The sequence below is a fragment of the Zingiber officinale genome, chromosome 11A (assembly GCF_018446385.1).
Source record: "Zingiber officinale cultivar Zhangliang chromosome 11A, Zo_v1.1, whole genome shotgun sequence".
Taxonomy (NCBI): domain Eukaryota; kingdom Viridiplantae; phylum Streptophyta; class Magnoliopsida; order Zingiberales; family Zingiberaceae; genus Zingiber; species Zingiber officinale.
The window spans coordinates 81,195,192-81,267,280 of record NC_056006.1 but is presented as its reverse complement, the minus strand read 5'-3'; the positions used below and the strand labels follow the sequence as shown (position 1 = coordinate 81,267,280).

At 39.5% G+C, this 72,089-nt stretch overlaps 3 protein-coding genes and 1 pseudogene across 4 annotated transcripts in view; 1 reads left to right on the top strand and 3 right to left on the bottom strand.

Moving 5' to 3' along the window:
- The window catches only part of LOC122032544, an 890-nt gene extending 766 nt beyond the window's left edge, over nt 1-124 (bottom strand). Inside the window, exon 1 of the mRNA XM_042591854.1 lies at nt 1-124. This exon is cut by the window's left edge and continues 766 nt beyond it. The gene's annotated coding sequence lies outside the window, so the exon portion shown is untranslated.
- Nucleotides 125-21,441: 21,317 nt separating this feature from the next.
- LOC122031718 (uncharacterized lipoprotein syc1174_c-like) lies at nt 21,442-43,319 on the top strand. 2 transcript variants are annotated; one of them, XM_042590817.1, is made up of 9 exons: nt 21,442-21,624; nt 21,709-21,843; nt 30,381-30,497; nt 30,875-31,003; nt 31,647-31,820; nt 41,827-41,967; nt 42,590-42,775; nt 42,880-42,951; nt 43,027-43,319. In XM_042590817.1, exons 1-9 carry the CDS (start codon nt 21,469-21,471, stop codon nt 43,207-43,209), a joined length of 1,293 nt encoding a protein of 430 aa, XP_042446751.1. In that variant the 5' UTR covers nt 21,442-21,468; the 3' UTR covers nt 43,210-43,319. The 2 variants fall into 2 exon arrangements, with proteins under 2 accessions (XP_042446751.1, XP_042446752.1); XM_042590818.1 differs by lacking the exon at nt 41,827-41,967.
- A 466-nt stretch (nt 43,320-43,785) lies between these two features.
- Nucleotides 43,786-44,340, bottom strand: LOC122031507. The gene has a single exon (XM_042590616.1). The coding sequence runs from the start codon at nt 44,338-44,340 to the stop codon at nt 43,786-43,788; it is 555 nt and encodes a 184-aa protein (XP_042446550.1).
- A 4,696-nt stretch (nt 44,341-49,036) lies between these two features.
- LOC122031118 lies at nt 49,037-55,796 on the bottom strand (annotated as a pseudogene).
- Nucleotides 55,797-72,089: the final 16,293 nt, after the last annotated feature.

Sequence of the window (72,089 nt, the reverse complement as noted above, 5' to 3'; positions counted from 1 at the left end):
AAGGAATCAATTAGCGGGCCATTAACAGTCGACGCCATGCATGTCGGCGCTGAGCGCGTGTTCGTCCGTTGGTGGCGGATCTAACATCAAGGATACTACCTGATCGAGTAAGATGGTGGCGCGTGGGACTGCATCTACTGTGGTCGGCGCCTTAGATCTTCTCATACCTTGGTTTGTTTATTGGAGATCGATATTAATAACATTCATCTTCAACTGGATGCGACGGCAGCCATTTTAATTTTTGTTGTTGTTGTTGGTCAACTGAATAACGTGCGTTTGATTCAATTAATTTGGTACAATTTTTTTTTTTTTTAGCGTGTTCAATTATTGATCAGCCCGTGGCACACCGACAATGGAATCGAACTCAATCAGGTATGGGTCGTTGAGTTTATTTTTCACATTTTTTTTTATAAAACAAAGACTACCGCAACACGTCGACGGAAGAGCTCGCCAATATGAGGGAATTAATAAAAAAAGCTTTTTTATTGTTAGGTCAACAGAATCAGATGACAGCCATTTTAATATTCTGTTCCTGTAGCATCTATCAAATATAATATTTATTTATGATCCTGTCAAAAATGGAAGATGGTATGCTGAAAAAGATAGCCATACTGTTGACCTAAGAACACTTCATTAGGGAGATGATGGCACCCGACGTTTCTTTTGAGTCGTTTCTATGCACACTTAAAAAAGTTTTTAAGTCAATAGAATATTAGGATAAAAATCATGAAAGGGGTCTTTGCATAGAAACTCCAATGCTAAGTCAATAGATGATCAAGCGAAAAGTGAAGAAAAATTATGGTAAAATTAAGTGAGTGACAATGAAAAATAATCTTGTGTTCTCATTTGTAAAGCGTAACTTCGCAGCGGAAAGAACTCCCTTTATATTGTTAAGACCAAATATGGAGCTAGAGGGGGGGTGAATAGCTCGTCACAGCTCCGTAGTCTCGGCGCTTCCGGGTGCGTATCAAAGATGCACATGTATGGCATGTGCATGAGAGAAAAGAAACAAAAGCTATTTTACACCTCAGAGATAGCACCCTCCACTATCCATCAGGATCCATGGACATATGAAACACCGGTACACTGAACCGGGCCGGCTAGCTCTTACCTCCTCAATACAAAGAAGAAGGGTGATACGCAAAGCTAACAATAAACCTACAACATTCCTCTTACTTTCTTGCGATGTCCGCTCCTCTCGGAAGTCCTTCATTAAACCGCGGTCGTCTGAGAGCGCCTCAATCAAAGTGCGGAGTCGTGGAAGTTCGTGAGACCTAGAGCCTGAGGACCAAATGCGTTCATTTCTACGGAACGGATGGAATCAGGACCCATTTATCATCGCTGAGGAGTCCGTTCATCTCCGCCAGTGCCCCTCTGTGTTCCCACCTAGCATGTTTCTAAAATATTCTTTATTATTATTATTTAATAATTATTAATTAATTAATAATTTATAAATTATTATTCATAATAATAATAATAATTATAATAATTATAATCATAACTATTATAATTATTTTATATTATTATTTAATATAATCATATAAGAGCGGGTCGTAGTACGGGAGATTTCGATAATCCAAAATAATCCAAGATCGAGTTCCCAAGGCTTCGATTTTCGCTGGTTTTTCGGAACCCGACAGAACCCGCGGATAACCACATTCCCGGATCGGTTGGATACGATCGCTTGCTCAGGAAATCCGAAGCTTCAGCATTGCGGTTTTCAGTCGGTCGTTTCGCTCAGGAACATTCTCTGCCCCATCGGATCGATCGAGATCGGTCGATGTCCAGCTTAAGCGCGGCTCCCAATCGGCGGCTCCCAGTCTGATGCTCTTGGGATCCTCTTGGACAATAGCACTGCGCCCCCCGAAAAGTATCACCGTCCACGGGTTCGGCGGTATGGTATTCAATCGGATCGACCTCGACGAATCACTCCGGCCGGCCGAATCCATCTGAATCAATGTGAATCAATGGGTGATCACCGGTGATCCATCTTGTACATTGATTTTGCTTGACTCCCTACGATCGAACAACCATTTTGGGTATAAGTCAAGCCCCTACAATGCGGTCCGAATACTCCCGATCGGTAGGATGTCTCTAGGACTTCTCGATTTCGTCGTGCCTAATCGGATTTGGCTCCCTCGCAGGTATGACTCTCTTGGACAGTTTCCAGGTATCCCCTATGGCTTTCATCCTTTGCCAGCACCCATAATATGGATTCAGCACTACGTAACACCAGGTCCCCTTTGCTTCTACGCTCCAACCTCCTCACTCTGTGATTGCGATACTCCGATTTTCACTCCGCTTCACTTGACATGCAGACACACGACTGGAACAGACTTTCCCTAACCCATCATGGTGTTTGCATCTGGGACTTTCCTTAACTAGCTTCTAGTTTCTCACTAGGGACTTTTTGGGACTGCAGGCAGTGACTTTCACTGCTTCTCCAACACCATGCTTTTCATGTCGTCATCATCGAACGGGATCCATCAGCGGCTACTCCCAAATCCCACCGCCTTCGACCTTGTGTCTAAGCAATCTAGTTGTTGTCGCATCAGTCCGGAAAGAGCGGAGGCTTTCCTTTGCTTGCGACGGTGCAGTTGATTGACCTTGACTTAGGGAATATTGCACCAACATATATCATCTCTTATTACCTTCGTAATAATGAGGCGACAAAGAATATTCGGAGTCAGAAGATATCGGATAATAGAAGGTGTACAGCCTAAATTTGTACAGTGGTCCTCCGAGGAATCTTTTGTTATATGTATATGAACAATCACGTGTAACCTCCGCAATAATGATAGAAGTTGTATAGTTATATTTATAAAAAGGTTTCATTGAATGTATATGTTATAATCGAAGAATATTCTCTGATGAATAGCTGTTATTCTAACAATTTGTTGTGATTCCCTAACAATGTTATCTCCTGGAATATAGTCCAACCGTATACTTGGGAGAACGGGATATCCCAGTCATCTCTAATCCGACCGACTTGTAATGAGAATAACCTTATTCATTTTGCCCTGAGCATTCATATATGAAAGGGGAACAACACCTCGTAAACGCAATCAAACTTATAAATAGGATCACTGTACCTTTGAAGGAGAAGTCGAATCCCACAAATTCGACCGACTATAAGTCCAATTGGCAATATGCTCGTAGACTCATGCTGAAGATCCAATAAGTAATGAAGAGTCAAGTCTCACAAGTCCAGTCACCTCTAGGACCTGACCGACCGTATGATGGGAAACTCACTATAAAATAATAAGGCATTCGAACTTGTATGTACACTTGGCCTTGTGATGGTCTAATTTATACTGAAGATTGTATTGCACTGTAGGGCGACATCTGTAAGTTGAAAGTAATATTACAGAAGTGGAAAATTAAACCCCATATGTTCAATCGACTTCAGGGTCTTTCGAATTTAGTCTATATGTCTTAGAGTTGAATGAAGGTATAGGTCTATTAAGCCCACTTGGCTATTGATAACCATGATTTTGCTATATTATTTTGAATCATAATGCATATTTTTATTGGTCTTTTCATAGCCTTATCTCACATTTTACATTGTATTTCATAATTGCATATGATTTTGGACTTTATTGCAAATTAACAAATTATCGTGGTATTTGATGCTAATATTGAATTATTATTTTGTAGGCATCAAAGGGTTATGGACCCGATCAAATCAGACCGCATTTGAGCTCAAATCAAGGGCTTAATGAGGCGATCAAACCTTGGAGCATTATGAATCATCCATTGAAGATTGGACAGATCTGAGCCATCCGTCATTCCCATTCCAATTTCCGCATCCGGTGGTTTCTTCTTCTTCAACGACAACAACCACTGATCCGGCTTCATCTTCCAGTGATCAGAGAACTTGAAGGAGGTCTCCAGATGGTGATTTTGATTCTGTTCCGTCGCCGCATTCCTGAGGGAGGTTTCCCGATCAGCGAATTTCGCATCCACTAGAGCTTCGAGGGAGGTTTCCTAAGAGCTTCTGATCATTTCCCGATCTTCATTCCACAACGAAGCTAAGTAGATCTGATCAACCGACTTAGTTTTGTAAATTTACAGAATTGAGCTCTGTTTCTTCGGCCGATGAGGTTTCCAGTTGGATGGAGCTCGAATGGAGGTTTCCAAGAGCTGTGAGTGCCTTCTGGTAATAGCTGGGAGTTCGGGATTGTTGTTGAATGCTTATAGGGGTCCCGAGGGCATTTCTGCTTCACGGTAGATTGATGAGGAGTTTGAGCTTGGATCCGGATTGTGGAATGTTTTAGGTTTTGATTTTTCTTTGTCTTTGATTTGGTTTATTCTTGAATTTGCTCAGATCTGAAGATCTGATAGATAGTTTGCATATGATTTCTTGTTTAGTAATTCTCAATTCAGTTTTAGTTTAAGTTCAATTCATCAATTCTGTTCTTAATATTTTCATTTTCAATTTCAGTTTTCATTTAAGTCTCTTCAATCCGAATTTTGTGCAGCTACTATATTGTTTGCAATTTATGTTCATTTTGAATTTACATTTCTGTTTACTGCTTGTTTATAGGTTAGATTATCTAGTTAGCACAGCTTGTGTTTGGTTCATTTGATATGCTAAGACTGTGATCATGCTTAAATGTGAATGCATATTTTGATGAATAGATTGCTACCTCTGTTTAATGCTATTGTGATTGAATTCTTGAGCTTGATCGTTAAAATGATTGTGATTGAGAATTGGATGTAGATTGATTTAGTAAAGGGTGTCTAAACCTTGAGTTTACTTGTTATGGAGATCGAGAATTGAATTATTTGATTTAATGATGCTTTAGGAGCCAAACTTAATTGATGCTAATTTGATGAGATGGAAAAGAATCAATTTAGATGAGAACAACATTTCTTTGATGCTATTCTTGACTTAGTTGAAATTAGATTGTAATTGGAACCACTTCTAGAATTCACACACTCACTATTTATCCTTGGAAAAATACGACTTGGGACTCGTTACTATAACACTTGTCTTAATTTTAATGAGTTTCAATTTTAACTAATTTGGAGTGCCTCGTGACATGTGAAAAAGGCTAACACCAAATTTTGGCGCCGTTGCCGGGGAGTATTAGTAGTGTGTGTTTAATTTTAGATTGTGCATTGGATTTGAATTATTAAGTGCTTTTACTATTCATATTATCATGTGAATGAAACTTTATGCTCTAGAGTCTTCTAACATTGAGTTCTAGTGTTGTAGTGAAGACCAGGAGATTTCTTTAGCATGGATCCATATTTTCAGAATTTTGGAGGTGGAATGGAAAATCAATATTTTCACCGAGTATCGCTTTACCCAAACATGGATCAACAAAATAGGTATGAGTCAATGGTTTTAATCCTAATTGGGTGAATAATTCATGTTTCATGAAGACCATTGTCATATCCAATTATTTTACAGGAGTTCATATGGATTTCAAGAGGTTTATGCCAACCTTTTCAACCTCAACATGGAAACTGGAGATGATGCAACAAATGATGGGCACTGTAAGAGTTCGATCAAATTGGATCAATCGATCATCGGAGCACAAAACTGAGATGTATTTATTACCCCTGAACATATGATTTTTCTAGTATTTTTTATGCAAATTTGCATCCTAATGATTTTTGTTGAAGATGTTGAATGCTGAGGCATTAGGGAAAGATCTCAAGAATCACCAAGAATTGTAGTGGGACTTGTGCTATGGAGCCAAGCACCCAAGAATCACTACATGAAGTTGAACATTCACCAGAAACAGAGCTTGAGCATTCATTTGATGAAAAGGAGGTAACAATCACCACTCTAGGTACTTTTCAACATGACAAGGTGAGAATTTCTTGTGAATTATCCGAAAATTTCATAGAGGTACCATTAATTGAATTTGTAGAATGTGATGCCCATTTATCTTTTCATGATAGTGTTCGGAATGTGTTGCTTATTTTTGCTTTTGCAGGACACAATAGATGTTTGAAATGGGTACTAAATCTGAATCGTCTACGACCTCCGGAAAAAGTTTTCAAGGGAAAAATGAAGAATAAAAAGAATTTAGGTGGAACCACGATTACTCCACTTTCGAGGTGGATTCTACTTCTTAACCTTCTTCAACCACCGGGAATGAAAGGGGAGTTGTTTCTAATTTAGCTTGCTTTTGCATTTTAATTTATGCTTTGTGTCTAATAAATTCTTTATACTTCTCTTTAGTTTAATACTTTACATTTACATTAGCTTCCATAATTTGCATTTTGTTTAGTACATAGCGTTTCAATTTGAATAAATTCTTCATGGGAATTTTCTAAGTAATATTTTTAAGATGGTAAAAGCTTCTTAAATTTGATCATCAATTTTAGGTCATGGGACATGAGTGGATGCTTTTCTTACATGATATTGGTTAATGAGGTAGTGGATTCCAATTTGATCAATTGAGCTTGATTGTATAAAAATACCTAGAGAGGACCACTTAAAGCCTATACTTCATTAATTTCTTTTGTGTGACATGTACTCATGACAATTGAAACTCTAGAACTTGCTTAGTTTCTTTTCAAAGTCATAATAGCATTGTTGTGCATGGAAATTGAGGATTTAGTCAATTTTGTTCCCCTTCATACTTTCCAATTCCTTTCCTCACAAATTTCTTTATACATTCTCATCTAGCATTCTAATTCTTAATTCTCTTTGCTTGTCATATTTCTTTTATTTCGTTGAGAGTTTTGGATTAATTACTTGATGAGTTAGCTTGATTAAGATGACAAGGTTCTAAGTGTGGGGGAAGATTTTGGACAAAATTTGAGGACTTGAAGGAATTTTTGATGGCCTCATGAGGGTTGCTTTTTGACTTTCGGGAATGAAATGGAAGTGACAAGAGTCCTTCATCTCTATGATTTGCTAAAAGTGATAATTCAGTGATGTACAGAAACCCCTTCATCTCTATGATTTATCTTTATGCCAATTAAAAGGTTGTTTGCAAGTTATTAGAGGAAAGCTAAAGCTAAATGCTGAAGTAAATGAAGAAAATCTGAAAATCACAGCAACAAAAGCTTACTGCTGTTTTTGAGTAGAAACTCCTTCAATTGAAGTTCATATCGATTCATTGTTATTTGTTATATATCCTTCTGTGGTGATGTTGCCCAGGATGTGTTAGACAATGAAATCAAGGGATGATGAGATGATAATTTTTTGGAAATTTTGAAGAATGTTGCAAGGATTCACAAAATATTGGCGCAATCACTGGATTATGAGTTATTTAGTGAAATTTTGAAGCTGGAAATTGTGTACACTGGTTTGTGCCACTTTTGTGCCAACTTTCTTTTTAAACTCTCATTCAGGAGCTTGTGCAGATCTGTACACTGCTGAGAGCTGCCAAATGCACTTAGAATGTAATGCTTCAACAATGAATATCAAGCGAAGTGGAAGGGAGAATCAGCTGCTTAAACTAAAAGAGATCAGATGAGCAAACTATTTAAGGAAAAGGAAGAGTCGCTGAAGTGTGCAGCAATGAAATTTTCCAGCTACCATACTGGTTTTTGCTGAATTTGGGAGGCTGCTGTTTAGTAGAAATTTTCAGAAGTCATTTTAGCATCTAAGTTGATGATGTTTACGTCATTAATTAATTATGGAATGCAAATGAGGATATTGGAGTTTGCTTGGCAAATCTGTGGAGTGCCAAATAATTGAGATGATGAATTTATGATTGTTGCTGCTATTGGGTATATATGTAGTATGGATCATGATCTTATTGGTTGTTGAAGTAGCATTTTAACAATCCTGTAGAGAAGGATCAGTGAGCATTTAATTCTGGAGTTGCTAAATTTTCCTTCTGGACTTGTCAAGCTTAAATTTGTTTCTTTCTCTTGTTGTCATTTATGTTGATGAAGCATACTTGATCGACAATGGAATCATCCATCATCTGGAATTGGAAATGTAGGGAAATACATCACGGAAACAAACGTGAAGAAATTGTTGTGTGCTAAATTTATACTTGGTGTTCAAAGCTTCTGATTAGTGATGTTCCTACCACTTCTAATTAGTGATTAGTTGCAGAAATGGGCAAGAGCTAGGTTTAGAGTTGTGTTGTGCTTTAGTTTTGTTTGCTTCTTCTCAAGCAGATCGGAGAGGAATGTTATTTATCAGAATCTGAATTCTGAAAGTTAAATTCATTCTGCTACTGAGTGTTACTTAATTCCTGTTACTGGAACTTTAAGATGCTGAATAACAATCAGAAAAATTTGAGGACCATGTTTTCAGAAAAAGGATGAATTGTATAGAGTTTCATAGACAGCTACTGGAAAACAGTTTGAAAATAGTTTTCAAAATTGCAACAAGCTATTTGGGAGTTTGAAAACAATTTGAATTCCTGCATTTGACAGCAAGACTCCAACCTACAAGCTATTTCAAGAAGGGAAGTGAAAAACAGAGTGTGTAGACTGTCAATTTTCAGTTTAAAATTATTATCAAGTGTGTACCAAAATACTATGAGTAGCTTACAAAACAGTGAGGAAAAACAGTGAAGCTATGGTATTTTCAATAACATATGGTGTTCTTTTCATTCCATGTTTTTCCGGGAATTAGATTGGACAGAATTCTAATTGCTTAAACAGAATTTATTTGATGTTGACTTCTCTTCACAATTGTTTTGATTCAAAGCACGAAATTTCAGTAACTGTGATTCCTGGAATTGCACAATCAGATATCAGAAGTTGGACAGATTTGTAATAATCAAGCTGTTGGAAGTAGGAAGTTGATTTTTGTAATCTGTTGCTGGAATTTTGGAGCAAGAGCAACAGAATAGAAGCTGCAATTTTCAGATTTGTGTGTGTCAATTTTGTATCAATCTCCATATTGTTGGTCTCTTTTGTTTTTAGGTCTGTTGCTAGTTCTTTACCTTTGCCTTTTGCATTATTTCCATGCTAGAGCCATTCTGAAGTAGGAACAGCTGCAACTCCCTATATTCTGGAATGGTTGTCTCAAATGCTGATTCTGCAGGATGCAACATCTCTGTGACTAAGTTGCAGAAACTTAGGTTTTGAAATGCAAGGGACTACCATTGCTTGCTGGATGCTGAATCACAAATCAGAGACCTAGTTGTAGTAAGCTGTAGTTTGATGAAATATCTGTAGTTTTGTGAAATCTGCAAAATTGAGATATGAAATTGTGCCAATGGATACATTCTTACAAGTCGAATTCTTCATGCTTTTAAGCAATCTGAATCTTAAGTCTGAATTAGGAACTTGAAGTTGTATATTTCAGAAACCATTTCAATTCTGATAATTCTGAAATTTGAATGCAGAAGTTAGTTGCAAGATCTGGATTTTGTGTTTTGAATTGATTCTGAGTTTCAGAATTTTCAAGCTCAAATGAAACAAATGTTTATCTGTGATATTTGTGTTACTTTAAAAGGATAGCTGCAAAGGATTGAGTTGGAACTTGTAGTAATGGAATTTTGCTATCTTTGAATCTGAGTAACAATCTACAAAAGATGAAGAATGCTGGTACAGCAGGAGGTACTATCTTTTGTTGTCTAAATGTAAGAATCACTCACAGAGAGAAAAGACCTAGAATCTGGATGCTGAGTGAAGAGTGTTGATGTCTGAAAGTGTAATATCTAAATTATCTTTGTTGCTGCTGTGAAGAACTCTTAACTGCTGAGAAGACTTTTGGCTCTAAGTTTTGAAACTTAATATGTCTGGAAGATTCTGGGATTTCAGAAATGAACTGATCTTTGAATTATTTTGTGGAATTGTGTGATGTATTACCTCTAATGAATTTGACAGCTTGAAGTAGTTTGAATCTGAATTACATCTTGATTGGCATTGGATGAGGATACTGTGTATGGAAGATTTAAAACAAGAGTTGAAGTAATTGATGAAGCCAAAGACAGAAACAGAGAAATAGAAAGAAAATTCTACAGATGAAATGAAAAATTCTAGATATCATTTGGATGATGTATTTCATTTACCGAGACGGTAAATGTTTTAAGTGTGGGGGAGGGAGTATTCTCCATAAGGTGATTTGAATTGTGTTAGTTTCAAAGTGTGGAAAAACAGTGAAAAAAAATGGTAAAGACAAATGGTATTCATCTCTTTACACATCAAAATGGTCAACTCATCAAGTATATTCCTCCAATACTCTCATCTTCTCATATACTTCATTGAACTCTTTTCTTTTGCCATTTTCATTCACTTTCATTGTTCTTTTTGTTTCCATTTCAATTCTTGTTGATAAAATCCTTTTGATTCATGTATGCTATGTTTATAGTGGTGGAGAATTAGAAAATAAGCAAGCTTATGGTAGTGAAATGTTGTGAGTGACATTGAGTGAGCTCCACTAATATATGTTTTGAGTGTGAGAGCTAGAATAGTTAAATCCTTTGTGAAATTGCATCTTGCTTAATTTTTCAATTGGATTGAAACTACCATACCTATTGATTATTGTTTGGATTGTATTCATGATTGTTTGTGATCTTTAAGATGACATTAGTTAATTACCTTTTACTATCTTCTAGGTATTGCTAGGGGATTGTTGTGGAGATGATTTTTAGTTTTCTTTACTTAAACGGGGCGTCCAAGATTAAGTGTGGGGGATTTGATAACCATGATTTTTCTATATTATTTTGAATCATAATGCATATTTTTATTGGTCTTTTCATAGCTTTATCTCACATTTTACATTGTATTTCATAATTGCATATGATTTTAGACTTTATTGCAAATTAGCAAATTATCGTGGTATTTGATGCTAATATTGGATTATTATTTTGTAGGCATCAAAAGGGTCATGGACCCGATCAAATTGGACTCCATTCAAGGGCTTAAAGATCAAACAGCATTATGAACCATCCATTGAAGATTGGAGATGAGTCATCCGTCAAGCATCTGGTCCATCCGACCTAATGAGGAGCAAATCAATCCCATTGATGAATATCCAAAAGTTTTGATCCATCGGACTCATCTAGTCGAGCTTGGAGAGGCTGTTCTCGACCGTCCGATCAGATGAGAAGGGGTTTAAATCCTAGAAGAAAACACACTTGAGCTCGGTTCGATTTTGTGCTGTCGTCTTCTTCTTCGCGCCGACGCCTCCCATTCCGATTTCCGCGATCCGTCTTCTTCTCAACGACAACAATCATCCAGCGTTCATCTTCTTGATCGAGAGAAAAGGAGGTCTCGATGGTGATTTTGATTACTCACTTGCCGCATTCCTAAGGGAGTTTCCGATCAATTTCATCCACGAGCTTGGGAGGTTTCGAGAGCTTTCGATCATTTCGATCTTCATTCCACAACGGCTAAGTAGATCCGATCAACCGACTTAGTTTTGTGAATTTATAGAATTGAGCCTCGTTTCTTCTCGATGGGGTTTCAGTGGATGGATGGAGCTCAGATGGGTTTCTAGACATGTTGTGAAGCTAGTTGAAGAATGCTTTGAAGATTGTGGCTTAAGGGGTCCGTTTATGTGACAGTGAGAGTTTGAGCTTGCGATCGATTTCGTGAATGCTTAGGTTTTATCTATCTTTTGTCTAATATATTTGTTTCATGCTTTCTCGCATCATCCATCTCTCTCATTGTATCTTGCTTCTTAGATTTACTTTTAATTTCTAACCACACCGATGTTTTGCTTGCAATTCCAAATTTGTTGAACTTCTGCAATCTGAATGTTGTTAAGCTAACCAATTACTTTGCAATTTAGTTTTAGTTTGGAATTAGGAGTTTGCTTTACATTGGTTGTTTAATTTTGGTTATTTAGTTAGCTAACATTTTGCTATGCATTGAATCTGTTGTGATTGTGATAAAGATTGAATATGAATGTGTACTTGAGCTTATTTGATGGTTACCTCTATTCATGAAAAACAGTGATTTAGTAGGCAATCTGAATGCTTAAATGTTGAATGGTGAGTGTAGAATGATGAATTCTTATTTTGTTTGAATTTTTGAGTTTAATTGTGATAATGGATTGTGGTTATCAATTAAAGGTTTAGTGATTGTTTTTCTTGCTTCACTGATGCATTTAAATTCTATTAGTTGATGTTGAATTTAATTGTTGGTAAGTTGATGTTGAATTAACCTTGATGATTTAAGAGTACGATTGGAATCAATTCAAGAATTCACACACATTTACTAGTTAATCCTTGGAAAAATACGACTTGGGACTCCTTACTACACGTGTTTCATTTAGTTTATGTGAGTTCCAATCTTTATTAATTTGGAGTGCCTCGTGACATGCAAAAAGGTCGACACCAGCTATAGAAGTCGAGTCGAGCGACTCCTCCGCTCGGCTGAGCCGAGTGGCTCCTCCACTCGGTCGAGCCGAGTGGCTCCTGGATAGCAGTAATTCTGGCCGAGTGGTCATCCCACTCGGCCAAACAACAGACACAATGGGATATCTTTTGATATCCTTTTGGGAGCTAGTGTCGCTGACAGGCGGCATGGTCAGACAGAGGATCGTACGGCGGAAGCTTCCACTGTCACTTCAGAGATATGCTCCGCTTGTTAAGATATTATGTCAGATACACTTTATTGACGAGTCTTTTCAAGGAAAGCTTTAATATGCGTGCTCGCCTTGGGAAGTGTGCATGCACGCTACCGAAGCTCTATATAAAGGGAGATCCAAACATCGGCGGAGGTATGTGATATCTTACTGTTGCGCTATAGTTCTTATTGCTCCGCTTACTGCTTCTTCTTCTTCGTCATCGTAGACTGACTTGAGCGTCGGAGGGCCATCGTCGGGACCCCTTCCCTGGCTCGACACTAATGCTGCTTGTGTTGCAGGTCGGAGCAAAGTCCACAGGAGGTCAACAGGAGCGTCACATCCCCAGCATTCATCTCATCGATTTTCGAACAGGATCAGGTTTAATTGAAAAGATTATAGTATTTAATCCGATAATATAAGAACACCTTAAGCGTATTCAAAATGGTAAAATTCATAATCATTATCTTGATCATAATATACAAAATGAGTTAATAAATATATTATGAAAAGAAGTTAAAATTATTATAATTAAAAAAATAAAAGAAGCAAAATACTTTTCAGTTATACTTGATTGTACTCTCGATATAAGTTATCAAGAACAAATGTTTCTTATATTAAAATGTGTAGATATTTCAACAAGTCCAATCAAAATAGAAGAATATTTTATAGAATTTTTAAAAGCAGGTGATGTTAGTGTAAGTTGCACTGCATTGAACCTGTCTCATTTGAATGACAAAGTAAGTTAAGTTAGATTTATTGTGATCTAACAAGTTAACTAAGTATGCATGAGAAATCCAGATAGGTTAACAGGATGACGTGATATCTGGCAAGAAATACAACTAGGTCGACGGGCTGATTGGATAGCTGGTACGAAGTCCAGATAGGTCGACGAACTGATCGGATATTTGGCAAGAAATCCAGCTAGGTCGACGGGCTGACCGGATATCTGGCACAAAGTCTAGTTAGGTCAACGAATCAACCGAATAGCTGGCATGAAGTCCAGACAGGTCGACGAGATGACCGGATGCCTGACAAAGCGGTAAGTTAAGGTAAGTCACTGGAGGGGAGTGACTTGGTGAGGATGTGTTCCCCGTTTGAGGGAACAGTAGGCGTCGATCCAACTTAGATTTATTTTGGAAACCTAAGTTGAGATCTTGACTAGATTTTGGTCTCGAGGAGACAGAATCTATTTACTACTCTATTTGTTATACTGTGCTAACTTTGTTTTATAGGGTAGTATAATTTTTTTATTATCTTGGACTAACCTTTTCTTGCAGGACAAAGAGTTGCTGGAAAAGGGGGTCCCGGCGCCTGGAAGGGATTCAGGTACCCGGAGTTGGTCTGGTCGCTTGGAATGCCAAAAGTTATCTCGTCGTCAACGTGGAGCGCGTTGATTGGATGGGCTGACGTCACGATCAGGGCTCCCGGAACTGCTTATATAAGCAGTGTTCCACCAAGAGCCAAATACAACTTCTTCTACAATTGCTCTCTTACGCACTGCTCCAAAGACGCTCCTGCGGCGCTGCAAAGCTCCTCCGACAACCTGCGTCTCATTTTCATTTTCCTTGTTGTCAGTATTTTTTATATTTCTTGTACTAAATTGTGTAATACTTTTTGTAAATTATTAGTGATTCGCCAATGAAAGCACTCTCACGTGTAGGCCTTGGAGTAAGAGTCGACGAAGGCTCCGAACCAAGTAAAATTGATTTGTTATCATTGCTTCTATTTTTCTCTTCCACTGCGTACTCAATTTAATTTACAATTTTCGATGATCACTATTCACCCCCTCTAGCGAACTTTATGATCCAACAGGTGATACATCGGAAAAAGGTGTTTTTGATACGCTAATTAGTATAATAAAGATAATTGAACTTGATGTAAATGACATAAGAGGACAAGGATATGTTAATAGGGCTAATATAAAAGGTAAATAACAAGGCGTATAAAAGAGATTATTAGATATAAATTTTAGTACTTTTTATACACCATGTGGTTGTCATAATCTTAATTTAGTATTATGTGATATAGCTAATTATTGTTCTAGTGTTATAATATTTTTTTGTGTGATACAACGTATTTACTCATTATTTTTTTCTTCTACAAAAATATGAAAATTTTTACAAGAAGATGTTTTTAATTTAACTATTAAACCATTATCACAAACACACTGGGGAAGTCATCTTTAAAGTGTTAAAATAATAAAATATCAAGTTCCACAAATAAGAGAAGCTCTATATAAACTTGCATAAACTAGTGATGATCCTAAAATAAAAAGTGAAGTAAATTCTTTAACAATATATGAATTTGAAAATTTTAAATTTTTATTAGGTATGATTATTTGGTATGATATATTATTCGTAGTTAATACTATTAGTAAATTTTTACAATATAAAGATATGAACATTGCTATTGCATTAGAACAATTAAAAAGATTTTATTTCTTTTTTTTAATGATTATAGAGAAAATAGATTTATATCTGTTATGATTTTTGCTAAAGAGATTACAAATGAGATGAATATGGAACCAAAATTTCATGAAAAATATGTAATTAAAAGAAATAAAAAAATTGATGAAAATAAAATTAATGAGGTGATACTTTCACCTGAAAAAGCTTTTAAAATTAATTAATTTAATTATATTATTGGCCATGTTATTTCTTTACTTCAAAGTAGGTTTGAATAATTTAAAATATACGATGATAATTTTAATTTTTTATATGATGTAGAAAATTTAAAATTGCTTGATGGTGATTTTTTTAAAAATAAAATGTTTAAATTTTAAAAACTTTTTAATACATCACATGTTATATATTGACGACGATTTAGATTTATTGTTAGAATTAAAATTTTAAAAGAAATAATAAATTCAGAATTAACCTTTTTTCATATCAAATCTGTTGGACCCCGCGGGTGTTTTGATGTGATCAACCAAGCTTACAGGCCCGCTCAGGTTTTAACTCGTGGTCCGGTGCAGGAGCTTAGTAGCGTAGGAAGTCGATCAAGACGCAGCCTGGGCGAGGCTGGCTGGCACCCGGAAGTGTGAGCCGACGGCCCGGCGCGCGCGCCCGAAAGACGAGAGTCATGAAGAGTACAATCGGCAGCTTAAGAAACGCCGGGCGACGCTCGGGAGGGACGCTTGCCGGGAGATAAAGGCTCGAGGAGAAGAAGGTCAATCGTTCTATGAGCCCTATTTCGACTGGCCTATAATCGACAGACTTCTTACACAGTCGCACGAGCGAAGTCGAAGCAGGCTCTTGCAGAAAGCACCCAAAGCTGACGACCGGCTGCCGATGCTCCTTGATTTGCGGCAACGCTGCTGCAAGCACATAGTGAGCTGTGGGCGCCGCGCTGATGCAGTGAGCGTTGCCGCGTGATAAGTTTTATCTCTATTGAGAGGCTCTTGGACCTCATTGGGCGCCTCGAGACATCAATACTAAATTTCAGACTTTGGAAAACGGTCGAATTATAAAGGCTCAACTCATCAGTCATTACATAGGTTAAAGGCCAGTGAGAAGTCCTCGCTTCCTCGCTATTTATACGGATTATTCTGCGTGCGGCGCTAGCTCTCGCCAGGAATCGCAACCTGCACACTGTAACCAGATGTAACTCGAAACGAGCTTTATTGTATAATTTGTGAATTAGCCCTCTTCGACATCAGATCTTGTTTTACTTCACGGCCACTCTCGAATGGATCAGTACCCAAACCATGATTGAAACGGCGTACGGATCGGATTTGACAGGCGGAGACTCAAGTGAGTAATGGACGAGAGACATTCATGCACAAAGGAAATTTGCTTACTTCCTGAAGATGCGAATGCGGAAACACACAAAAGCGATGCTAATTATGAGAATAAGTGGAGCAGGAAAGAAAACCATATGTGTGCAAAGAATCGATGCTGAAGTCAAGGAGGAATTAATCAAGGAGTCTATGAAGCCCAGCAGAAGGACTCGACATTCAAGTACCTTGGAAGACGAGGTCACAGGTAAAGCACATCCTCGAACAGATCAGAGCAGACAGATGAGAAACGGAGAAGGTAGACCTAGCCTGACTCAGGATCATCGTAACTAACTTTAAACTAAACCTTGGAGAGAAGAGCAATAGCAGGGACTCGGTCACAGAGAGCAGCTGCGCGCCGTAAACTAACTCCGAGTGGGCTCCTCTTAGTAGATGTGCATATCTCAAGGGACTTTGAGGAGGTAGTACTTAGAAATTGTGTTTCTACATTTCAACTTCATGAATCTTTGGATTGTAGGCTCATTAAAGGAAAGCAAAGCTCATTGCCAATCGTTCCTCAGCAGCCAACTGTCGTGCTCGAACAAACGGCAGATCCAGTGTGATTAATGGTAGCCCTCGATTTTTAATCCGTCAGATAACGGTTTACGATCGCTTGGGAAGATGAGAAGATGGAGGCGAATGGTGGTTGGTTTGAACAACTCTGTGAATGGTTAAAAGAGCTAGCAAGTGGAACAGGGAGAAGAAAAAAGGAAGGCTGTCAGACGTCAGATTACGGATCGGAGTACGGTCCTTCTCTCAAGAACTGGCGGTCTTAGTCGTGTGGCTAGCACTCGGAACTTAGCTATAATGGAAGAAGAGTTAATGCCATAAGAAGAGTCATGGCTAAGATGAAGGAAGAGAGAATGCAGATGATGCTGAGGGGGAGCTGTCACTGCCGGGTAAATAGCTCTTAACCCATCTCATGTTTAAATTTGTCAAATCTCTTTCAAAGATTTGTTTAAATTAGAAAAAAAATCTTTAAAATAAAATTAGCAAAAGCATGTCCACTTGAGATGTACGATAATCTAAAATCAGAAAATGAAAAATTAAAAATTGAAGTTGAAAAATTAAAAAATAATGCATGTTTATATAAATTTTCAAAATAAAAAATTAGAATTTATGAAAAATTGAATTGGTACATTAGAAACCATCGTATCGACTCTAAGAGTGCGAGACTATTATAAAATTTTGACTTGAAATTTGAGAGGGAAGGACCTCTGTTGTTCGAATAGGTACAATTAATTTACAATTAGGCTTTCAAGAGAGAAACAAACAAATTTCAGGTTTAGTTTAGGAAGGATCGTAATACGCTATGGCCGTACTATCAAGATGATTGAAATAAAATGTTTAATTAACTTTTTGAAAAAGCATTAAACTAGAATTAAATAATACTTTGAAAGTTTTTTTAACATTTTTGAAAAATTCTAAAAATTTAGTTTACTTAGAAATTTTTTGAAAATTCTAAAAATTAATTTTGACTTAGAAATTATTTTGAGAAATTTCATTCTATTTAGAAAACTTTGGAAAATTCATCTTACTCAAAATTCTTCTAACAACTAACAACAATCGCTAAATATTTTTAAATATCGTCCCTTTACACGTTGATCGAGGAGGGAGAGATTATCTAAAGTCTAGGAGAGATATTTTTTTTCAATATTTTCTTAAACTTTTTAATTTTACTTATTACATTTATTTAAAATGTTAGTTTAGTAATTTTCTTTAAAATTACTATTTATCTATTTTACTCTTGAACTCGCCACGAGAAAGGGAGATGGAGATCATTGTGATTCATTCGTAATTGAATAAATCATCCACCTCGCCAGGTCGGGCGGGGCGCTTGCTTGGCTGACCTTGTGGGCCCTGGGAGTCGAGGTAGTCATCAGTCCGGAGCTAGTCAGCGAAGAGCTTCCAGATGGGCGATGCGTGGCTGGCATAAGAGTGGGCACCGGGATGCGATCTTAGGTCGAGCGGCTGTTAGGGCGTTAAGCGAGGAGGTGCCGCCAGGAATGGCCGAGGGGTTGGGTGGCTCACCGGTTAGCTGGGAATCTGAAAAACGGGACGAGTGACTTGCGTCTTCGAGAAAGAAACTTAGGCTTGTGCAGGAAAAGGAGGGCTGTCATTGCGTCGATCGAACCTAAGTTTTGACTGAATAACATGAGGGAAGCGTATTGACCTAATAATGTTCTAGATCTATCTAGGGGTTAATGAGATCTAGAAAGTCTAGCTGCTAAGGGTAGGCGGTAGCACTGGGCTAGGTTGGGCGGTATACTAGGTCTAGTCTGAGAGGGAATGGTAAACCCAGTCCTGAGGGTGGTAGACCCAGTGATCCGTCATATGGTTGGGCGAAGAGGGAGGAGGAGAGTGGGTTAGGTAACCTGGCTGGATGTTAGTGGATCCTACGTCCTTCATTGGCTGAAATAACGATAGAGGTTGGTAACCCTAGATGGTATAGGCAAGATCTATGACGCGAGTCTAGTGCCCGGCACCAGAGATGCAGAAGTCAGGTCGGTCGGAGGATCGTCTAATCGACAAGGTGAGTAGGAGGCAGGGGCCGTGCAGTTAGAGTGGCCCCAATCAAGGATCGACTGAAGACCCATTCGGAGGCAGGCCATCGAAGTATTTTAGGATTTGTTGGGAATCAGAAGTATGTCTCTCATTTAACCTTTGATTTGGATTAACAACTGTGGAGAAAAGTGTAGCGAGGACGAGGAGCTGCGGCCGGAATTTGCAATCAACAACTTTTACCAGACCATCGGCTTGCGAGGGACGACGGTTAGACGTGTAACCATGACTGCGATGAAGTGGAGCAGACCGTACGGGAACCTTCGGCCGGCCCGGAGCGTACCGGATATCATGAACCGCCGCAGATACTTCATGATGCTCTAGAAGAGTGACAGTACTCAGGACTGTGACATCCACTTGTGACGGTGCTAGAAAACTTGAGACTTCAGATTGTTGTTGTCGTGATTATAATCTATTCTGCTGCCGCTGCTTTGAATTGGATTGATCTTATGTAGTTGTTTTCTTGTCTTATATTTGAGTTCGTTGCCACGGGCGTACGTAGGGAGTGCCTTATAAGCTTGACGGTATATCTCCTTGTCTCCTCGTTTTGTTTTCATTGCTCTTACTTCATTTGTTTTTCGAATGATCGATCGAGATACCCTGACGACGCTTATATTCCAGTGGTCGATGGGCGAGGCGGCTTGTTGGCGGCTCGATGAGACAGTTGAGGAATGCGGACTGCATTGGGCCGCTTGGGAACGTTGGCGGTGAGTGAACGTTCGGAAGTTTATCCTCTCTCTCCTTGGACCTCTATGGGCGCCTTAACATCCGAGAGAGATAGAATTCTATAAGACTGGAACTATGATAGTGAGAATCATTGTTCGTCAATCTAATCTGTAATTCTAGCAATACAATCAGGTAGTCGTTATTAGAGCATGTTAGAACTTCTCCGCCGTAGAAAGAGATTCTTCTATGGCGGCTTGCCTTGTTTCATACATGTGGATTAACAACTTCTTGGTTCTTGAACGGGTACTCAGAGTCTCTGTTTTTGAATTTATGTGTTATTGCTGTGTGTGCACTTCGAGTTGAAAAAATCCGGCGTGAGTTTTAATGCGACAATGATTCTTTACTCTCCTCTTTGGCCTTGCCGGCTTGGCCCCCTCTGACAAATATCGAAAAGGATTAAAGTTAGGTGGTATAATTTTTTTTCAATTATAATGTGATAAAATAAAGTGACATAGTATATATATATTTTTTATAAAAGGGTATTTCCATGAAATTATTTTGGTATCGTGTCCATACTGTCGTATTGAATGATCTTAGTCAATTACTTTCGATCCATATAATGCATATAGCCCTAGTTGCTGTAGTAGATTCTTTTCCTAATTCATGGATATATTATAGAATATTATTAATCATGCAGAAAGAAGTTTTTTAAAATTAAAATTAATCAAATTATATTTACTTTCAATAATATTTTAAGACAATTAAATAATCTAATAATTTTATCAATTTTAAAAATTTATTATTAAAACTAAATATAAAAATTAAATTAATAATTTTACATTAGAAAACTAAATTTTATGTAAAAATATTTTTTAAAAATTTTTAAATCCATTATCGGTCTCAAGTTCGAATGAAAAAAAGATATAAAAAATTTAAAAATAAAAAAAAACACATTATTAAAAGCCTAAACTCTTTTTAGCCTAAACCTCGTGGAACTGTGAAACAGTCCTATTCATCATTTTTATAGAATTAAATTTCGTGCACTCCCGTTGCTAAGCTGTTTCACAGTGGAATTAAAATTACATGAAAAACTTTTTTTTTTTAAGCTCTCGATCGAATATTCTATATAATTGCCCATGATATTTTAAGAATTATGAAATTACAAAAAATCGATATAAATCATAACTGAAATTAGGTGTATTAGAATTAGAATGCAGTATATTTTCTCGGGTGGAGTACGATTCTTTTTTCACCTCAAAATATACTCGATTTTAGTTTAATATCTTTAGTTAATAAGAAATATCTTTCGATTTTTAATATAAGTCTTGTTTTAAGAAGAATTATATTCGTTTTGAGCTTTTTATCTTCGATTTTGACTTTTTGTACACAAAAAATATAGTTAATTCGATAGAAAAATATAACGATCTATATAAGTCTTGTATTATAGTGTAAAAGTCTTTGAATTCTTAAAGGAATTATCTTATTTTTAGACTTTTATACTAAAATAAGAGGGACAATTTTGATAGAAAATATACTCGATTTTTTAGTAAAATCTTGACTTTAAGAAGAATTATACTCTTTCGACTTTTATGCTGATTTTGAACTTTTGTCACAAGGGTAATTTAGTATCAATATTTCGTGAGAGGTGAAATAAGTATCCTTTTCGCGTCTGGGGTAAGATTTTTTAGGAATAAGAATTGTATACAAAGTTATGATTATCATTAAGAATTTTTCTTTAATTTATCGTTTTTATAGACCCTACACAAATACTTATCATTTGAACTTTCTCACTTTATCTTACTCCCAACGACAGTGGGCGCATGATGGTTCCATATTTTTTTTAAAAATAATTTGTATAATTCGGATATAAGAGTGCAAGGATCCTACCCGGCTCGACTATTGGTTAACGAATATTACACGATGCCAATTTCGGATTCGGGTTTTAAGCGGAATGAAATGGACTCGAACGGATAATACTGGCTGCCGCTTGACCTGGGACTGCCATTGGATCATGTTGGCCGCCGCGGCCTGCTTCCCGTCCTCCCACTCCTCGACAGCACTCGTCGGCGGCCGCCGGCCCTCGCTTCCACTCTCCGTCGCCAGTTTTCGCTGGGCGTCCAGCCGCCGTCCTCGCCTCTCATGCTCCGTGTCCACGTCTTATACCAAAGTGCTTTCTCTGCTTCCATTTTTGCTGAAATTAACGGACTTGCTTCAGGTGCCCTTAATTTGATTTTTCTGTCCCACGCCGCAGTTCCAGAGGCCCTACACCACGGTGCTGATTGTCCCTACGGGAGTTGGCGCATCTATCGGAGGCTTCTCCGGCGACGCCTTGCCGGTTGCGCGAACCCTCGCCACCGTTGCCGACTGCGTCATCTCTCATCCTAATGTACTGCTAATTATCCCTTTTTTTTCCTTCCTTATAATCCATCCCTATAGAATCTTGATATTTCGATTAGAAATGTTGTTTCTTGTAATATTTGTTGATGTGATATCCACTCAAATTCGAGTTGTGCCAGGTAACAACTGAGTCTTGGTTTGGGGGTTTAGATAATGTTTGACGATAAGATATTGATTGAAGAAGAGTCAGTGGTCGAGGTTGTTTGGATGCTTGAGCATTTGGGAAATCTGGCAGGATGTTAGGCGAAATGAAGTCACAGTGAGTGGGCCAGGGGGCGGAAGGAATGCAGTAAGTGAAGGCTGAGGATGGAAATGCGGTGGTGAAGCTGGGTGAAGTCTGAGTGGTGGAAGGCTGACGAATGGAAATCCACGTGGTGGGCGGGGTGGAGAGAAGTCTGGTGGTGGTGGGCGGTGAAACACAGTGGGTGGTGGTGAAGAAGTCTCACAGTGGTGGTGGGATGGAGAGCCTGGTGGGCGTGGAGCTGGGTGAAAGCCACAGTGAGGTGAGGCCGGCCTTGAGGGAAAATCCCGGATGGATCGAGGATGATCCGGACGTCTGAGGGTGCGGGAGATCAGTGGGTCGAGAAGGATTGTTGGATCTCTTTGGCGTGAAGAAAGTCGAGTAAGGTCGAAGGTTAATGGGATGCTGGCAGCGGAGAATCAGTGGGTGTGAAGGATTGGCCTGGGGCCCAGTAAGGAGTCTATGGTCGAGGGGTAGTAGATCTTTAGGCGTGGCTTGTCTGCGGCTGGTCGAGGTTGGCCGGATGTTGGTTTGGGAGGTTTGAGACTTGGTTTGAATAAAAACCAAGTCTTGGATCGTCAGTGGATCATCGAGCTACAGATCGATGGGTGGATCGATCCGGACTATCGGCCGACAGAGAGCTTACGGATCGATCAGTGGATGATCGGAGAATCTGTCGATCGGTGATGGATCGATTGGGGCCTGTTGCTGTAGCGATAAGTCTTTGGATCGATCGGTGGATGGTCAGAAATGCCTTCCGGCGCTGGATGCGATCAAATGGATCGTCCGGCCTACGTCGATTGGGAGCGTTCGAATCGGTCGGGATAAATGGTTGGCGTCGTTTATAAATGGGCGTTAATTGCTTGTGAAAAAACTTCACCGATTCGTTCAGTTAATGCTGACTCCTCCCCGGCCTCTAATCCTCGCGCCAGTTCTTGAAGTTCTTGGAGAGTTCGTCAAATCGGCGAGTTACGGCAGAAGAAGAAGAAGTGGGTTTTCTGCATTCTTGTAAGCTTTTGCTTATTCTTTTACCTACTCTTCTTCTTGTCTTTGAGGTGGCATGAGGCTTCTCCGCCTCGGTAGTTACGAGGTGTTTTAATAGTGGAGATGCGTGTGGTGTGGATCATGGATTGAGTGGGCGTCCTGGTTGGAGGTGGATCTTAGAGAGTAAACTCTAGTGTTAAGCGTGTTTGTGTTTGTTTAGCGCTTGGCGTTTTCCTGCGCGTGAAAAACAAACAACAGAGAAACGACACGGCACCTTGGAGCAGCTATCAGCTATTCACCCCCTCAATGCTTTGTCTAACTAGTGGGGTGGTATCGAGAAGCTCTTGGCGCTCTTCCAAGAAGTCATTGAGGGTCAAAGGGTCGTGAGAAGAAAAGGCACAAATGAGAGTTCAGGGCAGCTCGAGGATGATTTTTGACCGAGCTGGCGTAGACGTCCTGACTTGAGTTCTGGAATTCGAGTTGGACTTGGGACCTTTGGGCCTGGTCTCACACGGATGATTCTTGGGATCTTGGAGATCGGTGAAGCGATTGAGCGAGACAATGAGAAGCGGGAATGTTCAGGAGCATTGAAGTAGAATGAGAGGTTGTGTGATGTGACTTTTTGGTCATTTACTGCGCACACACACCGTTCTTTCTGAGGTGGAGGAATTTGAAGATCTTGAAAGGAACTTTGGAAGCAGGTAAACAAGCAATGAAGATCCCTCGGCTGTCTGAATAATGAAAGAATCCGGAGGGTGACTCTTGGAAGGCAGACCGAAGGGACTCAGGGTTGAGAGATGCCGACCTCAGAAGAAGAAATCCGAGAAAGCATTCGAGGGGTCTGGCAGAGAGGGAGCGAGGAGGGCGTACTCCTTGTTCGTATTCGAGATGATGAAGCCTCCGCTCCCCAGGATTGAGGGGAAGCGATCATGAAATGACTGCCGGGATCGAGAGAAGGAAGCCTGCAGTCAGGGTCCGAGGAAAGAAGAGGAGGAAGAAACACCACCTCCATGGTCGAGAAAAATCAAATGGAGGAGATAGAATTAGATCGAGAGGAAGCTTCACACCTCAGGATCGAAGAAAGATGCCACCCCTACGAAGCAAGGTATAAAATATTCGATTAATAATAAAAATACATATAATATGTTTTGAGTGTAGGGGGCATGGGCATATAAGGCAAGTGTCTGACTTGGCGAAGAAGGACAGTGGCACGAAAGGAGGCCGAGGAAAGCCCAGAGGTGACCACCCACAGACGAAGAAGAAGCGGAGCGCGTTGTGTCTTAGCATGTCAACAAAGAAGCGTTATCGGAAGTCGATGCCCCGAGGAAGAAAGTGGTCGGTTCGAGGCCCTTTAGGCGAGGGCCTCGGTGAAGAAAGAAGGTACGTTTATTGAGCTACCTCTTTCGTTATGGTAAAAGCATGATGGTTAACTTTTATCATTTTAATAGATTTACCGTAAGAATGGGAAGCGTGAGAACTGGGGAAAACATATAACTTTTAAATTTCAAAGCTACACACTACAGGCTAGGATTGTAGGTAAAAACCTAGGCGATAACTCTAAGGGCGCGTTTGGTTCAAGTTATGACACATAACCTTAGTTATGTGATTACCAAGTAATCGCATAACCAAGGTTATAGGGAATGAAACATAACCATTGGTTGTTTGGTTCAATTTAGGTAATCCAATAAAATCTTATTTGTTTGGAGGTTTTAGTATATAACTTAACGTGATATTTTACCATATTATCCTTGTTTTAATAATGATAATATTATATTATTAATAGTGATATATATATATATATATATATATATATATATATATATATAATTAGATTTTTGTTGTTATTTTATGTTTCTGTGCGATCTGTTCGGCTCGTCGCGAAATTAACGTAATAGATAAAGATTAGATTTTTATGATGATTAATTTAATTGAAGAAGATTTAGCTTCGTATCGTAGAGATAGACGAGATGGGAGAAGTGTTCTTGCGGTTTGTAGTGTTCTCGGACTGGGGCCTTGACGAACTTAGTATAAAATACCCGAATAAAGCGTTATGAAGCAGGAGCACAGGGGGGCTGCGAATGCACGAGGCGGTTGAAGGAGGCAGGGAGAAGGTGGGTCGTGAGGACATGAGGCGGATGTCATGTGGCTGGGCGGTAGGAGATGAGTCGTGGGAACCAGCCATGACAATGACTGACCTTTCTGCTTTCCCATATGCAGTGACCGTTCATCTCGACTTGGGTGGACATCCTCTCAGGAGCTTAACGCTTTCTCCTCCCCCACTCTGTGGCCCGCGTTCCGGCGATTCCTCTTCCCTCGGCCAGGCAGATCGCTACTCGGGAAACTTCCGCATCCTTGTGTGCGTCGGCGGAAGTTTATGAGCCGATGCAGGTCCACAACTCCCCATGAAGCGTCTGTGACGGTGATTCATGCTGGCTCTGATTCCCGATTGGATGTGGCAGCGAGTGTGGGGATTGAAAGGATCAGAGGATTACTGACTCGCCTCCTCGTGATGCGTCCTCGGCGGCCGGATGCAGCGACCTCGGGATTTGGGCCCCTCTGCCGGTGGTAGTAGTGGGCAGGGAGGTGGATGCCTCGTCACGGCTGACCAGCTGCTGGCAGATGATGCTGGCCGAGAAGGCAGAGAGATGTTGTCGAATGGTGAGATTGAAATTTGATAGATCTTTAGGGTTATTTTGTCTCGAATGGTAAATAATGAAGATAATTTGTCTTAAAATTTTATAACCGGAATCGGGAAAAGCCCACTTTTCTTAGGTTTGTGATTAGGGTTATATGCTAATTAATAACGTGTGTCGAGGCGTCCGTCGCGGCTTAAGATAAGTGATTCACCCATGAACAAAGTTATCGAGATAACCTTGGATGAATAACAAGGATTGCTCGGATAACCCAGACAGCAACCCTAAGGATGTAAGATCTGACCTAGAAACAAAATGCTCGTGAATCGAGAATACTAAGGGGACTTAGTGAGGAAAATCAAGTCTTAGAATTCGAGACTTGAGTAAAATGGAGAAAGACCCTAAAAATGATGGAAAATATCCTATTAGAGTGATATGAGCATAACTTGGGTTAGGAGAAATAAAGCCGTCGATGGCCGTAAAGGTTTGAGTCTGAGCAAAGCTAAGAAGGATGTGCCTGGTTATCATGGGGTTCCATATGGTTATGGAGCCAGGCCTAGAATGTGATTCGAGGCCGAAAATGCTAGGGGAGTCATCACAGGTATTTTTGCAATAAATGTGACTAGACTACAGAGTCTAAGAGAGTCCTGAGCAAGGTCGAGGAGGTTGTCCCTAGAGTTGACCTGAAAATGACGAGGCTTAAGTGACGAGGTCACTAGGAGGGTATCTGGGAAGTTATCCTAGTGAGTACCTAGGCGTCGAGGAGCAGTAGGTGTTGGTTCCTAAGGCGTCTTCTATACGTAGATGGGTTAGAGGTGTCGACTCGATTAGAAGGTAGTTAGCAACTTTGAAGTGACACTCGAGAACATTCAGGGTTTTGTTAACTTTTGAAAATGAAATGGAATTAATGTTACTCCTTGAAAGAGTAAAATGGCGCAATTTGAGAAAACACAAGAGCTGCAGTTGGATTTTTGGTATGTTCTTGGGAAATTAAGTGAAACTAAACTGTATTTAAAGTCTTTACTCTTGTGGAAAAATGGAATATCTGCAAACATTTGAGAGATATTTTATTTTGATTGGCATACGACAAATCAAGGAAATTAAATGCCAATTGGAAGCTTTGGCATTCTCTTGTAACATTTTAGAATGATCTAAGGTTTTAAGGTATGGTTTAGCTAAGATTTCAGGATACTTAGATAGTATCTGAGGTATATTTTATTTATCTTTAAATCTTGCTTGTGATTGTTTGCCCGTGTATGCGGCGACATCGTAATACGGATTTTCATTCGTATTTTATTATGAAAATCAGCACCGTATGTGACATTCGTACATCGTGTGATAGGATATTTTTCTTTTGAAATTATTTTCTTTGATGTATGCTACATAACATAATCATCGTTAAGTTTAATTCCTTGTAGTGGGGCGGAAATGACATCTAACGACCTTATTGACCAGTGACATCCTAGGTGGATGTCTAATATTCCTAAAATGCCCTGAATAAATGTCATGCAGTCCACAGATTAGGGAAGCGAAATCTACGTCATGAAGACTATAAAATTTGACTTGTATGTGTTTCCGTGCATGTATATACAGTGAGATGTTAGGATGATGAACAAACTTCCAGATGTTGATTTAGTCACGTTCTTTTGAGTTTGATTCAGTGAAAACCACATCAGTTATGTGTTTCAATGCGTTAGGAAAAGGCCCAATATGCAAAATTAAGTGTGCGTTAAGCGAGAATGTGATGGGATATTGGTTTTGAAATGTTTTAAAATGTTTTGGAAAACCTTGGTGAGGCTATCTTTTGATAGTAATCACCGTTGAATAGTTAGACGAACTTGAAAAATGCTTAAAGTTTTTTCACAGTTTTTTTCAAGTTTGTGTCGATCTTTGAAAATATGATGTATTTTAAGCAGAAAGCTATTTTCCGTGATTAAGTATGTCTGAAAATAATGTCTACCACGAAATTTAAATTTTTGGATTTTTGTAGAGATTTTCCTGGGGTTTGAAGTTGGTGAAAGGAATTTCAGCGACTATCGAGGCTCCGTCGATCGTGGATGGTGGAGTTCCGTGAATCGATCCGTGGATCGATTGACAGCAATTCCATGACGAGAAGCTCGGCTGGATCATTCAGCCGGTCGATCCGGGAATCTGAATCGTCCGTGGATCGATTGAGAAGGATTAATCGATTGGAACCCGACTCCAGTCGATCGAGTTCTTTGATTTTGGTACGGGAAGGCTGATTTGACATCTTTGAACCTCTTTGGTCACAGGTAACCATTTGAACCCCTTAAAGCTGTTTGTGTCTGTCTGAAAGGGGTGTTTTTTCGTGTTGAAAACAAGGATGGATTGGTTAACGAAGACTAGGTAAGTTTAGAGTTGAGTTGTTTAATTTTGAATATTTGAACCTCAGAAACTTCAATTGGGTTTCTAATGTTTTAGGGATTCAATCGTTGTTGGTCTGATGGCAGAGTGCACGTGTCTTTGGGGAGGACTCTTTAAAGCATGAAGTTATTTTACTAAGCGAACCTTGGAAGGTGATTAACATACCGGTGTGAACTTGCTCCAAGGTTGGCGTTTAAACTTGAAATGGGGAGAAATGGGGAATTGGATATCTCGTTATTTCAGTGGACACTACGTATGATGAATAATGCTCGAGGTTGGTGGTTAATACTACGTTGAGGGAGAGTTAAGGATAAATGAAGGTGGGACAGCCGTTGCTCCGTGTTGATCATGACGGTGATATTTGTGAAACGGCGATGGCTTGACTCTTCGGGGGAGGTGTGACAAATGGTTGTTGAGAATTATTGCCCCGGAGGTGGGCGTGGGTTGATGTGTGTCGGCGATGGGTTTGATGTGTGCGATAGGGGAGAATATTGGTTTAAGCTTAGTCCTTCATTACACAACATGGGAAGGTCATGAGGGGAGAATGAAAGGACTCGTGAAGGGAGTAAGTTGAACTTTAAATTTTACCTAGAGAGTTGCCCTCTTGGGGAGAATGAAGAAGCTTAATTTATGCTTCATTACCTGATGGCGTGAAGAAAGGAGGTACATGGGATTAGCTGGCAACACATGGGATTGTAGAGGTGTTGTTGTGGTGTTGTCGAGCATTGAGGGGAGGTTGTTGGTGCGATGTCACATATCGGGTCGAGTTGACACAGGTAACCTTGTTGAGTCTTGGTTTTGGGTTTAGATGTTTAATGATAAGATATTGGTTGAAGGAGAGTCGAGTAGGTCGAGGTTGATGGATGCTTATTTGGAAGACTAGCGGGATGTTGAAGTGATAGAGAAGTCACAGTGGTGAGGAAGTGCAGTAAGTGAGAGGTGGGCGGATGCAGGTCACAGTGGGTGAGCCGGTGAGAGTCTGGTGGTGAAGGTGGGATAAATCTGGTGGGTGAGCCGGTGGGGAGAATCTGGTGGTGAAGCTAGGCGGGGTGAAAAACCTAGTGAGTGAAGCTGGGTGAGAGTCTGGTGGTGAAGCTAGGCGGATGGAGAAAAACCTAGTGGTGGTGGTGAAGCACGGTGGTGAGAGCCGAGGCGGGAAAATCGGATGGATCCCGAGGATCGGACGTCCCAGTGTGGGAGAAGTCCGAGTGGGTCCCGAAGAAGGATTGTTGGATCATGGCGTGGAAAGAAAGTCCCAGAGTGGGTCAGAGGGATTGTTGGGATGGCAGCAGGAGAGGGGTCAGGGAGTGGATTGGGGGTTGTTGGGACCTTGATGAGGAATCTAACGGTCGAGGGGTATTGAATCTTCCAGGCGTGACATCTGCCAAAGCGGTCCCGAGGTTGGCCGGATGTTGGTTGGAGGTTTAGGACTTGGTTTTGGACAAAAACTTTGGATGCTGGATCGATGGATGAATCGAGCTCTGAATGTCGATCGATCCGAGACTAATGACGACGCTGCAGGATCGATAGGTAGGATCGATCGAAGATCAATCGATCGATGGATCGATTGGGACATGGCTTCTTTCATGGCGATGGCGGCTTAATGTTGGATCGTCCGTGGATCGATCGGTAGCGTTCGAGCTGCAGGCGCTGGATCGATCCGTGGATCGATCCAAAGCCTCCGTCGATTAGGAACATTCGAATCGGTCGGGATCCGGCCGTTATGGCGTCGCGGTATAAATGGCGATGTAACTTCACCGATTCGGATTGACACAGCTCCCGGCCTCTCTAAGCTCCTCACCGCCCCTTGAAAGGTTCTTGAAGGTTCTTAGGTTCATCCAAGTCAGTTACAGCGAGAAGAAGAAGCTGAGTTTTACTGCATTTCTTGTAAGCTTTGCTTATTCTTTACTACTTTCTTCTTCTTGGAGAGTCTTGTAGGCTTCTCCGCCCTCATTCAGAGAAGGAGTGTTTTCATAGTGGAGGGTGCGTGCGTGGTGTGGATCCTTGGATTAGTCATCTCCGTTGGAGGTGGATACCAAGTAAACTCCTAGTGTTAGCGTGTTTGTGTTTGTTTATGTATTTTCCGCTGCGCATTCTTGAAGAAACAAGCAACACCGAGCAACGAGCACGCGACGAGCTATTCACCCCTCTAGCTACTTTTGGTCCTAACAATATTCTCTCAGTGTTTTCCTTTGAGATTTATATTTTGATGTCATTGTTTTGTTCAACCATCCATTCACTAGAATTAGATTTCTTCAAGAAGCTGAAATGTTGACATTATAGGTTCTGAATGCTGCAATGCTCTATTGGCCGATGCCAAATGTGCTTTATGTTGAGGGGTATGCGCTTGATAGGTTTGCCGAAGGGTTATGGGCCTTACAACCAGTTCATCAAAATAAGGTATGCCTTTTGGCCACGTAATTGAACAATCAATTTTGATCATCTATGACATGTAAGAATGGATGAAGCTGTGACCACACTTTAGTTGTCAATTGACACAAGAACTAGATAAACTTGCCACATTCAAAGAGGTAACCCCTTCTTCGTATATTGTAGAGAAGATGTATTTTTCCCCAAGAGAATGAAAATGAATCAAAATCAATGGGCAATAAGAAACCATCAATGACTCAAAATTAGTCAAAGTTTATGTAGATGGCACTTAGAAATAAGATAGTGTCAAAGAGATATTTGATAAAAAAAAGCATGTAATATTTTTATCTTAATTTCATTTTGCGTTGTAGTCAAATGGCTCATAAACCTTTCCATTTGGTATGAAGATAGGTTTGATATTCGATGCTGGAATGGAGGAGGAACTTCGAATTCGCCATTTGCAGGTTGCAGATGCTGCTAGAGCTTCACTAGGCTTGCCTCTAATGGAATACATAGTAACAGATTCTCCTTTAGAGGTGTGCATAATAGGGTGTGTTTATTTGCTTATCAAGTTTGAGGTTATATGAAGTCAAATAAATTATCTGGTTTCAGCTACATATACATTGTCTGATGATGGTTTCTGGTATCTTATGTCCTTTGCTTCTCTCTTTTAAGTGATTATGTGATGACAAAGCAGTTGATACTCTAGGGCAAACGGAAGAATATATCCAAAATTCTAATGCTAACCAATGATTGTCTCCACTTTGAGTACAAAAGGATTACTTTTGATGTAGAAAGTTAGAAGGAGCTGACATGTAAAGATATGTTCTTGGAAAATTTTCGAGGTGATTATATAAATATATTAATGTTGGCATAATTATTTAGCTATGACTTTCACAAAAACAAAAAACAAAAAAACTTGAGCATTTCAGATTAGCTCGAATCATTGGCATCTACCTGAGCATAATTTGTGCATTTGAATCCCCACTTTTTTTATCCTGAAACTGTGACTTGTGAAATTATCATGTTATAAACTATTCATTTTACTAGATGCTCTGGCCAAATTCCTACGGGAAGTCCAATCTTTTGAGTATAATCTCTTTCATTATATATTCAAGAATCTTCAACAGAATATAAAGAACAAAAGACTGATGAATGTTTATAACCTCTTATTCATAGGTTGAAAAATGGATTGATCCCTTCTGTGGGAAATCAACAGGAAGGATTCAGCATCCTGATTCACTGTTAAGAGCTGTTCATACTCTTGTTAGCAAGTCACTAGTAAATGCAGTTGCAGTAGTTGGACGTTTCCCAGATGATGATGAAGGAACAGAGGATTACCGACAAGGGAAGGTAATTTTTTTTGTCTAGTCATTTGGCATAGATGATTGATTACATATTTGCTTTGGCATATAGTCTCAAACTAGTTACAACATTACAACACCTTTTTTCCTGTAAATAAAATTTTTTATTTTTTCTTTTGGATGTTTTAGTCATATTGAGGTGTTTGTAGTGCTAGGATATAGTGCCATATAGAGCTCAATAATGTGATTGATCTTGTCTAAAAACTGAGATAAATGGAGGAGCCGGTGAGGAGGGCAGAAATGACAGGGATGTTGACGGAGGAAAGTGTTATGGTCCCGAGGATCGAGTCACAGGCCGAGATCCGGATCCGTACTTGGTCATACAACACGAAAGGGGGAAAGGGAGGAGAAAAGACTCATCCTAGACAGAGTCTCAATTCCTCAATTTTTCTTTCCCTCTTCATTAATAATAACACTCCTTTTATAAGGAGTTAATTACATGGACTATTCAAGGAGAAAAAAGAAAAGACAATCCCTAAAGGAAACAAGGAATCAAATAAATAAATGCCCTTTATTTATTTCTACTTATAACAGTAACAAATTTTAGCAGAATTTGGACAATAACCAAATAGACAGTAGATTTATTCAGTAGCTAATTAGGTAGTAACAGATTTATTCCAAATTATCAAATTAGGCAGTAGCAGATTTATTCCAAGGCCAAGCTAGTAATTTGCTTCCGATTATAGTGGCGTCCAACAAAGGCGCCCACATCATCACTCCCCTCCTCGATGTTGAGCTTGTCCTCAAGCTCGAAGGTTGGGTAGATGGAGAGGAACTTCCCGGCTGGTTCCAAGTAGCATCTTAAATGGAGGAACCTGCCCAATGCACTAAGTACTCCCGTGTCCCTGTGTTAAGACGGCTGCGCAGAATTGTCTAGGGAACAGGTAAAGCTTGTCCTTCACACATCTGAGGTAAGGTTCCCGCATTATCTGGTGGAGAGCCCTTATATGGCTTTAGCAATGAGACATGAAAAACATCATGGATGCGGCTATCAGGTGGTAAATCAAATCTGTAAGCAACAGACCTAATGTGTACCGCCACCTGAAATGGACCGAAATATTTGGGAAGCAACTTGTGATGACGTTGGCGAGCCACCGATAGTTGACGATAAGGCTGTAGGCGCAGCCAGGCCCAGTCACCCATTGCAAAGCTCAATTCACGGTGAGAGGAGTCAAAAAACAATTTGGTTCGCTGTTGGGATTGCAGTAAACGTCCGCGATCTACTGCAGCAACACAAGTAGAGCTTCCAGAATAAGATAGGAGACGAGAGGGCTCTCGTCCGTACACTAGCTGAAATGGTCTAGCCCCCAAAGAAGTATGGAAAGATGTGTTGTAGCAATACTCAGCCCATGGAAGCCATTCAAGCCATCTCTGCGGTTGATCCCCAACAAGGCAGAGCAGATACATTTCAATGGTACGATTAACCACCTCCGTTTGTCCATCAGTCTGTGGGTGGTAGGCTGAAGAAAAAGATAACTTGGTTCCACAAAGTCGGAACAATTCCCGCCAAAAGAGCTAAGGAAAACCTTGTCACGATCAGAGACAATAGATTCAGGCATTCCATGGAGGCGGAATATCTCAGTAAAGAAGATCGCAGCCACTGAGATCGCTGTATACGGATGGGCTAGGGGAATGAAATGAGCATACTTGGATAAACAGTCCACAATTACAAACAAGACTGATTTACCCTTCACCTTCGGAAGACCCTCAATAAAGTCCATGGAGATGTCTGCCCATACTTGTTCGGGGATGGAAAGAGGTTGAAGTAGAACTGTTGGTTGCAAGTTCTGCCATTTGTTGCATTGACAGGTAACACATTGTCGCACAAAGGTCAAGATATCCCGCTTCATACCTGACCAATAGAAGTCGGCACGAAGGCGGTGTAATGTCTTCTGTATCCCCTCATGCCCCGCCTTATGAAAAACTGCAATCACTGTGGGAAGCAGCGGAGATTTGTCGAGATGGAAAACCCGACCCTTGTAGAAGATTAAACCATCCCGAGTTTCCCACTCGGGCACCTCCTCTCCACTTTGAACTCGGCGTAGTAACCCGAACAGCTCAGAATTAGAGTTCACTTCACTTCGTATCTTATCAAAGATCTCTGCACAGGGAATAGAAAGAGTTATTATAATAGGTTCCTCCTCGTGACAGCGGGAGACACGATTGACCTACCTTAAATTCTACAGGAATTGCCTTGCACTAATCCAATGTTCTTGGGGTGATGTGGTGATTTGTTTAGCTTATGTATATGATTTATATTATATATCAAAAGTGGCGACTCGCAGGTATGGCCCTAGTGGATAACAGCGAGACCAATTTCTAGTTAATTATCTTGCTAATTTGAGATGATGCTCTGCTAATTTTCGAAAAGCAATGAGGTGCCCTTGTTGTTGAAGCTCCAAATCCACTTCTGAAGCATCACACTCCATGCTGAACTCTTGAGAATTAGGCAAACTAAGCCGCTTGATGAGACTTCTTTAATTGCTTTTCAACCTCTTGGGACTATTAGAATGCATTCTTCCTAAGAAGACTAGGTAGAGTGGATTGCTTACGTTGGATGAGTAGCTTGATAGAAATCACGAGGCTTTGTAAGTTTGAGGCCACTCTTGATAGCACGGATTTTGCAGCGATCCACTCGACCCCTCGGGAATGGATAACATGACCCAAGATACAGGACGACGAAGGAACACTTGATTTTTAGAAATAATAAAATGTCGACCTTTAACAATTCGAGGACAATGTGATGCTCAGTGAGTATCTTTAGGGTTTAGTTTAGATGTCGTGAAAGAGCCGACTTAATGGAACTTAAGAATTTAAAGAAGACTTCGTGCTAGAAAGGTTGAGGGGTTGACGGGAAGTGACCATGGTGGAGCGAAGGCTATCTTGTCGATATCCTCGAGGTCCGGATCTAGTGGTATGGATCTAGTCCGATTTGGTGAAATCTTGTGCCCCATGGTGCCGTCAAGTAATTCTTCCATTGGAATGAAACTTGTCTCATAATCGATCGGTTAATTGTGATAGTGTTTTTTTACCAAGATATGAAGAAAAAGGCGACTTGCTTGGGAGGATGATACCTGTGAGCATCGGCACATTGTATCTCATCATTCATTACAGCAAGTAGCTGTAAGGTAGCGGACCACCACGGGGAGGATCTGATGATCACGGTGATTCGCGGTGGAGGAGTCTGCAGTTCTTGAAACAAGTCGTCGTGATCCTCGTAATGGTTCAGGTTGTTTCCCATTCTGGTGTATCGGTTCGTACATGGGTTGTTGATTTCAACGCGCGACCACTATATCCTTACAACTTCATCATTAGGGGGCGAAAGTCCCGTATAATGGGGCGAATTTAACTCGAAAATCATCAAGCGGGCATGTGAGATCGACAAAGAAGGTATCTTTGCCCACTGCAAACTTGTGCCTCGCTCTTCGTTGGCAACGCATACCTTCAGGCCAGGTTGCGTCTGAATCTCCATGTTTAGGCCCGGTACTAGCCCTTTATGCATGAAGTTGTGTGTGCTTCCTGAATCCACGAGGACCGAGACAGGTATCCTGTGGGATGCGATCAACAACTGCATTGTTTGTGAGTTTCTAATGCCACTGATAGCATGGAGGGAAATTTCTGGGCTCGTCTCCCCCTCTTCCTCACATTCACTGTCATCATCTGACACTTTAATTCAAAACAGGTGCTTACACTTGTGACTCGTGGAGTAGGACTTGTCACAGTTAAAATAAAGACCCTTAGCTCTTTGTTCTGCCATCTCGGTGCGGGATAGACGTTTGAAGAATAATGTAGGTGGAGTACCTTTGCTGTTGCCCCCCATGGTCTTGGTCTTCACTACAAGAGGGCCTCCACTACTAGGGTTGAGCTTGGCTATAATTCTGCCCCTATTTGTACGTAGTGGGTGCCCGCCTTAATGAAAGTACTACTTCCGTTCTAATGCCCTCGCCATGTTTATTGCAATGCCTAGGTTTCTGGGCTTCCGTAGCTCGATGTCGATACAAAGATCTTCAACTAGCCCTACTGTGAACAAGTCAACCTGTTGTCGGGGTTAGAGGCTCGACATTCGGGGGAGGAGGGACTGAAACTACCGCTGGTAGTCTTCTATAGAGCTTGTCTACTTTAGATTTGCTAGCTCTCCAGAGAGTTGTTGCTCAGAGGCGGGCCAAAGCGGATATGACAATGGTCTCTGAACTGCTTCCAAGTCATCTCTAGCTCTTCTTGCTCTACTTGATCAAACTAAAGTTGGGCTTCCCTTACAAAGTGGAAGGCAGCAAGGCCAACCTTATCGGCCTCTGTGGTCCTTTGGTTGGTAAAGAATTGTTCGCACCTTTTAACCTCGCTCAGTGGATCCCCTTCTCTAGAATAGGTGGGGCAACTCCATCTTCGAGTATCGTGTCGCCATAGTGCCACTGGTTGGCAGTTCAGGTATGACCTCCAAGGTTCTAGAAGGGTTATACTCCGTGCTGGTAGGGCAGTGGGCAAAGGTCGTCGTCTGGCATCTTGAACGGTAAGGGATATCTCTGCCATCTACAGCTCTAGTTCTCGCTAGCGGGAGGTGATCTTTCCATGAAAACTTGCTGATTCGAGGTCAATTTCTCCATGAAGGCATCGAGTTTGGATGCGATCGGATCCGTGTCGCCCATGATCAACTCTGATATCAAGTTGTTATGGTTCCGAGTGTAGGATCGAGTCACATGGTCATGCAACATGTAAGGAGAAAAGGGATGGGAAAAGACTCGTCCTAGACAGAGTCCAAGTTACTCAAATTTTCCTTTCTTCTTTATTGATAATAACACTTTTTATATAAGTCAATTACATGGACTATTCAAGGGAAAAAGGAAAAAAAGTAAAAAAGGAAAAACAAATTCCTAAAGGAAACAAAGAATAAAAAATAGAAGGGTCCTGTATTTATTTCTACTTATAGTAGCTAATTAGGTAGTAGTAGATTTATTCGAGTAGCTAATTAGATAGTAACAGATTTATTCCAAACTGGAAATTTAGGCAATAGCAGATTTGTTCCAGTAGCTAATAAAGTAATAACAGATTTATTCCAAACTAACAATTTGCTTCCAATTATAGTGGCATCTAACAAAGGTGTCCACATCAGAAAGACTTCGAGTCGGGCGCTACGGACTTACGCACACCACAAACAGTGCTAACGGAATGAAAACCAGGGAGGGGATCCCTAGCATAGACACTCCGACACTCAAGTCAGAGCAGTAGCCGAGCGAAAATGGAGAAGAAGATGAACAGTAAAACCGTAAATGTGGATGCATACGCATGTATGCGCGGATGTTTCTGTGTGTAAAAACATACCTGACCAATGGAAAAATCCCTCTTTTTATACTGTCTCTCATAACTTCTGCATTAATGAGGCGGCAGAGAATGTTTGGTGTTAGAGTATGTCGGGTGGTGGAGGATGTGCGATAGCCTCCCTATGGCTGGAAGAATGTTTTGTTGCATGTATACGTCAGAATGGTGGAATATTTTTTGATGAGTAGCTGTTATTCTCTGATAGGTTGTTGCGATTCTCTGACAATGTTGTCTCCTAGGAGTTCGACCGACTCTGGGGCTCACCGACTGTGTATGCTAAGAATCTTGTATTGGAGAAGTGAGGAGCTGAACCTCGTAGGTTCGACCAGTTCTTGGGTCGATCGGCTGTACGCTGAGAACCTTATATTAGAGAAGTGGGGAGGTGGGCCCCGTAGGTTCGACCAGTCGACTATAGATTGGGAGCTCTATCTCTACAAAGTGAGGAGCTGAGTCCTGTAGATCTGACCGACTTTTAGCTGATCTACTATATGCTGAGAACCTTGTTTAGAGAAGTGGGAAAAAGGTCCGACCGACTCTGTGGACGCCTGGGTTTATGCTGAAAGCCTTGCTCATGAGGAGTGGGAAGCTAAGCCTTGTAGATCCGGCTGGTTCTGTGGCCGCTCGAGTTTATATTGGAAGCCCTGCTCATGAGGACACTCATGACACGTTGTATTACAAGCCTCCCCTTCAAGTGTAGTCAAAAGAGGTGTGAGTCCTACTAACTAGAGAGCCTATCATAGGTTGAATTGCTCCCAACCACAAAGTCAGACGGTTAGGTTTGCCGCATAACATTAAGCGAGTAGCGGGATACTGAGCGAGTAGCGAAAACGATGCCAAGTGGGTGACGAAAATAGAGAATGCTGAGCGGGCGGCGATTTATAAATGTCAATCGGGCGACGATTTATGAGTGTCGAATAGGCGGCGATTTGTTGATGAGTGTTGATTGGTTGGGGATATGAGTGTACCGAGCGGGCGACATTTGATGATGAGTGTCGATCGGTTGGGAGCCCTGCCCATGTAAATGGGTACTGAGAGTCATGCTCAAGCATAAATGCTGGGAGTCATGCCCAAGTGAGTTGATGTGGGGGGCATGCCCAAGTGAATAAGCGTTGGGAGTCATGCCCAAGTGAGTTAATGTGGGTCATGCCCAAGTGAATAATTGGCAGCTAGGACGTCTGGGACATATACGCCTCAGTCGGGCGGTACGAGAATCTGGGATATAGGTACAAGGGCAGACTCGCTTATAACTCGGTCGGGCGGCGCGAGAGTCTGGGACATAGGCGTGAGGGTAGACTCGCTTATAACTTGGTCGGACAGCGCGAGAGAGTTTGGGACAGGGGCGAGGGTATGTGCGCTTATAACTCGTTTGAGTGGCATGAGAGTCTAGGGTATAGCCTCAAAGATTGGAGGCACGACGTTAGAGGCATGGTGTGTGACCCAGATGCCTTGGAGAGCGGAGGCACGGTGCATGACTTAGATGCCTTGGAGAGCGAAGACACGGTGTATGACCTAGATGCCTTAGAGAGCGGAGGCATGGTTTATGATTCAGACGTCTTGGAGAGTAGACTCCCTGCTTTGCTAAAAATAAAGATATATTTTGAATTTTAAAATATAAAATTTCAATTTAGACTTATCTGTCGAGCTGGCTTGAGCGGATAAGCTCAAGTTGTTAAGCAGGGATGGATGAGCTGCTTATGGCCAGGATGCCGGTCGGGGCTACCAAGTGGACGACAGATTTGAAATTTATCCCAAATGGGGATGCCGAAAGGATTGCTGAATGAAATTGCTGCAATCTAAAACTCCTGCAACTGGAGTTGTCAATCGGATTGAAATTTTGGCCCTTTTGGATTCTCGATCGGATGCTCATTTTGACTTTTGCTGATCGGACTTAACTTGCCCATTGGACGTTGTCCATTCTGATTTTTGCCATCCAACTTCTACTTGGACATGCCCATCAGATTTTATGTGAAGATGTTGCTCGGATATTTGGTTTGAGCGTCAGCTAGACTCTTCTCACTATGTTTTTAAAGGAGGTCCTCGAGAGGGGAGCGAGGATTATCCTTTATTTGTTTCTCCTGACTCTGCCATTCGACGGAGCCTTTTGGCATACTGATAGCATTCACTAGTAGCATGATGATGAGATTGATGGTAGTCACAAAAAAGTTCAAGCGGTCTGACAATCGATCTGGGCGTCTTCCACTTCTCTCTTCGAAGATTGAGGTCTTTGGGTTACGGAGGTGGTGGTTTCCGATCGGGCGATCGGAGTTGATCTAATCACCTCCGGGTGATCATGTTTTTCTCCACATTAATGTATGTGACCTTCCAGCGGTCGTCGAAGTCCTTCTTGGGCTTTGTGGGCTTCGGAAGAACCTCCTTCTTTGAAGAGGCGCATTACGAGCAGACATCTAGCCACTTAGTTGAATAAGATGTCATGCTACTTGAGCAGACTTAAATTTGGTCCTTTGATACCTCTACTTGGGTGTAGCGATCTGAGGAGGAAGGTGCAAAATCTTGGAAGTGGCAAATGGACTCGACGGGCAGGCAGGTTGAACCACCTTTGTCAGCGAAAGGAGGCATAAGGAACACTCAACACTTTCGTCGTAGTATTGATGAAGGATGGGGCATTCTCAATTTTAGTAGATGATCCTTTGATCGGCCTCTCGTATTCTCCATTGTATTCTCCGATCGTCCGGAAGAGGCTCCAAAATTTCTTGAAAAATTACATGCTTATTTGCTCGGAGAACCCTTTGAGGGCTGAGCCTTTCCTTCAGCGGCTGTGGGTGCGTCCCGAAGATGATCCTTGGGGCCTTTTCACTCGACCAGTATCTTGAACGTGCAATAATCGATGATCCTGGGCGTGGGTGGAAGGTTGATTGACTATGAGTGCTTGCATGAATCGATCGGGGAGGTGGAATAGGTTGGAACAGTCCTTCCACTCGAGCTCCTCGCTCGGTGTGATGTCTTTGATGCGATTGGGTTGTTCTGACAGGACATATCTTTGTTCGTTGTTATACGATCTTGGCGCTCGAGCGACTATTAATGACTCAAGTCTTCTTGTGACAAAGTATGATCGTGATCGTCGATCTCTTTCGTCTTTGCGTTTCATTTCATGCAAGTTCCCGGTATACTAAATTTGATCTGTTTGACTTGAAAGCGTGATAGATGGTGGTGGCGGTAGAGGATAGCAAGGATGGTGGCGGAGAAGACTTTGGTTTGGCGCGTGGGATCACGAGCCAGGAGCCAGCGAGAATGTTAGGCGGAGAACAGGGTCATGAGACTAGCTTGTCGAGCAGGCGTGGCCGATGGAAAATGGAAATAGAGAATATAAATAGTAGAATATGGATGCGTGAGATGGATGCAGCGTGTATGCCGGATGTGCGACGAGAGGACCCCTTATCGATATCGCTTGGTGACGCCGACGAAAATCGAGTATGTCATTTGGTGGAGGATATCTGGTAATCTCCTATGGTCGGAAGAAGTTTAGATTGCATGTATTATGTTAGAATGGTAGAATATTTTACGATGGCTATTATTCGACGGGTTGTTGCGATTCATGATGTTGTTATCTCTAGAAGGAGTTCGACCACGGAGGCCGGCATTTGTGTGTGTGAGAACCTTGTATTGAGAAGTGGGAGGTTGGGTCCTATAGGTTCGAGCGACTCTTGGCCGATCGGTTATATATGCTAAGAACCTTGTATTAGAAAGTGGTGGGGTGGGCGTAGATCTTGCCAACCATTGGGCCGGTGTGAACGGCGCAGCAGTGGGAGTTGAGCCCGGGTCCATGCGTCTGTCCGTGCCGGCGCCTGCTGGTTATATTGGATGATGAGGAGGTGGTTCGTTGGATATACACACCAACTGACTACCATCTTGAATCTTGAATCTTGATACCAACATGTGGGACATCGCCATATGCCGTTAGGGGTGAAATCAGCTAAGACCAATAAATGACCCAATTCGGCCGAGCGAGCAGAAAGAAAAATAATCCGCCGATATAGGGTGGAAGGGTCCTAATATTGCATTACTCGATCTAGTAGGCGGATAGTTTTTATCCCAATAACCAGAACCAACCCGATCGATCACCTCTACCTAATGATAAAGTGTACATGTTGTAGTAACTATTAGTAACCGATGATCAGTTACGCGTTGTTGATTATTTCGCTATATAACGTGTAATGAGTAATGTCTATTATCATTTTAAAAAAATTTATTTTTTTTTGTTATATTTATATTTATATTTATATTTTATATTTTATATTTCATTGGATATATATCCAAATAATTGACAACCCGTCGGATATCTGAAACATAAGAACCGCCGGATATAGGGTTGGATGTAGGTCCCGATTTTGCATTATCTGATATAGTAGGACCGGATAATTTTTTATCCCAATAATCGAACCAATCCGATCCGTGATCACTCCTACATGCCGTATCAATGATATTAACTATGTAGCCAATCCAAAATAACCAGGACTCATTCCTTCTGTGGTTATGATGTGTGTTTCGTATTGCATTGTCATGCCTATTATTAGCATTGAAAGGCAAACCGATGGTGAAATAAAATTGCAGAAAAAATTCACTTCTGTGCAACTCTTGGTTCTTATATACTCGATCCAACAGTGTTTTATACATACAAATTGTACACATTCCAAAATTGACATGATCTATGTATGCAATTGAAGGGAGTAGATACATTGGCAGGAGTGGAAGCAATTATCAGTCATCTTGTTGTGAAAGAATTTCAGATACCTTGTGCTCATGCACCTGCATTATTGCCTGATTCTCTAAGTTGTTCAGTGTCCCCAAGATCTGCTGCTGAAGAGGTAAAATAATTGCGGAGTATAGGATGGCAAATCTATAAATGTTAATTAGTGAATTTGATTTAATAACATTATGAATTTCTTTCATTATAGTGGATTTCACGGACTTGCTTATCTCTTTCTATCTTTCAGAATAGTTCAATTATATACGTTTAGTAAGAATTAAAAAAATGTAGAGGTGAGAGGAATATATCTGGGGTGATCTCACTGATTCACAATTATTCTCTCTATATTTACATATATATTTTTAGAATTTATCAATCGTTTTATTCTTCACAGTATGTAGAGAAATAGTGGAAATTTTATCTATCTTTTAACAGAATTTAGTGGCACATTTCTAAACTTTTCAATGAAGATATTAGAGCTAATTTGTGAGCAAATCAATTGGCTGCTATTTAGGATATGTAATCAAATGAAATTTGCAAAACTTTGGCTAATTTTGCCTTTCGCATACTTGGAGCCTAGTTTCCAAGAATTTGTCTGGATTGGTAGAGCAGCATCCAGAAGATGGTCTTTCGGATATGCTGTTTTTTGTATTTTACTTTAAGAATACCCTACTTGAGTATGTTTGCATTTGATTGTTTTATTCGCTAGTATGTTTTCTTAGTCTCTTATTACGCAACAGATTGGTTATACCTTCCTGCCATGTGTGCTTGCTGGATTAAGTGCTGCTCCCCAGTATGTTTCAAGGGCAAACGGATCACCCGGCGATGGTTGCATACTCGCTGGAGATGTTGATAGTGTAATTCTTCCAGCAGATGCCTGTGCAGGAGATGCTGTTCTTGCGTTCGCAAATTCGAAAAATCCCAAGGTACATATAATGTCAGAGAAGTCTTCTAGTTTCATCGTCAGCTTTGTTAATTATATTATCTAATTGTTAAATAGACACCGATTGATTTTCAAATATACATGCAGCCTCTGATAATCACAGTTCAGGAGAATGAAACAGTGCTCGATGATACACCTGATAAGTTTGGCATCAAAGCAGTTATTATTGCCTCCATCTCTCATTTTGCATTTCTTGTTATTGCACCTGCATTTTACAATGATTCGATCTTACAGATGAAAGTCCATAACTATTGGGAAGCTATAGGTGTGGTTGCAGCTCACAAGGCAGGTATAAATCCAGAAGCCCTGCGAAGAGGAGGAATCGATAACATCAAATGCCATTCGCCACCCTCTTCCCCTGTTACTTCTAGAGTACCTTCCTCCTCCATACTTGTTGATCGAGCTTGTTCATCGTAGAATCAATTGCACCTCCAGAGTGGTATGAGACTCTCCTTTTGTAAACCAACAAGCATCATTTAACCTACTTTTGACTAATTCTTATTGTAGTTTGGTCATATTTTTTTTAAGTTTGAGGTCGAAGTGAATCTGATTTAGCCACTGCCCCACTGACTCCGGGTGGGCCGCACTGATCCCCCACGTGTCTTCGCGTAATCACGATGAAAAAGCTAGTCCAAGCATCACGATGAAACGCACGTGTCGGCACGCAGGTGACAGCATGTGACAGGACCACAAGATCGTCAGATGACATGGCCCACCGTCACGTGTCTCGATAAATGTTCGGCATTTAGCACCTGGTCCATTAAAAATGCTGAACTAATCTTATCCGCTCGTCCCGTGCGATCACACGAAAGCACCACCAAATGCGCATCGTGGTCGAGAATCTGAACGCGGAAAGCTATTCGAAAGAGGAAATTCCCAACTTTTTTTTTACTCTTCAGCCTTTCTCCCAATTTTTTTAATAAGGATTAGACATTCACAATCACATCATCTCGTCCCCATTATAAAAGCAAGAAGATAAGCGAGCGCCGCGTATCAGACGGCAGGGAGCGACTCAGTCCGCCACGTAAGATCATATAGATCGTACGGTCCATAAATCTCATCAGTGTAATCAAACAGTCCGCCTTCTACCGCTTGTCCACCCTCAAACGCCCGCTCCTCCGGCCGCATCCCGAGCCCTAACCCATCGTAGCCGTCAACCGCATCGTCGAACCCCCAGATCCGGCTGAAACCGGCAACATCCGCCTCCGCGGCCGCCCCGCTCTCATCCGCCGAGGACGCGGCATCGGCCGGCGGGAGCCCGAGCTCATCGTCGGAGGCCTCATACAGGAACCCTAGATCAGGCTGCCGCGCCACCTCGAGTCCCTCTTCCGAGAGATGCGATACGGCCGGCAGATCAGCAGGGGACGGGAGGGAGATCTCCTCCTCCAAGCTCTTCATCACAGACGCGAGGTCCTGCTCGCCGGTGGGGCCAGCATCGTCGTCGAGTATGTCAAAGAGGAAGTCGACTCTCAGCCGCTTCACCTCAGTCGGCGCCGTCTCGTCGGCATCCACCTCGAAGTGGCGCTTGAGCTCGCCAGAGCGATCCATCCGTTTGGGAACAGGGATTGGACGTTCTAGCAAAGCTGTAGCCCGTAGCGTTATCACACCGACGACAAAAAAAAAAACCCCAAAGCAGAATGAGGGTGTTTTGGGCAGGCCGGAAAGACTTGAGTTGGGGGTTTATATAGGCATAGTCATGCGATTTCATTTATACCGAGGGTATTTTGGTGATTCTGAGGGCACCCACCTCACCACCTGCAACGTCACCGTCATGGATGCCATTCCTTGTCGCTGTCGCACTTCTCCAAAATCAATTGAGCGGACGTGTCCGTTGTCAACCGCATTTGAAGTCCCGATTTGACGTCCGGCGCCACCTGCTTCAGCGTCTCGGCTCGGTCGCAGCAGCCAGTAAGCCAGGTGACGTTAATTAAGGGGAATTATTTGTGGTTTGAGGTTTGTGATTTGTGGAGTACGATCTGCGAATACGTTTCGTGTATTGGAAATTTTATTTATGAAGCAATTAATAATTGGACAATGTTAAATAATTAAAATTTGATCTAAGACTATAAACGAGTGAGTTGAGTCAAGTTTTGAGATGTTCATATTTATTTGATAAAATAATCCAGTCAAGTTTAAAATGAACTAAATTTTTAAAATCATTGTTCAAGTTTGATTTGATTTATTTTTTAATGAACTTGTGTTTGTTTGAAATTTATTTTGAGTTTTACTTATTTAGATATTATCGAACTCTTAATTTAATCTTGATTTGAGTTTGGTTCGAACTTGATTTGAATTTTGTTCAAGCTTGGTTTGTTTAGATGTCATCAAGCTCTCAATTCAAGTATATTTGATTGTTTAAAAATTTTAATTGTTTGATTGGTTATTGAGCTTGATAATTTAAATTTATTTATTTATTTTTATTTTATTATTTATTTAACATATTGAAAATAATTTTATTAATGAATATGGTTCATGAAGATTGTTGACGAATGTTAATAAACTGAACACATGTATTCAAACTTACTTATTTTAATTTAACGAGCTATTAAACTTGTTTATTTTATTAATTTTATGTATATTGAACGAATATAAATAAACTCTTACCAAGTCGAATATTAAATTTATTCACGAACGTTTAATTCATTTACAATCCTAATTTAACCAACTAAAATATACTTTATAATTCATTATTAAAAATATTTTAATAATATCATCTTTATATATGAACTGTATGTAAATATTATAACTTAATTTTGATCATCAGATTTGGTCTAAAATCTAGATAGATTTACCGTTATCCATTTCCATACATTTCGATTCCAACAAAACGAAACAACGTTGCAGTACACAAAATTGGGCCACCAAATCCAATTGCTTAATCGACAAGAATATGGTCGATTGACAAAATCCATGTCCGGAAGCAGCCTCGTTGATTCCTAATCCTAACCCACGTCGCAATTAATTGGCGTAGCTGGTCGTTAAACCGGTTTCTAGGTTAAAATTCCAGCTCAATTAATTTTTGTGCATAAAAAAATAAAAATAGCAGCGAAGGTTGCGATTTAGGTGAAGGTTTGCGTGTTGATGTGAATTTGTTAGGCGCGCACGCGAGAGACGCGTGGGGGGGTTGGAAGAGGTGGGAAAATACGACGAAGTCGAATCGCTTCAACTATTTAGTCATTAATTATGACAGTCAAATGATGAATCAGGTCAACTTGTGGATATTCAATGACTACAAATCTTATCAAGAGATATCATCGTACAAAAATAAATAAATAAACATTTTAATTAGTCAACTATATACGATACAGGATGAGACAAAAAGATAGATCCTTTGTTTAAATGATCGCATTTGCCACGTGGGTCACAATGACCTTAAATAGCAAGCGAACGGTAAATTTTGAAATGAATCAGAAGAATTTCGGATTTTGATTTCTTATAACATCCACGCATTCCCGTCACAACTACTTTATTTAAAAATTTTAAATAAAATAATTAAAAAAAACTATCAACTATGCTATGTGTTTTTTAAATTTAAATTTAATAAATAAAACTTCTCTAAATTTAACAAATTAAATTTTTATCAAAATAAAATGATATATTTTTTAATCTTTCTCCTTTCACTCATTTTTTTCATCTCTCTTTCCACTCATTCCATAAAGAAAAATGATATACAAATAAAAGTCACATATAAATTAATAGAACCCATAAAAGTAAAAATTATGGATTATTAATTTACGTATTTATCGTTGAGATTTTTTTTAAGATTATATTATTACTTTCTACAAATGTAATAATAAAAAATTAGAAGGAATAGGAAAATATAATAAAAAAATTAAAAATAATGAAAATTTTAGGATAATTGATATAGTGTAGTGAAAAATGATTGTCTAAATTTAATAAAATAAGTTATTTAACCTAAATTTTAGATATATTGATAGAAAAAAAATAATATGAGTGCTCTTAGAAAAATATGGAACCGTCACATCAGTGACTTCCCCAGAGTCGGCCCCACAAATATGGAGAGAGTCGGCCCCATAAATATGGAGAGGGGTAAATATAGGTACACAGTTCAAAGTGCATCGGCGGGATGCTAACCCAAGGTAATGACACCTTGAGCATTGAACCCTAAACTTATCGGCCACGAAACCATGCTCCAGTTGTGCTAAAGCCCTGCTCTTGAAGCATCTATATCAATTATCCTATCTAAAATAATTAATTTAAATTAAAAAAATATTTTATTAAATTTAAATATCTATTTTTTATTATACCATATAACAACTTTTTTTTAATTTTTTTTTCTAAATTTATTTCATAAATTTAGAAAACGACTATTTATAAATATAAATATTAAGAAATAAATATAATAGTTAATGTAATATTTTTTAATTATCCTATCAAAAATTAAGATAAAATTTGAAGATACGATGATTTGGTTAGATACTCGTATGTCAAATAAAAACAGTTTGTACAGGAAAAGGAGCACGCACGAGGTGCACGTGAGGGGTGACGTGCCCTCGTGAGGCCGAGCAAGGAGCGGGGTGGCGGCGACTTTTACCGACGCCGCCCCCGGCTTCTTAAATCCACCTCGATCCTCCCTCCTTCGCTCGCCAGCCACCTCCCAATTAAATCAATGGCGCTTCAGTTCCATCTCTCCCTACCATTCCACCCCCTACTCCTCCTCCTCCTCCTCCTCCTCCTTAGCTTTACTTGCCCACTTGCCCTGATTTCGTCGCCCTGCTCTCGGGTTCGCTTGGTGCAGGTCGGGAACCGATCGGTCGTCGGCGCCGTCGCGGACGACGTATAAGCTGACTTGCCTCCCCTTGCTGCTGCTGGCTCGGTTCCCCACTTGCATCAAGTGAATTCGAGGATACTTGGCGAAAAAGGAAGCTCCTTGAATGTTTGGATTCGAGTCTTCAATCGATGGCGGTGCTTCTTATAGTGCCTTTACCATCTTGCAGTTTTTGCTTGAGTTTCGATTAAAGATGGTGCTGCCTGCTTTTCCTCTCTTCGACTTGAAGCCTTGTCACTTGACAATGATTTGGACTTGTCTGAATCTGATTCATTTGGTGGAAGCTAACTTTTAAGCCTAATGCTTAGGTTTTTTTTTTTGTTCCTTTCCTTTTTTTAGCTTGATTCAGTTCGAGGAATTACGATAGCAAAATAATAATTATGATTAGGTTAGGAGCTTTATGGTTGAAATGGTGATGTTTCTGTATTTTGCTTTTCTGTAGAACTGTAACTACTTGGATTTCAGAAGTTCTTTAGCTAATCGGCGTCGTAACATAACGATAGCAGGCTGGGTTTTGTTCTTCATGTCTTTGTAGTATTCTAAGCAGATCGACGATAGCGATTCCTGTTTTAATTCTCTCATATTTTTTTAAGAAAAATCATGATCTTTATGGCTATTGGTCAATTATCGAATATTCAATAATGTCTATCATTAGCCTCGGCTGGGGCTTGCTGGAGATTACCATGGAAAAGGTCCATCATTAGCTTCAGCTTTGAAAGGAAAGATCTAGATATCGTATTGGCATATTATTGTGCTAGGTAGGCAAGCCTTGCACACTCTGGGAAACAATTTTAAGTTAAATTTGGATGCTAATAACAACTATCACCCTGGCAATTTGCCTGCCATGGCACTATCTCTCATATTAAGAAAATATGGTCATGGAGTGAAATTTATGAAATAGATTAAACAACTTTCTTCAGGGTCGAGATCGAGAGTAGAAATGCTAGACGACAATGAATCGAGCAGGTAAAATGTGGCAGTAACGGACAGGCTGGTCAGACAAGAAATGTACTCAATGGCATCGATGCCCTTCTCAGCCAATGACCACTGGCAACAAAGGAATGAAGATGCTGGAAAGAAGACAAAGGTGTTGGAATCTTTTGACTTTTATCATATGCTCTACTTTGTTTTTCGTCCTTTTTTTTTTATAAAGTAAGAGTTTGAAGAATCTTTTAGTAAATTTTATGTTGTTTGTGTTTCTTATGTTTTTTTGTGTTTACAGCAAGGAATTAGGACTGGTAAGAGAGAAGGGAAAGAGAGAAATCTTGAATGATCTTTACTTTAAAAAGGGGAATAGCAAGAAATGGGCAGTCCGGTGCGCCAATGCGCTCTTCGTTTTGTTCTTTACTGCATCAGTGCCACCTTCACTACTAATTATACATTGCATATTCAAATGGCTGTTGCTTGATGCTCTTAAGGAACGTTCATGCCAAAAGAGAAACATAAAAAAGCGCATTTAGCAGAAAACAATTCGATTTTCATGACAACAATGTGTTTTCAAACTCTTACACTAGCAGAATACAAGGATGTATATATGGTTATCGATTCAATTAGGAGGGTCGCTATTTTGAATAAGATCTTGAAGCCATTATCAGTTACAGCAGAGGAAGTAGTGAATGCTGTAGTCTCCTCAAAGACATCTAATAAAATAACTAATGCTTGGTGTAAAACCTGAATCTTTTCAAGTTTCAGACACCTAAAGATACAACAGAGCATGCAAGTTGCCTAGCAGAAGATGGCTTCTGCCAACTGGTGTTTTCAATCAGAATCCAAGGTGATTAGGCGCACAAGTCCCTGACCTTATCCGACAGCCCATCCATGGACTCATCTGTGTGTTCTGGTATAGGCTCTTCCTGAAATATCAACCAAAAAAATCTAGTATCAGCACTCTTTTCTGGAAGATAGTGTTTCCCCTTTGAATAGCTTGTAAATGGAATGCTTGGGGTAGAAAACAAAATTTACTATCCCAGTGAGAAAAAAAAGGAGCACAGCTGATATAACAGTTTAATTCACTTAAGAAGTAGGATCGACTGATCCTGTTAACTTTCAATATACCCAGTACAACAAATTCATAATAGTCAAGCTACCTCCACTCCGACCTAGTTGGTTACTCATGATATTTAACTATTGCTTCTGTTCAATCCAGAACACGAAAAATGTGCTCATTTTCAATATATCTATAGACAAATTCTTTGACATATTGGATACACTGGTCAATTTTACTTGCAATCATGAATCACCAGTTGATATGATGTCAAAACCATTATTCCTGCCATAATACTAATGTATTGTCAAACTAAGCCACATATATTGTCAGTTTTTATGTTTTTAATCAAAATTTAAATATGTCAATTCTTCTATTTTAAGATTGCAAATTAGAAAAACTCAGATGAAAATTGCCCCTTACCTCTATATCCAATTTTCCTTCGACATTTACACACTTGGATGCACTAATACTAGCACTCTTCAGCAAGCTACGGGCACTTGTATTTGGTTTATTCACGCCATTTTCCATGACTGATGTCTTGTCTGGTTCTACTTGTGATCTGGGAGGGCTTTGAAGGGTGGTTCTGGCAACAGATTCTGCAGTCCTCTTCTCGAAATCATTATTCTGATCAGTAGTTTCAACTTTTGATGCGCAAACCCTCTCCCTATCACAAGAAAACAAAATTCACGTATACAAAATGGAATTTATGTCAATTCTGGATACTTGTTTGATCAATATACACACAGCACACCAGTAGAATTAGATGTACCACTAACTTAAAATTACCAGTTTATACTTGAACACTACCTTGGCAAAGATGCATGTTGTCGCTGCAGAGGAGAACTTCTTTCACCCTTGCCATAATGCTCTTCCAGATGTGCAAATTGGCGTTTAAAACGATCAACTCCACTGTTCCTCAGATATTGAAACATTGTAAGATGCAAGTAGCTCAAAGCAATTCACAAAACAATAAAACAACATCCCCATGATATAGCAAAAATTCAGGAAGAACTTCACATCAAACAATGCAAATGAACTACATGTTTGAATATCAGTCTACCTAATCAAACAACATTTGTGAGCTTTGATATTTAGTAATAGCTTTTTGAATGGCAGCACGTTCTTATTCGATAAGAATAGGAAAGAGGAAAGAATCTTTGTCAAATTCCTTATTTTTGTTCACTAAGCACAAAATGGAATATGGGTTTGAAAGATGAAGAGTAACAAAACTACAATCCTACTTTAAAAAATCTAAGATTATTGAATAGAGACCGTGTATAGGAAGACATACAAGTCCGAGAGATTAATTACATCCTAACATTCTTAATATTGAAGAGAAATTTGATTGTGGGGAAAAATAGTATGCAAAGAACATTTTCACTACCAGCAGCTACTGTCAGAGTGTGTGTGTGTGTTTACTTTCTTGCTACTCTCAACCAAATCCCACAGCAAATTGGGTGCAAACTAAAATATATTAGCAACAAACCCTCATAAAAAAAATTCATGACAAACTCAATTACAGTATGAGCCAAAGTTGACAGTGCATAACAATGGGGAAAGTAAAAAAAACAAGGCTAATTGCTTTATAGCATATATTATGTGTCATTTATCAATATATGAAAAGAAAACCTTGAACGTCTTTGTCTATATCAAGATTATGCTTCTCTCTTTATGATCTTAAGTCAATAATATTTCTCTTCATGTAAAGGAAAGATGTAGCCCGTCAGTTTATAATATTTCTCTTCATATTTAACTTTAACTTTAACATGGTCCAAAACATTCTATTATTATTTACAGATTAATGAACATATAAGGTAAATTTCATAAAAGCTTAAACGGGTAAAAGGTGCAAAAAGCAAAAGCTTTAACATCAGTTAAAACGTGTTCTACAAAATCTTAAAGGAAAAATCTAATTAAAAGCACACCTGGGGTACATGAAGCTAGTCTGTTCTCCACCTCGAAGATACTCCTGTAGCATCAGGGGATGGTACTCCAAAATCTGTTTGCTTCCAAAAGGAAACCCAATACATGTTATACATGGAGCAATTATGAGTAAGAGAAAAGCAATAAAGATATATCGGCATTTGGTGCCGTACCTCTCTGTATATTAGTTCTCTTACATCATCTTTTGTCAATTTCTTCCTTTCAAATTCAAATTCAAGTTTGGAGATCGGCTGTGTTGATGGTTCCCTGTCTACATTTGCAAGACCCCGGAAGTATGGATCTGCTAAAGCCTGAAAAAGAACCAATATAATGATCAACCAAATAAAAAAATAGTCAATCAGCATCTTTCATATTTTATCTGAATCCTACAGTTGTTAATAAACTAAGATTAAGAAACAAATCTTACTTCTTCAGCACTAGGTCGATCTTTTGAATCAAATGCTAGTAGACGCTCTAGTAAACGAAGCGCCAGTGGATCAACATTTGGGAACTTCTGCGAGAATGGAACTGGTTGTTTTCATTACGTAAATATGAAATCCTATCTCACTCAAGTCTCTTCAACTACATTACTTCTTTGTTTCAAACCGAGGCCAAAACCAAGACAATAGTTAAAAGGAATCCAATGTAGAGTTTCATTGTAGGAAATCCAAAAGGAAGAGGAAATGTTCTACTCTACCTGTAAAAGTTTTACTAAGAAAGCTGGACACTGATTTTATATGTTATTATCACTTTGCATGAATTAGATTGCTATTTAATTTCATTGCCATCGATCGAGCATAACAATTAGAAATAATTTTACACAATTAAGAACCTTAAATATGCAAAATTAATTTTTAATGGTAAGTTTAGAATACACGACAAGTGTGCTATTTGATGGTTGAAAATGAAGATTACAGTCAAATAGTATATATAATTGATCTTTCACTCTCTTTGATAAAAACAATAAACACGAGATGTGGAGAAACTGGAATTTGCGTAAGGACATTAGATGGATTACAAGCATCAATTACCGCTGCCATCCTATATGAAACAACTACATGCCTTGTCACTTAGTACCAAAAAGAAAATCAAGGTTAACCATTGACTCAGCAGCATAATCTAACAGAAAGGTACATTGGTCAATATCATAAAAATAACAAGGAAAAGAACCAGTTCATTTTATTTACACATTTTCCATCTGGAGTATTATTCAAGTAGAAATATAAACTGAGTGCATGTTCAAAGGTAAGAGCACAAATGATAATATACAATCAAGAAATTGCTTTCAGCAGAAGGTGTTCCAAGAAAATCAGTCATCAGATCCAACTGATGAACCACATTCTTTCCAGGAAATAATGGCCTTCCAGTTAGCATTTCAGCAAATATACAGCCTATGCTCCAGATGTCAATTCCTGGTGTGTACTGCAAAAGGCAAACATAAACCAGGAGAATCATTTTAACATAGTATAGGTCAGTAAATCACACAACAAATAGGCCAGTTTTCTGACATTTGCTATCAAGCAAGGAAAGAAAGGTAAATCACTTTCGAGATTGTATATTTCGGTAAGAAGCATCTGCTGGAAAAACAAAGGGCACAAGTAGAATACTTAAGATTGATTTTACACAAGAGATTATCATGATCAACAATTTAGCCTGTTTGTTAGCATCAACAAGCCTGTTTTTTACATAGGATAACTACAAGCTACAAATTTGACTCAGTTTTTGCAATATGCTTATTAAAATATAGCTAAACTATAAGTAAAAGAGTGGGCAACGTGGTGAAAATACAAAAATAACTAAGAAGTTTGCCATAATTTTTACATACATCCACACGTTCACAGTAGAAGTAATGCTGACATAAATATGCATATTAAATAATTTATTTTCAAGACCTAAATGATGAAACAAAACAACTTAGAAATTTGCAGTAAGAAGATAAAATCTCACTTCATATGTACAAGAATAAAATTGAAGTAAACATAAGCCGTGTAAAATGGTTATCCCAAGATTGAGATTTGTCATCATATCTTGAAGCGGGTATAAAAGATCGACTGTATGGAGTTTTCATTACTGTCTTGTATTTATTAACATGCCGTAGATCAATCAAAAATCAGTGGACAATTAGGAACACAAAAGTACACAAAAGATTAGTAATGGAGATAATATAAGGTAAGGTATCAAAAAAAAGATATTTCTGCATAAAATGAATCATAATAGAAGCTTTAAATTGGTAGAAATGATCAAGCGGTACTTTCCTATGATTCCGATCTAGAGTAATATTCCTATTCACTGATTAAAAAAATAACTATTCAGAACGAATTAATCCTTTATTTATTTTTTCAAAGTACCCGCCTCTGAGATAGAAGAATAGGAATAAAAGAAATGAAATATAATATTCGAATGAATAAAAAAAATCTTTATTTTTTCTTTTTCCTATGCATATACATCCAAATAGATGAAATTCTTATCATTATTTAATTTATGAAAAATTCCTCTAATTATTCAACAAACTTTAATAATGCTTAAGGAGAAAGAACAGACATCAAATACAAGTATTAAAATAGCCAACAAGTTGGGACTAAATATATGGTCAGAAAGAACACATACAGTCCAAAAGATAGCAGATGGAGCATCATTAAATGATGCCCGGGCAAGACCAAAGTCGCAAATTTTCAGTTTGCAGTCTGCATTAGCAAGTATATTCTTGGGCTTTAGATCGCGATGGAACACATTCGCTGTCACAAAAAAATGCACAGTGTTGCATGTTTAGATAAAATCCTCATCGCAAAGTTCGAATACTACTCAATAGAATTAAAAGAAAGGGAAAAAAAAACCTGTGTGGATATATTTTAGAGCTCGAAGAAGCTGGTATAAGAAGAACTGATAATGTTCTGGAGTGAGATCATCGTTCGCCTTAATAACTTGGTGAAGGTCTGATTCCATTAGCTCAAATATGACATATATGTCTCTGAATTCTCTCCGAGAAGGAGGAAGCATTATGTGCTTAATTTCAACAATATCAGGATGCCGGAGAAGTCGTAGCAACTTAATCTCTCGGAGGATACGAGTAGCATCAGAAACATGCTCAAACACATCATTTATTTTTTTTATGGCAACCCTCTCTCCTGTGTGAGTGTCAATAGCAGCGGCCACCACACCATAACTTCCCTTGCCAATAACCTCCTGTATCTGATATTGGCTAGCTTCGCCATACTCCGTGAAAAATTCATTGTCAAGCATGCTCTGGTGTTTAATAATTAGATAAGGAAAATCAGATAAAGGAATTACAGGACGAATCTTAAGTCAAACAATATCATCCACATTAAGTAATGAATTCTTATATAAAGGCACCCAAACAGATACTAAGATGACAAAGATCTTAGCCCATAGTCACCTCTCTGCTAGGATTTTAGCAAAGGCTTCGGTCGGAAAACCCACCTTTATGTCCAACCTGGTAGGAGGTTGAAAATCAAGAGAAAAGAACTTCGAGAAAGGACCGTCCTCCTCCTCCTCGAAAAGATCAGGAACTCAAATTTCGATGCGAACAATTGGAACCCCCAAATTGTTTCATTTTTGTTGAAAACAACGGGAGTTATAAATATTAGCACGGATCTTACCTACCAAATAAAAAAGGGGTGGACAAAGGCGGAAGAGCAAACGATGCCACAATTAAAAAAAAATGAAGATGTAGACTGTGTCAATCTAGGAGCGATGAAGAGATCAAAGGGCAGAAAAAAGCAGTAAAGTTCAATGCTTTTCCATCGGCCAGGAAACTCGAGGGTACCTTCTTGTAGGGCTGTTCGATCGGCGGCATCTTAAAGCGCTTGGGGACACGGATGTGGGGGAGGCCTATGAGGTCCAAATCCTCGACGATCCGGAGCTCCTCTTCGTCCCCCTCCTCACCGGACTCGTCGAAGGCCGGATCGTCGTTCAGGAGAGAGGCAGCGGCGGAGGATCTATGCGTTCGGCGATGGAACCAGCGACGGACACCGTCCACTATTGCTCCTCCCCCCATATAAAGGCGGCGTCAGCGGCGTCTGGGACGCGGACAAGGACTCCGATGCGGCAGATCAGAGAGCGGGAAGGCTCGGCGATCGCTGCATTGAATACTAGATCTCTCTCTATCTCTCTTTCTCTAACCCTCGCAGCACATTCGGCTACTCAACTCAAGTTTTCTATCTCGATCTCTTTCTCTACTGCACTTTCGAGCAGATTTCGAGCAGGATGGAAGACTTCGCTTGTGCCTTCTCCACCCTGGAAAAATCCGAATTTTTTTTTTTAACATTTTTAATTATTAAAATACCATAACTAAATTTCTACTCCAGCGCCTACTACCGAAGGTATCCCTATCAATATCATACGAGTGTTCTCATCATCCCAACTATTTCCACAAGCAAAAAAAAATTTTCAAAACAGTTTTTTATTTTTTTAATCGACGACCTAATCAAATAGCTTAGAATGATAAATCACAGATTAAATTGACCAAAACCTAACAAAATAGAATTTAATCATTCTGCGTGACTTAAATATATCAACTGATTAGCACAAACTAAAGAAATCTCCCCCTAATTAATTTCTAAATGAGTAATCACTTAAAAATAAATGTAATTACCCAGATAAATAAATGAAGGGAATAGAGGAATGATATTATAATGTGTCATGTGATAAGATCCAGAGATAAAGATAGTTGTTTACTACAAGCGAATCCGTCCAATTTTGAATGGAAAGAATTCCAATGAAATGCACATGGTCGACTCGTTCCTCTCTTTTTTTCCCCTATGATTGATTCTTTTCCAAATAAATAAAATATTTTCTCTAATTTTCCACCTTCCTTGTTTTTTCTCCCAAGGGCTACGTGAGGGGATAATCATAAAAAAATAATAATTATTTATATTATAAATATTATCAAATTACATATGAGGATACTTTTTATATTTTTATTCTAAAAATACTCATAAAACAATTATAACCGTAATACTTCACGTCCTGGTACAATAGTAAAATATTTAAAATTTCATGATGTGTTATAATAGTCAACGATTTAATTGGCCAGTGATCCATTTAAAAAAAATAAATCGTCTTCTAATTATTTGAGATTGACTGTAAATTAATTTATAAATTGGGCATTTCTCCCGACGGTAAGGTTTGATCTCTGGTAACTAAATGTTTTTATGGTGTTTATAACCATAAACATTGGCTATAACAAAATCCAACCCCTACACACTCTACTTGTCACCTGCTCACGTGGACCGGGTCATGAGTCAGGACCTACTCTTTCCGGCACTAGGGGCTGTTTTTTTTTTACAATGTAAAAAATAATCACGTTATTAACAAAAAAACGTCATTAGCAAAAAATATTAAAATGATTTACAGTTATAATCCAGTTTAGTTTACTAAAATTTGATAATGACATTTAATATTGTGAACGTGTCACGTTCACTGTCCACAAATAATAAATGGCTGATATAAAGTTTTAAGCTTTTTATATCATAGAGAGAAAAAAAAATCATTTTCGGAAAAGAACATCAAGTATTAAAGTCTGTGAATCAAAACCAATCATTTCTCTTTCATAAATTCTCAATAGATCGCTGCGAGCTTGATTCTGTTTGGCCTCCCAAAGCTGTTGGTTCATTACAAACCCTATTATTAACTTTCTGATCCCTCTGGCCAAGTTGAAGTAAATGCTCTTACGAAGGTGTTTGACTGAGCTTATAAGTTCTCTAAAATAGCTTATAAGTTGTTTTGGAGCTTATAAGCTCTTCAAATTTGTTTGATAAATTTTTTTTCAAACAACTTATAAACTGTCAAAATAAGCTGTTTTGGAGCTTATAAGCTGTTTTTAAAAAAGTATGGAAGACCCTACTTTTTTAAAAAAAAATCTTATTTTAATAATTTGTTTATCTAAAATATCCTTATATAATTTCATAAATCCCCATCTTATCTTCCATAAATTTTTATAAACCTAATATCTTTTTATCTCCGCCGACTTTTTTTCCAACGTTGTGTCATCTTCTCCGCCAATGCCTCTTTCTAATTTTCTCTCCCCCAGTGCAGAAATTCGCCCAAAATCCTCTATTAATAAAAATCTCAAAACCCTCTATTAATAGTATTATACCCCTTTTGGTAATTTTAACAACTTATTTTTAAAATAAGACCTAACAACTTATAAGCTCCTAAAACAACTTATAAGTTGTACGATCTTATAAGCTGTTTTTAATAAGTTTAGCCAAACACCCTCTAAATAGAACTGTAAACAAGAGCTTATTTGATAAGATAATCGAACTAAATTAAATAAAGCTTAAAATGAATCAAGTCATTAAAATGATAGTTTAAACTTGGCCTTGTTTAATTTTTATGAGATTGAATTTGATTAAAACTTGATTTAAAGTTAGTTCGTTTAGATGTTATCGAATTTCTAATTTAATCTTGTTTGATTGTTTAAAATTTTTACTTGTTTGATTGATTATTGAACTTGATAATTTAAAATTATTTATTCATTTTAAGAATTTCTTTGTTTATTTAGTATGTTGATAAGAATTTTATTAATGAACATGATTTATGAATATTATTCACAAACGTTATTCATGAATATTATAACAAGCTGAACACATATATATTCAAACTTATTTATTTAGTTTAACGAGTTATTCAAACTTATTTATTTAATTAAATTTGTGTGTATTAAACAAACATAAACAAATTTTTACCACATCAAACACCAAATCTATTAATAAACGTTTCGGTTCATTTATAGCTCTACTCACAAAATGATCCACATCACTTTACTTTGGTTTCGTCCAACAGAATACTGCTGAGTGGCAAGAACTCCAATCGTACGAATTGGGTAGGCAAAAGCCCAACCAATTCTAATGACCCCAGTACTAATTTGGCTACGCGGGGGCAATGCCAGGCAAGGGAGTTGTTGTAACTGTTAAGCATGAAGCAGTGCTTAAGTTAGCTCAGAAGATGTCCTATATAATCTCGTGGCATTTGCGAAAGAGGAGAAAGAATAGAATTGAAATATGGAACCCACATCTGCATCCTCTTTCATGGGATCACATGGTTGTAGGTTGGTTCATCGACAAAGCTGCAAGAATCTATAGTTAAATCTCCTCTATCTTCATATCTCCTGTTGCGGGTGAGTAAAATCTCTATTAAAATATAATAATTACTCGAACCAATTTAATTTAAAATTTTGATTATATTAATCTATTTGTTTTTTTAAAAAAAGTTGATGCGGTGATTAGGCAGGCTCCATCCTGCTGCCGCGTGGAGGTCAAAGTTAAGATGATCAATAGGTGGAGGTTGTTGGTCGATCGGGCGAGTTATACGCCGATCGGGGTTGAGCATCGATCCATCGTTTGGGGGTTGAGCACCGACTGATCGTCTTGGGCACAGGGAGTAATCAAACCGACGCTCAAGGGACGCGTACCGAGTCGAGCGGCTCCCCCGCCCAGCCTAACAACAAACTTGACATCAGCTGGACACGCAGACAGTGAGATACTCGTCGAGCATATGGACTGGGGCTTCATGTCGAGCGGCTATCCCGCTCGGCCCAACGGCAGACGACACGGACAGAGGACTCTTAGCCGAGCGGCTCTCCCGCTCGGTGCGACAATGTACTTTCAGCCGAGCGGTTGTCCCGCTCGGCGTGGTAGCAGATAACGCAGGGATATCAGAATTCTGGCCGAGCGGCCATTCCACTCGGCCAAGCAACAGACACAGCGGGATATCCTTCGACGTCCTTTTGGGAGCTAATGCCGCTGATAGGTGGCATAGTCAGACAAAGGATCGTACGACAGAAGTTTCCATTATCGCTTCAGAGATATGTTCGACCCGTTAAGATACTGTGTCAAGGACACTTTACTGACATATCTTTTTTGGGAAAGCTTGGGAAAGCGTACTCCCTTTAAGAAACGTGCATACGTGCTACAGGAGTCCTATATAAAGGGAGGTCCAGACATCGACGGAGGTATACTTTACGCGATTTCTTCTGTTACGCTACCGTTTTCGTTTCTTGTTTCTTCTTGTTTCGTCGGAGACTCGGAGGATCATCGTCAGGGACCCTTTCCTTGGCTCGGCACTAACACTACTTGTATTACAGGCAGGAGCGAAATCTATCAGAGATCAAAAAGAATATCATATTTTTAACATCCGTCTCTTCGACTTACAGATAGGATCAATAGTTATTATATTTATTCGGTTTGGTCTCTATTATAAATTTTAAAATTTGATTAAATCAATTAAATTGAATGGGATGTATTATGATCAATCGATCTATAGTCCACGTATATGATAAACAATTCATTTGATAAATTATTATTGTTTTTTTAAACAATAATAATTTGATTAATTATTGAATTAATCAATTTTATATTATTTATTCAATTTTTAATGATATACCTCGGTCAATTTGCTTTATTTTTTAAAAGTAATTCGATTCCATTCCATTTTAATGAAATCCTCGGCCTTATCTTTTGCACCTCCAAACCAATAATTCAAAGTAGCAAATCCGCCCCTAAGGCACGGCGATCATAAAAAATCGGACGGCCTAACATGCATTGAGGATTTAAAAACCTTGTAGGACATATTATATGTCCGTGATGTTCAAACAATTCATGATACATGATACAAGGTCAGTTATCAGAATTCATCTATATTTTTTTGAATTTATCTGGATAGTCCATAGAAATTTATATAGCACAGAGTTGGTCATTTAATAAAAAAAATAAATTGCAAATCCTACTCCACTTCTTCTGGGCACTGTTTTGGCAACTCAAGCTCGATCGCATCCCCATAAAATGAGAAGAGGCACTTCGAGCTTGATCCTCCTCCTTCTCTCACTCATGGCCGTCCATGCCTCATTATCAAATGAGAAGGAAAGTTCAACAGCTATATTTGTTGATCTAGGACTTGGTTGGCAAATGGTGGAATGGTTCATAATTATATTTGATCCAGGGGTAATGTGACAATTAAAGCTAAGTTAAGGTGAGGTGTTGATTAAAGTCAGGATGAGGTGATAGTCGGGATCAAAATAGATGCACCTAAACAGGTTATCCTCACCAAGACTCAACTTTTTACTCATCACGATGCCTCTCAAAGGAAAGTCTGTTGGCCCAGTAGTGGTCGGATTTAAGGGATTTAATTCTCATTCTTTGGGTACAAGTTTCTCTATATGTGATTGGCCAGACCTAATACCTAGCTGAACCGGGAGGACTTATCACCCCATTCTTTAGTTCCCCATTCTTAGTGGGCCCAAGGGTGATGTGGCGGTGAAAGTCAAGGTGAGTTATTGGTCAAAGTCAGGATGATATGACAGTCAAGGTCAAAATAGAAGCATCTAAACGGGTTATACTTACCAAGACTCAATTCCTCACTTAGCACTATGACTCTTTGAGTAAAGACGACCAACGTCCAGTAGCCGGTTGGACTTAAGAGACTTAGTTTCTCATTCTTTGGGTACAAGTCTATCTATATGTGATTGGCCATACCTAACTGACAGGACTAGGAGGACTTATCACCCCATTCTTTAGTTCCCCATTCTTTGTGGGCCTAAAGGTGATGTGACAGTCAAAGTCAATGTGAGGTGTTGGTTATAGTCAGGGTGAGGTGTCAGTCAGGGTCAGAAAAGATGCATCTGAACGGGTTATCCTCACCAAGACTCAACTCCTCACTCAACGCTATGATTCTCAGAGTAAAACCGGCTAGCCGAGTAGTCAGCCAGACTTAAGAGACTTAGTTCTCCTTCTTTGGATACAAGAGTTTCTGTATGCGGTTGGCCGAACCTAATAACTGGCTGGACTGGGAGGACTTATCACCCCAGTTGATGCTAAAATATATAAGATAAACTTGATGACCTTAATCTCAGTCAGGCAAACGGGTCTGAGTCCTCCATCCTCCAGAAATATTCTCTCAGTACACAACAAAGGTAATATCTCCTAACATACAACTAGCCAAGATGAGATCCAGTCGGACTTCCAAATCTAGCATAACAGTTTAGGGGTAAGTCTTGTTACATATGGCCGCTCGGTCTAAAGTGATGGACAAACCGGGGGCGAAACTCCTCACTTTCTAGTAAAAGTACTCTTAGTATACAGCTAGTCGGATGTAGTGTCGTTCGGACTTAGAGGGCAGCTCATTTCTCATTGTTATAATGCAGCTCAGTGTATAGCCTGGTCGACCTAATTATCAGTTGAACCAAAGGGACTCACTTCTCCATCCTTATTAGTCTCCTATTACATATAGCCGGTCAGATATGGGTCAGGTTGGATTACCTCTATGGGACAACATTATCTGAAAATCACAACAACCCATCAGAGAATAATAGCTATTCACTAGGGAATATTTTGATATTTGACATATACGTGCAACAGAACCTTCTTATAAGGATGATTACTCAGCTTCTATCATTATAGTGGAGGTTATAAAATATTGTTCATACATGTGTAACAGAAGATTCCTCAGAGGAAGACTATGCACCTTCCATCATCCGACATCTTTTGATACCGAATATTCCTTGTTACTTCATTATTTCGGAGGTTATGAGAAGTAATATAAAAAGGGGTTCTCTCAATTGACGAGGTACGCTGTATGCTTGATACTTTATCCTTTACACTTTAGTATGCAACATTATACACTCGTATTTTTACTGTTTATGTTTTCCACTTTTTACTTGGTCACCTTACTGATTTAAGCATCAGAGGGTCTATGTCAGGGACCTCTTCTCTGATTTTTGCTCTAATATTCTGTTTTCTCTTTCGAGTGCGTGCAAAAAGGAGCTGAAAGGAGTGTCCAGCGTCATCATTCTTCCCTAGCAAAGTCATCTCTCGGTCAACATCAAACCACCTACCCAACACGTTTTCTCTACCACCTTCAAACAGAATCAATATCTGAGTTCACTTCTAGAGCTTGACCTAAGTGACAACCACCTCTATGGCAGCCTTCCGCGAGAGCTGGGACATCACTAAAGAGTCTCACTCTGTTTGACCTAAAAAACAACGAGATCTCACAAGGCCTCCCTCGAGCACTTCACGATTTGGTCTTACTACAAGACTTGCTTTTGTCTAACAATCCGTTACGTGGAAATTTGATGGGAATTAAGTGGGGAAGGCTCGCCAATCTCTCCACGTTAGGCTTGTCCAACACAAAATTAGAGGAGGGATTCCAGAGTCAATTCTGAGCATAAAAATGATGAGGTTTCTTGCACCGATAACAACATCCTCTCTGGCTATGTGCTCGATACAATCAAGAGCAAGCAATGAGTTATGAAGGCAAGGGAAAGAGGAGGACCATGGATCGAACTTCAAGTGTGTTGTTGATTTCCCTTAGTTTCCCAACTTGTTCAATTATTTTTTGGTTGGGAGTGGCTGTTCAAGAGTTGTTGGTTGTGATTCTTTTTGTCTTTTTGTTATATGATATGGCAGGTAATGGGAGGATGTCACATGATTCAAGAGAAGTCAATAGTCCTGTTGAGATGGAGATCAAAGTTAACAAAAATTTGATCTTTGACTCAACCTAGTCCCTAACTTCAAGTGGCTCTCAAGTTTCTGACCATGTAGTCTCCGACTCTACACAATCCTCGACTTTGTGTAGTCTCCAACTCCATGCAATTCTTGACTCCATGTAGCCCCAACTCAAAGTTTCCCATATCCGAAACAGTGACCGATATACCCAACTTCTGATGGGCAAGATATTGAACCATTGCTCACGAAAGATATGGACAACACAACCATTTTTCCCTGAAGAATGTGGGAAATATAGCCGTTTAACCTGTAAGAGATGGGCAACGTAGCCCTTTATTTCAGAAAACGTGGATAGCATAAGCACATATCTCAGAACCGTGGAGAGCGCAAGACGGCAAGAGTACAACTACATCTCTGTAAAAGGTCATTAGCCCTCGCGGGCGGAGGGGGTAACTCTCTGAACTTAAGCAACTTCAACTACTCCTTCCTTTGCTTCTCCTTTCTAGATTCTAGTGAACCTCTCCTCAAATCCTTATTGCCCCTGGGTGATTAACAACTTAGTCAACATCAACGCCAGCTAATCGGTGGTTTGTTCATCGACGATCTCAGGCAGGATTAAAATTGACACCGTCTGTGGAAAAACTGAGTTAAGACCTAAACTGAGACATTGAAATGAATAACACTAGAATACCCAATGTCATCACTCTTGCAATGGATAATTTCAACAGGCTGGTTGCCGCCATGGTACAGGCGGTGTTGTAAAGATAGCCTAACAGCAAGCACCACCAGCGTCCGACCCTCCACCATTCAAGATGTCACTTCGATCAGCTCAAGTGCTGCCAGCGCTTCATCAAAGGTACATCCGATCCCTTAGAATGCTTCAGGCTGCAATCCCCACTCTAATTGGGATGTAAGAAGTGCAAGTGTCATCCTTGGGATCTTCGAGGGAAATCCCTTATCAAGATCCTTTGAGGGGAAAAGTCCTTGCATCTAGCTAAGCAAAGGTTCCCTAAGGCCCTCCATTTTAAAATAGTATCATTCAAGATGAGTTACCATGATATTTTTGAGCATTGTAGATTAGGGAGTATAACAAAACAATTGATTCTAAAGACTATGTATGTAAATTTGAAAACGCCTCTTTGTTACACTAGAATACAAATGGCATCAAGTGTCGATTTTCTTTTTACGACTCTCTCAGGCTCTGCGCAAAGATGTTTCAATTGTTTTTCCGCTTCCTCCATTCAGATCTTCGAAGAATTTAAGACGGTATTCAGGTATCACTTTGCGACTAATTAGAGATATAAAAAAACTCCACTTGATTTGTTTTGTCTTAATTAAAAGTCCAAAGAACCTTTGAAGGAATACTTGCTATAGTTTAATTGGGTAGATATGGATGTTCCCTTGGTTATCTCAAATGTGTTGATCAGTGCCTTCTTCCATGGCTTAATGGATGGAGATTTTTTTAGGTCTCTAATCAAGAAGCCCTTGTCAATTTCGACGGTTTGTAGGCTTGGACGATCAAATATGTTCATGTTGAGGAAGCCTAGTCCATAAGAAGAAAAGAAGTTCCCAATCTGAGATCCATCTCCACTCAACCGATAGTAAAGCTCCTCCTCTTCCTTTATGGAATTGGGAATTCACGAATAAGAGGGAGAAAAAGTTATGCAAATGGTGGAAATAACAAAGGCTCGGACATTCAAGTTGGGTCAAGAGTCATCCGGGATAGATTGTTATTGGACATATAATTAATCAGAAACCCACTCTACTTGAGATTGCTAGTAATATGCTAGGGAGTTACGACGACTGACTGATCAATTAAAAGTCAATAAAGTCAACAGAGTAGAAGATCTCCTGAGCCCTATCGACACCATCACCATCTCATTTGCTATGTCGATATTGATCACCAATCATATTGACAGACTCAATCACTCTCTAGGGAGCTCTGAGGCTCATCCCAATCTCGTAGGGAGACATATTGAGAGAATGATAAAGAGGAGAAAAGGAAAAGTCAAGATTGATCTGTTAGTGTAATCATCCTTCAGGGTTTCGATGTTTGACAATATACTTAAGTTTAATCATATTTGCTAAGGGTTAATCTAAATATGACTTGATGTTTGAAAGAGAAAAATCTAGTCAGGATTAGAAAATTAGCAAGGGAAGTCCTAATTGAACGTTAGGTAAGGGAAAATTCTAACTGGAGGTTAGACATGTGAGAAGTCTATTAAGTTACTATTCCTAACTGTAGGTTAGACAAGGAAGTCTTAGTTAGAAGGATTGGGCAAGGAAATCTTGGTCAGAGGGATTGGATAGGAAGTCTTGGTAGAGCGAGGACATCGGGCAATAAGTTTTAGGGTCAAGGACACTAGGTAGGAAGTCTAGATAGGTCAAGGATTGGACATCTAGCAAAAAGTCCCGAGGATCAAGATCAAACTGAGCAAAAGTCCAAGTGGGTCTGGAGGACTAGAGGCTTGGCAAGGTGAAATCCTAAGGAGTAAACTATAGGTGGTAAAGTCTTGGAAGAATTGACCTCAAGCTAAAGGTAAGTTTAATAGATCAAGTAGACTTATAAGATTAGGTTAGGCTGTTGTATTTTATATGACTATTTTATAGGAACCTGGATTTGGAAGTAAAATAGAGAGCAAATAAAAGCAATCGGGCACAGTTGGACCAAGTCCAAGGTGAACCAAACTTGACTTGGGTTGAACTGGACCCAACAGGTTCAGTTGACTGAATCAGTAGTTCGGTAGATGGTCAACTGAATCAGTAGTTCTGTAGATCGAATGAGTTAGGTAGATTGATCCCAAGGATTAGTAGACCAATCGGGTTCAAGTTCGGACTTATATTGATGACATGGCTTGGTTTAGTCAATTAGAAAAATCGGTCTAGTTCACCAGATTGCTGAGTTGTCTGAGAAGTTGACATGAAAGATGATATGGAAAATGATTATGTTCAACTTTATAATTTGAATAAGGATAAGTCAACTTTATAATTTGAATGAGGATAAGGATAAGTCAAATGATATTTATAAGATAAGGTTTGATCCAGAGATCATCCAAATAAGAGTTGATCCAATTAAGGATCTGATCCAACTCTATAAAAGAATATGAAGGCTTTATGTTCAAGGACAATAATTTTCTATTCTATAGCTCTCCGACTCTGTGCTCAAAAGATGACAAGGTTCTTCTCTTGCGACTAGGGAAGCGTCAGGGGGAGTGCGAGGCACTCAAGATTTCCGGATCGATTGACGACACTTTGTTTGTATTTTTCATTACAATCTTGTTATCATTTCTATATTCTTGTACTTGGACTTAAACTTGTAAGCAATTTTTCTGCCTCTAGAAAAGTTCCAGAAAGGAAAAGATCTAGTGGATGGGTGCATACTGTACTCGGGCCTTGGACGTACTGACCAGGGGGGGGGGTGAAAACAAAGTAAATGCCGTACGTCTCTTTTTGTTCTTTATTATTTTTATTATATTTCACTGCAACTAACTTTGATACATCAAATGAATGACAAAACAAAAAGAAAGAAGAAGAATGAAGATTCACCTCCTCTCTCGACCGCACTGATCTTACAATTGGTATCAGAGCAAGTGACTTTTAAATTTTAATTGGACTAATCGTTAAAAGGGAAGGCATACCAAGGGAGCAAAATACCTAAACTTCAAAAAAGGAGAGATTGTTGGTGCAATCAACCTCCAAAATTTTGATATTTGATAACGTACCTAAGTCTAGTCAGATTGACCAATGGTTAATCCATAACAGGACTTGAAAATATTTTTTTAAAAATACTTTAATTCTTCTTTTGATTTGGATCAACTCCTAAAATGTATAGAGAGTTTTTCTTATGGTTAACAAGGATTTCTAAAGGTGTGTCAGGTTGAGGGGGAGTCTTAATTAAAAGATCAAATATAATTTTTTAAATTAGTTTTGTAAATCTGTGAAAACTCTTTGAATGTTTAAAAATCTTTTGAATTTTTTTTTACAGACCTTTTGAAAAATACTTTGAAATAATTTTTCAAAAATCCTTTAAATATTTTTATTGAAAATATTTTGAAAGGTAATTTCAAAAGGGATATTTTCAAAAATAATCTTATTTCCAAAATAGTTTTTGAAAACAAGTGCTTTAGCTAAAATTATTCTAAGTGTTTTCAAAAATAAAACTCACTATTAGTGCAAAACTAAAGGGAACCTTAGATAATGTTTTTAATGTATGTCAAAAGGAGAGAGACCTTCAGTTAGAAATATTTTGAATCTTTTAGCTTTGGTATAAAAACCTAAATACTAATACCTAACTTAAAAAAAATATCAAATATCAAAAAAGGGAGAAATTATTGGTACAATCAGTCTTCAAGATTTTGATGTTTACAATGTACCTAAGTCTAGTTCAATTGATCAAGTTCAAGTTCGGACTCGAATCGGTGACATGGCTTATTTCGGTTGATCAGAAAAATCAATCCGATTGACCAACTGGGTTAGATTAACCAGATTGTTGAGTTGTTAGGGAAGTTGACATGGAAAATGATGTGGAAAAAGATCAGGTTCAACTTTATAATTTGGATGAGGATAAGGATAAGTTAGATGATGTTGATAAAGATAATACTTGATCCAAATATAACTTTATCTAGGTAAGAGTTCATCTAGTTAAGGATTTGATCCATCTCTATAAAAGTAGAAAAAGACTCTATGTTCAAGGACAACAATCCTCTACTCTATAAGATCCAGCTCCATAAGATGCCGACCTTAATTACCATCATCATATAACCGCCTCCGATCAGATTTCACCCCAACCTCTATAGGGACTACTGCTTCTCCACCATACACCAACTGAAAAGGAGTTATGCCTGTAGCTTAATTCTCTAGGAGTAGTATGATATGCCCACAATACACTAGGCAACTCATCTACCCAGCTACCACCAACATGATCCAATTTAGTTTTAAGACCTCTGATAATTTTCCTGTTGGTTACCTCTTCTTGTCCGTTACTCTGTGGGTAAGCCACAGAGGTGAATGCTTGTGTTATACCATATCCCGTACAACATTCCTTAATCCTTTCTCCTTGGAATTGTCTTTCGTTATCAGAAACTAGCTTGTGTGGAATACCAAATCTACAAATGATATGTTGCCATAAGAATTTGATAACCGCGTTTTCAGCAATACTGGCCAATGGTTCAGCCTCCACCCATTTTAAGAAATAGTCTACAACCACCAATAGAAATTTCCTTTGCGCCGTTGCCAAAGGAAACAGACCAACTATATCCATACCTTATTGATCAAAAGGACAGGATATTATAGAAGTTTTCAATAGACTAGTGGGGTGATGTGAAATGTTCTGATGCTTCTGACAAGACATACATGTTCTTATTAGTCGAGCTACATCTTCTTGTAAAGTAGGCCAAAAATACTCATCCAATAATATTTTGCGAGCTAAGCATCTCCCTCCTATATGACTGCCACAAGAATCTTGATGAACCTTTTGGAGAATATATTGTATATCCTTCACTACACTTGACAGATCTTTTAAAGCTTAGCTACAGATATCGATTCTCTTCTTGAATATTGCCGTTCTCATCTATGGTAGCCTACAGAGGAGACCTCTCTGATCATCTGATTGTTCCGCATGAGTCGACTCCCCGAGCGCAACCGATGACTGGTCTGCTAAGTTGAACGAGCTCTTATCCCATCCCGATGCCGAAGACTCCTTTTTCCCAGACTTCACCCGCGTAGAGCACCATATTTTCCTCCTGGTCTGGTCAGAGCTAGAACTGAGCTAATTTCAACTTGTCAAATGCTTCTACATATAATTTAAGCCTCTCATTATTGATTTCAAAATTACCTGTTAACTGTTGTGCTGCTAGCTGGGAATCAGAATACATCTAAACTCGAGCGACCCTACATGTCGGGCGGCCTGTAACCCTGCAATCAGTGCTTCATTTTCAGCCTCATTATTAGTGACTCTATAATTTAACCGGACAGAAAGTTGCATCCGATCATCCCTTGGTGATATAAGAAGAATCCCAATACCACTGCCTTGTCGGGTAGAAGATCCATCCACATATATTTTTCAAGTTCTATCTTCCTCTGGGTCTTGTATTTCTGTTATAAAGTCAGCCAGAACTTGTGCCTTAATTGCCGATTGAGGTTGATGCTGTATATCATATTCACTAAGTTCCGTCGTCCATTTGATTAATCACCTGGATGCCTCAAGATTAAGAAGAACTCGATCGAGAGTGTTGTTAGTTAATAGTATAATTACATGCATAAGAAACAAGGACGTAATCTTCTAGCTGCTAACACTAATCCATAAGCCAACTTCTCAAGTACAGTATAGCGGCACTCAACTCCTTTTAGTAAATAACTCAAAAAGTATACAGGTTGTTGTTCTTTCTCATCTTGTCTTACTATAACTGAGCCAACAACATGCTCATTTGCTGATAAGTAAAGCCATAATGTTTCTCCTACTATAAGCTTGGCTAATACAAGTAAAGTTGACAAATAATTTTTTAATTCTTGGAACGCCCGGTCACATTCCTCATCCCATTGGAATTTAGTAGCTTTCCTTAGTATTTTGAAGAAGGGGAAGCTTCAATCAGTCGATCTGGAAATGAAACGAGATAGCGTCGTGATCCGACCGGTCAACCTTTGTGCTTCTTTCATGTTACGTGGGGGAGCCATGTCTTGGAGCGCTCGAACCTTGTTGGGGTTAGCCTCTATTCCCTGCTCAGTTATCATGTATCCTAGGAACTTGCCACTCTTAGCTCCAAATAAACATTTGCAGGGATTAAGCTTGAGTCCATATTGTCACAAGGTTTAACAAGTTTCCTCCACATCCGTGCATAAGTCAGAAGCTTGAAGGGATTTGATAAGTATATCATTCACATAAATCTCCATATTTCTCCCAATCTGTTTCTTATAAACCTTGTTCATGAGCCTTTGATAAGTAGCTCCTGCATTCTTTAATCCGAAAGACATAACATTATAACAATAAGTACCTTTAATTATTATGAAACTAACATTCTCTTGATCCTCCTTTGCAAGTGGGACTTGATGATATTCCTGATAGGCGTCTAACATGCAAATGAATTCACACCCGGCTGTAGAATCCACCAATTGATCAATCCAGGGAAGAGGATAATAGTCTTTCGGGCAAGCTTTGTTAAGATCTCAAAAATCAATGCACACTCGCCACTTGTTCCCTGGTTTAGAGACCAGGACAACACGGTGACTTGAACTTCTTGAATATAGCCCGCTTTATTTATCTACCTCCTTGATGATTATATTCAATCAGCTTTGAAATCCTCTTTCTTGCTTAACCAACCGTCAGCATCCGATGCACGTGAAGTGAGTGTTCCATCACAAGAGGAGACATACGCCATCACCGGGTGTCCATGCAAATACATCACGAGCAAGCCATCGCATCTGCCGTTTTGAGTTGTGGATCCAAGTCGACACTATATAAGTAACAACTTCCGTAACATTCCGACTCAACTGATGTATCTCTCTTCTTCCTCCTCATTCTTGATTCGGGTTTTGAATCAGTCAATGACCTGATCCTTCCAAATGTGACATAAAGAATTTTTAAGCCGCTATTTACGGGCATTTTCTATTTTAATGATCCCACAGTAGTTTTTATTGAATTGTCAGCTAATCCAACAACTCTTCTTCCACTTGATCATTTTCGGAAATTTATTTAATTCACAAGCTGCGATCAGACTCGAGATTCGTAAGGCCAAAAGGTAACAATATAACATCAGGGAAGGCATCCACCACGATCACCCATCCTCGTGAAAGAAACTCCCTAAAGATACTAGCTTCTAATAGGGGTGAAACCATAAAGGGTTACCAATCCATTTCATCATATAAAGCTGCTCATCATTGAAAGGTTAAGATAATATCAGCGCAATCAATCAGAGGCTCTAAAGTCTTCATCTTTCTTCAATGAAGATTTTAGGGATTGTCGTTCTGTCAGAGGTCGACCGTGAGTCCAAGCTCTATTTGACTTTAATGTTTGACAGGTTTTAGATTGCAGGATACAATGCTCTCGCAGGGTTGTTGGTCATTTGCGAGATGCAATGTGTCTGCAAGATCGGTTGCGAAGGGTAACTTGATCGGTAAGGTGACGAGGTAGGGACCGGGGACAGATACGGGAAGCTCGGAACTCCGAAAGTGGTGAATTCAAAGTCAAGAAAAATTGCAGCAGTGATGTGCGCTCGTGATGCAAGGAGTGAAACTTAGACTCATTAGTGTGAGAGACCCGATTAGAAGTGGGAAAACCCAGGGAGCTACAGTAGAAAATCCAGTGTAAAGAAGTGAGACCTTACGTAGGAAAGAGTATGGAAAAAATCAAAGGAAAGACAAGCAGGTGAGTGAAATGAAGCCGTAGACCTGATATGTGCAGCGCGTAGAAAAATCCTAAGTCGGCTAGGGCGGTGATGGCGATAAGAAAAACGGTGAAAAAGGAAAAGCTCAGATGGATATGGTCACTTGACTTGGGGCAGTGCAGCGTCAGTCATGTGACGGTCCAAGGGCATGCTATGGATGGGGTGATGAAGTGGACTTAGTCAAAAGTAGGTCAAAGTTAATAGGATGCTTAACAGAGGAAAAATCCAAGTAGGTCAAGGGTGGCCGGATACTTGACACGATGAGAGAAAAGTCCAAGTAGGTCAAGGGTAATGGATACTTGTACGATGAGGAAAGTCAAATGGTCGAAGGATTAACCCCGGTTACTTGGTGAGGTCCTAATTCGTCCAGAGGCAATGGGGATGCGTATAATGAACCCAGCAGATTACATGGATTGACGAATATTGGTTTGAGGCTTGAGACTTGGTTTTGGGCGAGCATTTGGATAGATCGAGGCCAGGTCAGTTGGTTTGGAACCCAGTCGATCAGTGCGTCCAGTAATTGAGCCGATCCCGATCTCGAGGCGGAGTCGGTTGAGGTCCACTAGTGAAGCCGCCATTGTTCGATCAGTGGATGGTGATGGGAGAAAGCCCATTCCTTGAACACGAGCCCTCTGGATGCGATCGGTCCCAATCGATCGGTGGATTGATTGGGAAGGCTGCGATGCAGCGTATCGCGATAAACCTGGATCGATCGGCCGATCGATCAAGACTATTCGAACGGGCACTCACAGATCGAT

Coding starts and splice junctions, on each gene's coding strand:
- LOC122031718 (XM_042590817.1), top strand. CDS start 21,469: ATGTTGGCCGCCGCGGCCTGCTTCCCGTCCTCCCACTCCTCGACAGCA. Junction 21,625..21,708: donor TGTCCACGTCTTATACCAAA/GTGCTTTCTCTG, acceptor CCCACGCCGCAG/TTCCAGAGGCCCTACACCAC. Junction 41,968..42,589: donor CAAGATCTGCTGCTGAAGAG/GTAAAATAATTG, acceptor ATTACGCAACAG/ATTGGTTATACCTTCCTGCC.
- LOC122031507 (XM_042590616.1), bottom strand. CDS start 44,340: ATGGATCGCTCTGGCGAGCTCAAGCGCCACTTCGAGGTGGATGCCGAC.